This window comes from Oryctolagus cuniculus, chromosome X (assembly GCF_051225735.1).
Source record: "Oryctolagus cuniculus isolate XC-2025 breed Fujian yellow rabbit chromosome X, ASM5122573v1, whole genome shotgun sequence".
Taxonomy (NCBI): domain Eukaryota; kingdom Metazoa; phylum Chordata; class Mammalia; order Lagomorpha; family Leporidae; genus Oryctolagus; species Oryctolagus cuniculus.
In genome coordinates, this window is record NC_142888.1 from 80,300,895 (window position 1) to 80,372,983 (window position 72,089).

Sequence of the window (72,089 nt, forward strand, 5' to 3'; positions counted from 1 at the left end):
TATTAATGCCTGGTTGCTGCATCACTCAAAAGGATGGCAAGAGTGAGTTTTGGTTCCTTTTTGTAATTTTTTATATTTAGTTATTTACTTGAAAGTCAGAGTTACACAGAGAGAGAAGAGAGAGAGAGGAGAGAGGAGAGAGGAGAGAGGAGAGAGGAGAGAGAGAGAGAGTCTTCCATAACTCCCCAATTGGCCACAATGGCCACAGCAGCACTGATCTTAAGCCAAGAGCCAGGAACTTCCTCCAGGTCTTCCCACGTGAGTTCGGGGGCCCAAGGGCTTGGACCATCTTCTACTGCTTTCCCAGACCATAGAAAAGAGCTGCATTGGAAGTGGAGCAACCAGGACTCAAACAGGCACCCGTATGGGATGCTGGCACTGCAGGTGGCAGCTTTACCCACTATGCCACAGTACCAACCCCAAGTATTTGGTTCTTAAGTCCTGCATGGCTATGTGGCTAGACATTTCAGGAGAGACACAGTCAAAGCTATATCATACATGAAACATGTAAAAGTTGAGATAGAAAGATACAATTCATTGTGGTTTTTATTGGTATGAAAACAAAGTGACTTAGCCAGTTTCTGGATATAAACTTGGATTGCTTTAGAGGACTGTCATGAAGGTAATTACTCCATTTCAGGAGATGGAACCAAATGTATTTGCTAGAATGCGATTACCTGTCCAGCACATGGAACATTCACCACTGTGCCCATTCAGAGTCCATACCCTTGATGCCTCCCTACCCAACCATGGGAGAAACTGAGCTGGGACTCTTGTGCTCAGAAAATATTGATCAATTGAATCTGTGAGATCTCCTTGACTGCATAACATCAAGTCTATTATTCAGAAAGGATTACATTCAAAATGTATAGGCTTCATCTCTCCAATGTGTAATTTCATGATCATTTTTAAAAAGTTTTATTTATCTTTTTGAGAGGCAGAGTTACAGATAGAGAAGGGGAGAGAGAGAGAGAGAGAGAAAGAGAGAGAGAGAGAGAGAGAGAGAGAGAGAGAAAGTCTTCCATCCACTGTTTCACTCCCCAAATGGCCTCAATGGTTGGAACTGGGCTGATCCAAAGCCAGGAGCCAGGAGCTTCTTCTGGGTTTCCCACTTGGGTGTAGGGGCCCAAGCACTTGTATCATCTTCCACTGCTTTCCCAGGAGTATTAGCAGGGATCTGGATCAGAAGTGGAACAGAAGGGACTCAAACCAACATCTATATGGAAAGCCGGTGCCACAGGCAGAGGCTTAACATACTATGCCACAGCACTGGCCCCTCCATGATCACTTTTAGCTTTATATTACAAAGGGTCTTCAAAAGGTTAATGCAAAATATGCATGATGAAAAAATGAGGCATGAATTTCAAAATTCTTGGTGTCAAAATAAACTTGCTTTATTTTTTCCATGAACTTTTTGGCATCCTCTCATACTGAGTCCTGGAGAGAACATCACATAATTATCTGTGGCATCTATTCAACCATAGATGACTGACTGGCTCTCAATGTCTCTACTCCTTAATAGGTGTTTGGGATTGTTCTGGTTTCATCACTGAATGTTCCACAGCCCAGGAAACTCCTGAGCTTCAAGAAAACTGTTATAGCCAATTACCTTATTCCAAAATGAAAGAAGGGTAATGACTTTCCAATAAAGTACTTAATCTAAACTCAGAAGAGTGAATTTTCCTAAAACAAAACTCAATTTAAGCTTAACTTTGGGGCTAGCACTGTGGCACAGTAGGTTAATCCTCTGACTGTGGCACTGGCATCCCATATGGGGGCTGGTTTGAGACCCAGCTGCTCCTCTTGTGATCTAGCTCTCTGCTATGGCCTGGGAAAGCAGTAGAAAATGGCTCAAGTCCTTGGGCCCCTGAATCCGCATGGGAGACCAGAAGAAGCTCCAGGCTCCTGGCTTTGGATTGGCGAAGCTCCAGCTGTTGCGGCCATTTGGGGAGTGAACCAGTGAATGGAAGACCTTTCTCTCTGTCTCTCCCTCTCATTGTCTGCAACTCTATCTTTCAAATAAATAAATAAAATCTTTTAAAAAAATAAACTTAACTTTGAGATTCTGTCTTCCTAAATCTTGTCTTCAGAATGCCTCTTTAGAAATGAAATCATGGTTGGGGCCAGCGCCGTGGCTCACTTGGTTAATCCTCTGCCTGTGGCACTGGCATCCCATATGGGCCCCAGGTTCTAGTCCCGGTTGCTCCCCTCCCAGTCCAGCTCCCTGCTGTGGCCCAGGAGTGCAGTGGAGGATGGTCCAAGTGCTTGGGACCCTGGACCCACATGAGAGACCAGGAAGAAGCACCTGGCTCCTGGCTTCGGATTGGCGCAGCTCTGGCCGAGGCGAACATTTTGGGGGTGAACCAATGGAAGGAAGACCTTTCTCTCTGTCTCTCTTCTCTCACTGTCTATAACTGTACCCATGATAAAAAAGAAATGAGATCATGGTGATAGTGTTTTGTAGTATTGTAGTTTAGCAGCTTATTTGTCCCTGTTGAAGACTACCTTCATCAAAATCCCTCCCCTTATTTCTGCTATAGATTGGGTACCACTCACTGATACAGATTCTCTGTCCCTCCTTCTGGCTATCATACTGGGACTTTTGATCTCGAGTTAGGATATCCGTGGGGGGCATGTGGAGTTGGTTATAAGTGCTGAGCCTGGAAAAGTTAACACTCTTGTTTTGTTGGTTTATGTACTACATTTGGGGAAATTGACCTTCCTCTTACCTTTCCTACATTCCTTTTGAGTTCTTTCTCTACTCTCAAACATTTGTTTTGAAATTCTGAGTGGGAAACTATGGAAGCCTTTTATTGTAATAGTGTCAGGACAATTATATGAGGCCATGTGGATAATGCTATGGGGAAAGATGCAGGTAAAGGAGGAGAAGGAAATGATTTTCCATTGAGTTACCCTTAGGCAAGTCCTTTGGCTTTCAGACTCTCACTTTTCTCATTTGCAAATGAAGGGTAATACCTTTCTTACTACCCTAAGGACATTGTTGGGCAGAGTGCATGGAATAAAAGATTGTGAAGGGATTATGATGATGCAGCCAGCAGCTGTTTATCAGCTTGTTTCCTCTCCTCCCTTAGCCTGGGCTTCTTCATCAGGAAATGAGTCCAGAACAGAGAGGTCTTTTGGTAATCTTACCAACTCTCACATAACAAGCAGAGGCATTACCTCATTGCAGCCAAGCATACCTGCTTTCTAACAGCAATCACTCAAAACTCATTCCATTCTCCTCCTGTTGGCCTTCAATCCCTCATCACATTTTTTCTCTCATTCCCCTGACTCTCAGGCACAAAGCCTCAATCCCAAGGGCCCAGGTTAGGGCACTTTCTTCCCAAACCCTAACATTCCATAGTAAGCACCTGCAATTTACGATCTCTGCTCCCTTCCTGCCCAAAACACATAGCACAAAATACATATGGATCAAGAGGGGAATTGTGGTGGAGAGAAAAAAAGAGCATTATACTAAGAATCAAATAACTGTGCTCTGGTCTGGCCAGTGTACCTCACTAGCATTTTACCCTTGGGTAAATCACTTCCTCTTCATATTCCCATCTGTGAAGTTAAGGGGGGGGCAGGGAGGGCGGTTCTCATTGTTTGGTAGAAAAGCACTGGCCTAGGAAGCTGCAGATCAGGTTTCTGGTTCCCATGTTGCTGCTTGCTAACTTACAACTATGACTTGATGAAAATCACTTTCCCTTTTACTGCACCAAACTCCCCCAATTGTAAAACAAGAAGGCTGGATTCGATGATTCATTAAGGTCCCTCTCAATCTGGAAATTGGGGGATTCTATGAAAAAAAGTTTCATTTATAAAACATAGATTGCAATGCCTACTCTGTACCAGGCATGATTTGATGACAATTGTGAAGGGGCTCATGGCTGGGACTCTGAGATTTTGAGTATGACTGCTGCTGTCAGTGTCCCAAAGTGGCAATACTGTGACCCCATATAGCCCATTACTATACTTCTCCTGCTTTGGGTTCCTCCATCCCAATACCCACCCCCCCACACACACACCACCACCACCTATAACGTAAACGATGATGATGAATCATGCAGAAGTTTCTGAAACATACTCCACCATCTGTCTGCTGGAGATATTCACAGTGCTGTCATCAAGCTGCAGTGTGGTCTCTTGCTGCCCGAATAGAGAAGCAAGCCAGAAAGCAATGGCAGATTAATGGAGTTGGAGGGAAGTGGTTGATTTTCTGACGGAATGGTCTGTGAAAGCCATTTATGAGCTGGACCGAAGAGACTAGATCTGGAAAGACTCTCAGTGTCTTGACTTTGAGATTACTTTTTCAAAAGGGAACTTTGACAATTCCTTACAGCTATATGTTCCTGCTGCAAGGTGCCAAGTGCCTGACCCTGATCTATTTTGGAGAGATGAGAAGCTTTCTTGACTGTATCCAGCAAAGGACATGAAAGTTTTTCTTAGTAGCTAGTCTAGAGTTAACTGCCACTAGTTGGAAAGTTGCCTCCCAGTTTGACTGTGGGAAAAATAACTGAAGAGAGTTCTCCCAACAGCAGCTATAGGGTACAATGAGACTAGACTCCAGTGTTGTATTCTACCCTTTTCAGTCTACCTGCTGTGTTCCAGTGAAAAGCTTGCATGAACATACATCCTGCCTAAGTCAAATGGGAATGTCCTGTAACTTCATGGTATGTTCTTCTTTCCTTGTACTCTTTATACAAGAGGTATTCAAAACATTAACAGAAAGCATGTTTTATGAAGAAAATTATACATAGATTTCAGAATTTATTGCCTCAAACTGAATTTATTTTCATTCCATTTTTCTGTGAACATTTTGAAGTTTCCTCATAGTAGGGGCAGACCTGTGAGTTGTCTTCCTCATTATTGACTCTGGAAATAACTTTATTCCTGACCCTATTGAGATATCAACCCTTTCCAGGCCTGCAGGCCAGCAAGGTCATTCAGCTGAAAGTCTAGGGGCTCTTATAGCAGCCTTGTTTTCATTTACTTTGCTCCCTTTCTGCTACTTGTTCAGTGCCATATGTTAAAAGTTAAAGGCTGTCTGATTAGGCTGCATTTAAACTGGTAAAACAGTCACTAATTCAGTTCTATGGTTCTTCCCTTCAGCCTAGATACCATAAAACTCTGAATCAGGCAGAAAGAAGGAAATATGGGGAAAATACTGAAAAGTGGATTCCCACAGGGCCTCAAATGATCCTCTAGAGAATAATCTTATCCAGAAGCAAGAACCAACTGGCACGTCAATGAACCCCAGCTTTGGCCGATCAGGTGGAAAATAGGCTGGAGAGCTTATATGGTAACTTTCCGCATTTGGTGCTGTGACCCAACACATCTCCCCATCTCTGCAGAGAAACCTGAGACTATGAGGAGCAGCCTGACCCTGGTGGGGACCCTCTGGGCCTTCCTGTCTCTTGTGACTGCTGTGGCCAGTTCTACCAGTTACTTCCTGCCTTATTGGCTCTTTGGATCTCAGTTGGGGAAGCAAGTGTCTTTCAGCACATTCCGGAGATGCAACTATCCTGTGAGGGGAGAAGGGCACAGTCTGATCATGGTAGAAGAATGTGGGCGCTATGCCAGCTTCAGTGCCATCCCAAGCCTGGCCTGGCAAATGTGCACAGTGATAACAGGTGCCGGCTGTGCTCTGCTGCTCCTGGTGGCACTGGCTGCTGTCCTGGGCTGCTGTATGGAGGAGCTCATTTCCAGAATGATGGGTCGTTGCATGGGAGCAGCGCAGTTTGTGGGAGGTAAGACTATGTCCCTGGGACTGGGTAGGTTGGTGGGGCAGGCTTTGGGGTAGGGAGAGTGCAGAACATACCCTTATGGAGAAATCCATTCTCACCGTCTCTGCTTTGTCTAACTCTAAGGCTATGAATGGGTACTCCTTTGAAATATCTAATCTAGGACTTCCCAAATTACCATCTATATTAGGGTTTTATTCATGACAAATTGGATAGTAGACAGAGTTGATATCTGTCTAGATATGTTGTTTAGCCTCTATTTTCATAATTTTCTTCTGATTCCAGGGTGTTCATTTACTCATATTCTCCAGATCTGCATTCCAAGGGAGCTGACACATGCCCTGGTATTACCACTCTAATGAGAAGTTGATCCGTAAGAGCTCTGCTCTCTGGTAGTCATCTCAGAAAATGGTGATCTGGTAAATGCATCCACAGAGGTGCTGATTGTTCACAATCCTCACCAAATAAATACATCTCTACTAGATATCAGACAGAATGTAGGGCTACATCTAAGGCTAGCCCCACTTGGCAGTCATTAACAGTCTACCCAGATTTCTTACTGCCCTGACCCACTTTACCTGTCATTTCCTTCATTCAGGCTCCCCCTAACTTTACCACAGAGAAACTGGGATACTGGCAGTGTGTGGATGGGCTAGGAAACAGCAAAAAGCAAAAATGACAGACTCAGGAAGGCAATGGGAGTAGTTTGATTTGAAGTGGGAAAGGAAAAACAAATTGAGATAGACAAATATGTGTATGAATATTTAAGCTATTTTGTATACCTAGATTGCACAGTCAGAAAAAGTACAGATAGAACCTACTGCTGAAGGTTGTTGTTAGAGTTTTAGAATCATTATACAATCCATCATCATTATTATGGCACAGTGTGGGTGACAGAGCCAGGAAGCCTGGATTCCACTTCTCGTTCTTGCACTGAGTTACTTTGTGGCAATGTGATCTCTTTGTGCTTCATTTCCCCTGAATTTGTCCCCTGGAAATGTAGCCTAGATTTGAAGTTTCTTCTCTGCAACTACTACATTGAGGAGGCCTTGGGATGAAGTGGTAGTGATGAACTTAGGCAGTTTGGGCTGGTTTTCAACCGTTCCCACAGAGGACATTTGGTAATGTCTGAAGATATTTTTGGTTATCACAGGTTAGTGAGAGTGCTACTGACATCCAGTGAGTGTAGGGGAGTAATGGTGCTAAACATCTTACAATGCACCCCACTCCAACAAGGAATTGTATAGTCCAAAATATCAGTAGTGCCAAGATTGAGAAATCCTGGGCTAAAGTACCATGGTTTCCTGGACTCCTCATGAAAAGCACCAGATTTATTTGGTTGCACCAGTTAAAATGATGCTTTCTGCCCTTCTTTCCACAGGCTGCTGTAAAAGTTTGAAATCTGAGTTACCATTCTAGCCTCCCTCATCTCTGAACTTTCCTGCTCTTTAGCAACTGATAGTTTTCTGGTCACATTGGAAAGAATTATATAGTTTCTCTCTTCCACTTAAGAACCATGGTACCAAACCAGATGCTAAGGCTGATCTAACTCAATGATTTTATCTCCCTCAAGGAACTCCATGCATATCACAAATCAGTCTTGGGCTATCTTTTCACCTGTATCTTTGAGTGTGCTATAGTTAACTCAGCACTTCTGTGGGCACGTTATTTCAGGAAATGACATCTGGCTGGCAGGAGAGAGGAATGGTCATAGCAATTCATATTTATGGCCCCAGAGCCAAGCTAAGTGCTTGCACAGAGCAAGTGTCCAGTAAGTGTAGAAAGAATGAATGTATGAATAAGGCAATATCTAAAATATGCTGAGGTAAGTTGGACATGTGAGGCCTGAGTTAGTTTACATCCTTTCCTTTTTTTCCAGACTTCAGTGCCAGGCTATTAGCATCCTGAGCTCTCTTTTCTTCTGACAAGAGACTGACAACTTAGCCTCCATTGCATTTTTAAGAGTTCCCAGCACAAAGTTAGGAGAGGCTAACTGGCAGCGATCAGGCTACAGGCCTGTAGCAACAGTCTCGATCAGACTCCATATCTTAATAGTGAGCCCTATTCCCAGCTAATGTCCCAAAGGGGCTTCACTAAGATTTACAAAACTCTCATAGTTTCCATATAATGCATTTTCGGTGATCCCATCTCCTAGGTCAGAAAATTAAAGGAAATCATTGAGAAAGGATGTAGAAAGGTATTGGAGATTTGAACATTGATAGATTGACCAAATTTTTTTCAGTGCCAAGTGTCATAAAAACGATGTCAAAACATAATACAATTGTAGTGTCATAAAATTCTGCCATTCTATATTCCCCATGTTCTTTGGTCATAGGAACATGGTCACAGCATTTACGTTTACATAGGAGTCTTTAAAGCTCAAGAACATTTAGGTAGCTTAAGAAACTCAAGAACAACAAAACTAAATGAATAATCCAGTTAAGAAAAGGGAACAGTGTTATGGTACATTGAACTAAGCTGCCACCTGTGATGCCAGCATCCAAATCCGAGTACATGTTCGGGTACTGGTTTCTCCATTTCCAATCCAGTTCCCTGCCAATGCTCCTGGGAATGCAGCTGAAGATGGCCCAAGTACTTGGTCCCCTGCAGCCCACGAGAAAGGACAAGATGAAGTTCCCGGCTCCTGGCTTTGACCTGTACTAGCCCTGACTATTGCTGCCATCTGGGGAGTGAACCAGTGGATGGCAGGTTCTCTCTTTCTCTCTCTCTCTCTCTCTCTCTCTCTCTCTCTCTCCCTCCCTCTCCCTCTTTCCCACCCTCTCTCCCTCCCTTTCCCCTTTCAAATATATAAATAAATAATCTTTTTAGAAAGAAATGATCAAATCAAAAGATATAAATAGACATTTTTCAAGGGAAGAAATACAAATGCAAATGGCCAACAGATACATGAAAAAATGGTCTGGATCCCTAGCCATCAGGGAAATGCAAATAGAAATCACAATGAGGCATCAATTCACCCCAGTTAGAATGGCTATTATACAAAAATAAAAAAAAAATGTTGACAAGGATGTGGAAAAATGGGTATCTTTACATACTATTGATGAGAATGCAAATTAGTATAGTTATTACGGAAAACAGCATGGAGAGGCCTCAAAGAAAACACCCCAAAAGATTTATGTCCTATTTCTGGGCATATATCCAAAGGAAGTGAAGTCAGCATATAAAAGAGATACCCGTATTCCCATGTTTTTAGCACCTCAATTCACAGTAGCAGAGATATGTAATCAACCTAGATATCCATCAACTGATTACTAGATGAAGAAAATGTGATGGAATAGTACTCAGTTATAAAGTAAGAATGAAATCTCGACATTTTCAACAGAATAGATGGAACTGGAGATCCTTATGCTAAGTGAAATAAATCAGACACAGAAAGGTAAATATCACATGTTTTCCCTTAAATGTGGAAATTAATATAGAATATAAAAATTGTGTGGATGTCATATTATTTGTTATGTACATAGTTACAAATATTGTCTTCAATGATTTATACCATCTACATGACAATATACCCTTTTTCCCTCACTTAATGATCATTGTCATGAATCTCACATTGTGTAATGTTAATATCTTTGTTTTCAAGACAAAATAGCATATGTGTGTGAAAATAATATCTACATATGAAACGAATATGGCAAAAATGTTAAAAATTGTTAAAAAAATAAATTTTAAAAATGCTTTTAGGAGCACAAAGAAAAAATAAATGTCACACTGCACCTCATTTAATTATTGTTAACAAAATATTTTAATAAAAATAAAATTCAAGAATAAAGAGTCTTTAGACAGAAATCATAGTAAAGGTCAAGATCCAGGTCATGCTATCAGGTTTATCCTTGGGCAAAGGAATAATATCAGGAAAGACTACTGGACCTCTGCAGTTTTCCCACTGTAACACTAGCCAACTAAGAACCCTCCCTTTCTCATTCTTAGAGATTGCTGGCTGTCAAGGTTATATCAGATATGAAGGAATGGTGAAGACTTCTTGGAAATATTATATTTTCTAGGATCCCCTTGGCAATGACCATCACCTATGGCTCTTTGGAGAACTTGGATCTGACCCTCAGAGACAGGCTTTGCCAGTGGCAAAAAGCCAAGCCTGGAGAAAATTTCGAACTCCATGGATAAAAGACACAAGAGAAAGAGCTGTAGGGGTTAAGTTTAAGCCTGTTGTTCAGCTGAGGGGAATTGATTTCGCTGCTCGAAGCCTGGCTGCTCCTAGGCAGCTAGTGCATTAAGCAAAATACATCAGGGGAGGAGCCAATTTGTTTCAGGTCTGGATTATCTCTGCCAGACCCCAAACCACTGAAGAGATGGAGTATCCATTAAGAACTACCTCCTCCCCCTGCCTGACGTTTGTTCGCCGGTCTGGCGGCTGCCCACAGAGATGAGTGGTGGGAAGTGGGAGAGACAGGAAGAAATAAAGAGCTGCTGGCCTGAGTCATACTCAGCAAGGTGACCTGATGAGACCCTTGGGGCCCATTTGCTTCACCTGCAGCTGATCCAGCTGGACAAGCGTAGGGTCCAGGGAGACTTCCACTGGGACCTCCATGCCCTGCTCCAACCGGTGAAGGAAACATCTGGCCAGGAGATTATTTCAACCCTGGGGATGCTGAGTTTTCCAAACATCTGGCCCCTGGGCCCTGAGAACACAGCCATTATTCACATTCCCCTGGGTATACATGTGCAAGATGCTTGTGAATAATCCCCATCTTCTGTGAGAGCTAAACAAAGAAGAAATAGGTGAGAAGTAAATATAAGGAACTTCTTGGCAGGAAAAAAATGTAAGATCCTGGATCAGGTTACTCAAGGGAGGCCAAGAATCATTCTGGAGTAGAGAATGTATCAGAATACCTGGAGTGCTTAAAACAACATGAACTCCCCAACACCCCAGTCTCCTTTTGCATTCTCATATACACAGCACCAGGTAGAAAACTTCATGTTTTGAAAAATTTCCCAGTGACTCTGATACACATGTTGTGTTCTCTTTCCCTAACCCAAGGGAGAATCACCATTATGGACATTTTTTTTTTCAAGAGATAGAATTCGACAGACTCAGACACACACAATGCTTTTCTCCATATAAGGTCTTAGTGCTCCATGCTTCAAGCTGAATGAAAGTGGCCACTGGAGATAGATTGATATCGGGGATGACCCCTAAAATTTATATACCTGAATTTGGGGTGCCATACGATATCACCATATGCTTATTAATAAAGCCCAATATTAATAAGCCTGAGAGGGTTCTTGCCTAATATTTAGAGAAGAATTCTAAATACCGGCACAGATAAATGAGGCAGCATGGTACATTTTAAGCTTTTATTTAGTGAGAAAGATATGTAGGAGAGTGAGAGCTTTATCTAAGAAAGAGAGGTAAATCTGGGTTCATATCAAGCACCAGAAACCAGCCACATGGAGGAGCATCTAGGTGAGGAAGCCTAGGGCGGGCGGCCCGAAGGCCACGTGTCCTGGAGGTGCAGGGTATTGCAAGCCTCCTCCTGGCAAAAGGCCAGGGAAAAGAGAAGAGAGGGTGGGACACACTGTGTCCTAGGCTTTTAACCCACTTCCAAAGGGGAGTGGTTAATTAACCTGATTGGCTGGTAGGCACCCAGGTGTGGCCAGTTAGGGGCATGAGGTCACATAGGGGTGTGGTGATAGTATCAGGTAGGGTTTGAGGTCACACAGGGGCATGGCGAAGGCATGGTTTTCCAGCTCACAAACCTAATTGATTTTAACCTGTGTGCCTGCCTACTTCAAGATCACTGAGATCTTGATTCCAGAAACCATTATCTTTCTATAACTTATACCTGTTGATTATGTGTCAATTAAAGTGGCTTAAAATATTACCTATTCTGGAAGCCATACCTTTTCTTGGAAAGTCTTCCAAAAATTTTACCAGTTATCATGTCATTTTTCCTTACCATGATGAGTAACGATTATACAAATAGCATTCAGGAGCTGGCATGGTGGTGCAGTGAATTAAGTTACCACCTGTGATACTGGCATCCCATATCAGAATGCCAGTTCGAATCCTGGCTGCTCTGCTTCCAATCCAGCTCCTTGATAATGTGCCTGAGAAAGCAGTGGAAAGATGAGTGAGAAAGCTCACATACTTGGCCCCTGCCACCCACATGGGAGACCCAGATGCAGTTCTGGTCTCTTGTTGCAGCCATTTGGGGCGTGAAGCAGCAGATAGAAGATCTCTCTCTCTCTCTCTTACCCTCTTTGTCAATCTGCTCTTTAAATAAATAAATACATAAATAAACAATTTTTTAAAAAATAAAGCCCCCTTAAAAATTAAAATGGCATCCAAGGAAGTTAACCTGCTAGCCAAGACTCACAGAGCAAACTGATATGGAGCAAAAAATATGGTCTAAGGCTTCTGACTCCTAGCCCTGGAATTTATGAGCTTCCTCTTGATTTTTCTTTTTCCCTTTGGGAAGAAAACTGTATCATAATGTTTTCCAGAGTGATCCATGGGCCATTTACATACGAATCACCTGGGATTATGGATAGTGCAGATTCTCTAGTGCTAAGAAGTCAGACTTGAGGCCTACTAATCTGCATTTTACACAACCTTTTGGGCTGACTTAATTCTGAAAATGTATTATGAACTATTTCAGATGTATGCACCACTCAGCTTAACAATAGAATATTACCAATATAGTTGAATCCCTCTTCATATGCTGATAACACTCCTTATCCCCACTGCAAAGTTAACTACTGCCTTGGATTTGTTATTTATTGTTCCCCAGCATGAGGCCAGTATGCAGTAGAATTTGAAAATACTATGTTCACTTTGTTCAAAGTGCTGTTTCTTTCTGGAATTCCCTTTTCTTCCTTTCTGTCTGGAAATAGCTGTCCATCCTTCAAAGGCCAGGCCCAGTGCAGCCTGTCTGTGAATCCTCCATTGATCTAGTTTTGACATCTCCAGCAGATGTGAACTATCCTCTAACTCTGAGAAAATGTGGGGATAAATGAGCGGGGTTGGTGAGTGAGGGAGTCATGCATTGAATGGGGACTCGAAGATGGGATTGGGGAGTGTAATAAGATGGTTGCTCATTCAACAGTTGCACTTGTGAATGGGATTCAGAAAAGCTGGTTGATAACACCCATGAGGGGCTATTGCCTACAGACAAAGCTTAGGTGCTTCACTAATTAAAGATGTATGATTGGGAGAGGGTTATAGAGCTGTTGGCATATAGAAAAATAGTTAATTCAGTAGCACAAGAAGGCTGAGGGCAGCTGGAGCAAGGGCTTTAAATTCTCTCTCAGATTTTGCACTTGAGTGTTAGTATTAATGTTCAAGTTCCACAAGGGCTAAAGCTGAATAACATTTCCAACTCCAGACCTCTGCTTGGTTAGCACAGTGAATTCAAACCATAGCAAACAGGTTAGAGGAGGACATTTGGTACATTTTTTTTTGATAGGGGATTGCTATGGAGGAGGACAGTTGAGGAAGGGAAACAAAATGGCAGCCTATTGGACATCTGCCCTTTGCAGTAGCTTTCCATCCCTTCTTACAGGTAGGCGAGACTAGGAAAGTACTCAGCTAAGCATATGCAGTTGAGGAAGACTTCTCCAAGGGGCATATGTGTTTAGAGGATCAGTAAACTTGGGAGTTAGCAATGAAGAGAAACACCAACCAGGGCTACAGCTGATATGAGGGCACTTTAAAGAACTTGTGGGGAAATGGAATGAAAAGATGTTTGGGGTGGATATTGTGGTGTATTAGATTAAGTAGCTGTTTGGGATGCCAGAACCCCTTATCGGAGTGCCTGGTTCGAGTCTCAGATACTCTGCTTCTGGATCCAGCTTCCTGCTAATGCACACTCCAGGAGGTCTTCCATCTGCTGGTTCACTCCACGATTGACTGCAATGGCCAGGGCTGCACCGATCCGAAGCCAGGAGCCAAGAGCTTCTTTTGGGTCTCCCACATGGGTTAAGGGGCCCAAGGATTTGGGCCATCTTCTGCTTTCCCAGGCCATAGCAGAGAGCTGGATCGGAAGTAGAACAGCCAGGACTAGAACCAGCGCCCATATGGGATGCCAGAACTGCAGGCAGCGGCTTTAACCACTAAGGCGCCATAGCGCCGGCTGCACCCCTGCATAATTGTAAGATAACAGCTCCAACTAGGCAGTTTTTGAATGGAGCCCTATGCAGGTGTTGACTTTTTAACTTTTTGTGCTGAGAACAAGGAGATGAAGAAGAAATTAATATGGAGGATATAGTTCTAAACTGAGGGAGGCAGCATAGGGAGACGCAGCACAGTTTAATAATAAATATTTGTTGAGTACTTTTTGTGTACCAGGCACTTTATGTATATTGATTCTTGGGACAGCTCTGTAATATCCAGTGCTCTTACCACTCCCATTTTGAAGATGATGTTACTGAGGCACAGAGAGATTTAGTAGTCTGCATAAAGTCACACAGCTTCCAGGGGGTAGAGTTGGAATTTGAACTTAGTTCTAGAATGACAGCTGCACCGATTCTCTTTAGCTATTATGTTGTACTGTCTTTCCAAATCTAAGGCCTGCAAAATTCCTAATGCTTGTTAGAGATATTGTTGCCAAAAGGTAGTCATTTTTTTTTATTTGACAGGTAGAGTTATAGACAGTGAGAGAGAGAGACAGAGAGAGAAAGGTCTTCCTTCCATTGATTCACCCCACAAATGGCCGCCAAGGCCAGGGCTGTGCCAATCCGAAGCTAGGAGCCAGGTGCCTCCTCTTGATCTCCCATGTGGGTGCAGAGTCCCAAGCACTTGGGCCATCCTCCACTGCACTCCTGGGCCACAGCAGAGAGCTGGACTGGAAGAGGAGCAACCGGAACTAGAACCTGGCACCCATATGGGATGCTGGCACCGCAGGCAGAGGATTAGCCAAGTGAGCCACGGCGCCAGCCCCAGATAGTCATTTTTGAACACCCAAGTCTAGAATGGCAGAGCATCTAAGGGTTAATGAGTTGTCTGATCAGTGAGAAAAAGTGTAACCAGCAGCTGGCTATGTGACTTTGGGTAAATTGCTTTCACTCCCTGGGTCTCAACATCCATGTCTATAGCAGGAAAGGACTGGAGTAGGTAACTTCTGAAGACCTTTTCGTCTCTAAGATTCTATGATGGTATCAGGTGTCTAGGATGATCTTTTTTTTTAAAAAAAAAGATTTATTTATTTATTTGAAAGTCAGAATTACACAGAGAGAGGAGAGGCAGAGAGAGAGGGGTCTTCCATACGATGGTTCATGCCTCAATCGGCCGCAACGGCCGGAGCTGCCGATCTGAATCCAGGAGCCAGGAGCTTCTTCTAGGTCTCCCATGTGGGTGCAGGGGTCCAAGGGTTTGGGCCATCTTCTACTGCTTTCCCAGGCCATAGCAGAGGGCTGGATGGGAAGTGGAGCAGATGGGACTAGAACCGGCTCCCATATGGGATGCCGGCGCTTCAGGCCAGGGCGTTAACCTGCTGCGCCACAGCGCTGGCCCCTAGGATGATCGCCTAACCTTGCCAAGGAAGTCCCTTTCAGAAACCTTCCTGCTTTGGGAAGTGTGGGCAAAGGAAACTCTCTGGTTACATGGATAGAGTGTACTCTGAAACACGTGCATTAATTGAGCACTTTTTACGTACTGGGTACCAAACATATGTAGTTGAAGCCCCTGCCTTCAAAGAACACACCCTCTGGTGAGGGAAGCTGATGATGAACTGTTGCAAAGAGTACATCCATCACAGACCATTTTAGTCACAGGAGTGAAAGCAAGGTGCCATGGGAACAGACAGGAGGAACATGTTACTTAGCCTGTTGGTTGGCCAAGCTGTGGAAGGTTTCCTGACTTGAGTTCCTCAGCATGGCTGAAGAAGGGGGAAAGTTTTCTCTGCTGTACCTTGAAATGCACATGGCCAGCACCAGCTACTGCTTGAGACATCGAAGTTCATACCAGTCCAAGGGAAGTGTATGGTGGTTGGAAAGTAGAGCTGCTGTTCTTTTATAAACTTGTGTTCTTTTCTTTCTCATCTGTGAGAAAGGTCCATATTCATTAATTCTTCCCTCAAAGGGTAAATAGTGGTAGCAGAAGAAGGCTGTTTCATTTCATTTGTCCTGAATCTATTAAGCATCCTCTGGGCTACCTCATCATATCTTAAGATTCCAGTTTGTGGACCAAAACAGGAGTACATATTGTTCTATAACTACTGGATAAATTCCAGAGCCTAGAAAGGTCTTTGACCAGTTTCATTTCCCATAAGATTATGAGACAGATAAGAATGCCTTCAAATGTTAAGCATTCCACTGAAAGGAATTTCTAACCTTAATTGGTCATCCTTTTAGTTTCCAAACCTTTTTTTTAATCCCCCTATTTAAACCCTTCTTGTTACTAAGGCTCTTATCTTCTCCTGTGGCCTCATTAAGTATTGAGAAAAGCAGGAATGCTACATGCCAGACAAGCACAGAGACTCCTTTGAGATCTTCCTGAAGGATTCTTCTGATGGCAAAGTGGCCTTATTAGTTTCTTAGAGTGTGCATGGACTCTTCCTCAATGAGGAAGGAGAAGTGAAAGTGAAGCCAGCATTTCCTGGTGCATCCTGCCTTTCACTGTCCAGTTTAGCCCTTGAGCTCCAGAAATTATAAACATAGCATTCATTCATCACTGTTCAGGCACCTGTTCTGTGTTACTTTCTATATTCTCATCCCATGACCTTTGGTGTTGCACCCAGGTATATACAGTGTTTTTGTAACTAGACTCTTTCGGTTTCAGATAGCTGAGACTCAAAAGGGAGTTTATTATAACATAAAGAAAGTGGGATTGGGAAGCTATCTGGAAGGACTGGCTACTCTTTTCTCCAGCTCTTTCATGGAAAGTTTGGAGGGTTCTCCATAGCAAGTCTGAATGACACTACTTCTTTTCTTTGTTTTCTCCCTCTATCAGTTTGCATAGCTTACTGAGGACTGCTGTCCACTCATAATTTTATTTTGAAAGTGTTTATTTTTATTTATTTGAAAATTACAGAGATAGGGAAAGAGAGAGAGAGAGAGAGAGAGAGAGAGAGAGAGAGAGAGAGAGAAACTCATCTTCTTGTTCATTACCCCCTTCTCCAAATGTCTGCAACAGTCAGGAATTGGTGGGTCTGAACCCACAAGCCAGGAACACCATCTGGGTCTCCCTCATGAATGACAGAGACCAAACTATTTGAGTCATCACCTGCTGCCACCCAGGGTCTCTATTAGCAAGAAGCTGGAATCAAGAATGATCCTAGATCTTGAATCCAGGCACTCTGATATGAGATGATAGTGTCCCATGCAATGTCTCTTTTTTAAAGATTTATTTCTTTATTTGAAAGTCGGAGTTACACACAGAGAGGCGAGGCAGAGAGAGAGAGAGAGAGAGAGAGAGGTCTTCCATCTGCTGGTTCACTCCCCAATTAGCCGCAACAGCCAGAGCTGTGCCGATCCGAAGCCAAGAGCCAGAAGCTTCTTCAGGGTCTCCCACGTGGGTGCAGGGGCCCAAGGACTTGAGCCATCTTGTACTGCTTTCCCAGGCCACGGCAGAGGCTGGATTGGAACTGGAGCAGCTGGGACTTGAATCAGTGTCCATATAGGATGCTGGCACTGCAGGCAGTGGCTTTGCTCGCTACGCCACAGTGCTGGCCCCCCATGCAATGTCTTAACCACTATACTGAACACCTACCCCAACTACTAATTTTGGATTGAACTTAAATTCAGCTTGACACAGAATTGATTCTACCTACTAGTGTTTTGTTTCAACTGAACTGTTTACTAGCTCAAAATCTTTATGTTTTTTTTTAAGACTTATTTATTTGCAAGGCAGGGGAAGGAGAAAGAGGATAGATGATAGAAGATTATTATAGATGATAAATAGATGGATGGATGGATGGATAGATAGATAAATAGATAGATAGATAGATAGACAGATAGATAGATGATACAGAGAGATCTTCCATCCATTGGTTCATTCCCTAAATGGCTGCAATGGCAGAGGTTTGTCTAGGCTAAAGCTAGGAGCCCAGAGTTACATCCAGGTCTCTCACATGGCATTCAGGAGTCCATGTACTTGGCACATTAGCAGGGAGCCTGATTGGGAGCTGAGTAGTTGGGACTCAAACCAGTGCTCCAATATGGGATGCCGGCATAGTGGGTGGCAGCTTAACTGACTGTGCCACAACACTGCCCCTTATTTTTTTAGTTAAAATTCCCAGAAACAAATATCTGGCCCAACTCATCTCTTCATGTGAGGCTACAGTGTTACCTGTTTCTGGTTAGCCAATGAATTGATCGTTTTTGTGTCAGATGTCAAATTCTGGTCCAATTTGTTGTGTCCAGAGGCATGGCAGGGTAATCTAGACAGCTGGCATTAGATCGCAGCATTGGCAAGCAGACTCAGATTTCTATCTGTGTTTGGAATAGGGAGATTATAACTAAGGTCCCACAGTTTTCCTGAAATGACTAAATGGCCTAAACAAAAGGGGGATTAAGCCAAGGGATATAGTAGAATATACTGGGAGCTTAAGAAGTGGAGAATGCTTAGCACAGAGCTGGAATGATTTCTCAAGAGAGAGGGAATGTGATGCCCTGCTCACCAGGAGAAGTCAACTCAATCTGTGTACGTCATATAGTTCTCAGTCCAAGAGTTAGCCACAAGTTATGGCAATCATGACCTGCTTTCAGCTAGTAAAAATGTGCTTGATGTTTAGAAAAAGCTGGATTTTAGGAAAGAGATGTTGTCTCTACATTGTAGTTCATTGTAAATCAGACCAAGATAAAAGAGATTGGAGAGGCCAAATTAGCCTTGTGAGTTTTAAAAATAGTTTTGACTTAAAAATGTATTGGTCTGTCCCGATTTCCAAAGTTGTCCTTTCTTTTGAATTATCCCCTACGTTGTCTATGGTACCTCACAACCTATAGCATGGCAAAGAGATCCTGTTGAGTATGACAGAAATGGAGTGAAAACCAGGAAGCACAAGCCTTGAATGGAGGAGAAAAAAATTGAATTGAGTTAACCTAGGGCCAATGTTGGGGTGATAGAAGACGTGTTCTGCTGTTTCGTATTTTTTCTACCTGTGTGTATGCTTTTCTTTCCAGGACTGCTGATAAGCTCAGGCTGTGCATTATACCCCTTAGGATGGAATAGCCCGGAGATAATGCAAACATGTGGAAATGTCTCCAATCAATTTCAGTTAGGTAAGGTGGCCTGCACAGGATGGCAGTGATGGTTTACAGGAAACCTGTTTTCCAAGGTGCTATATCTCTTGGAGGACCTCTGATTGCTAGTGGTAGTTGACTAAATCTCTTTCACCCTGGTAGCTTGTGGGAAGTGGTGGCTTGGTCACATTCATCTGGTCATGTTAACTCACAAGGGTGGGGCACAAATTCCAATCATTTAGCTATTTATTCACATAGGTTGTATACTTTCCCCAGAGTTTTTTGACCACTTTGAGACAATCTTATCTACAGAAGAATTTAAAACACTTGGAGACTAATGATTTGCCATCGTCTGAATAAGTCCCAGTTCCTATTAGTGTTTCCTTCTAGGCACTGTTTTCCAAATATAAATAAACAGTATCTCTTATAAGTTTCCACTGAGGCTTTAACTAGTGATATTTTAGTTTATACAAATCATGAGGAACCTGGATTAAATATTGGAAATTGTTCCCAATGGCAACAGCTATTAAATACAAGAGAACTTCAAGAGAGTCATGACAAATGGAATTAAAAGATAAGTGTACTCTGGCACTAGAAAATTTTAAGATCCATGCATAGTAGTGGTCTTCAAAACATTCATGGAAAACATGTACCATGAAAAAATGCATAGATTTCAAAAGATACTCAACCAAAATAATGTTATCTTTTAATTTCCATTTTCCATGATTTTTTTAAGTTACCTCATATTAAAATGGTTGACTGGAATAGCTCTTGACCATCTTCTGGTTGCCAGTTTTCACTAAGAATGGCTTAGGTAGATTAGACTCTAATTGGAAGAGTCCAAATAGTCTCCAGACCTATCATAGCAGAAGAGAGTAAAAGGGAGTTTCCTTGAGTAGTCTCTATTATAGGAAAGGATTTGGGAACAGCCAGGGCTTGAACTTGATATGGGATGGCGGCATCCCACCAGCAGCTTAACCTGCTGCACCACAACGCTGGTCCCATAAATTTATATTTTCATTCCATTTTCCATGAACATTTTGAAGTCTCCTCATATTTAAGCTTGTTATTTTTAATCAAAAGTAATTCATGTATATGACAAAATAAAACAGTACATACATTAAACTTTGAAATGCAATGTCTTTTTTCCAGACCATAATACCGTTCCCTAAAGGAGTCATTTTTACTCTCCAGAATTTTTTGTATTCTCTAAAAGTTTTATTAAGTATAAAATATTTGTTTCCAACTGGGATCATAGTATCTATCTACCTAACTATCTTGCTAGCTATTGTGTTCTACAGTTTGAGCTGTTCATTTACGTGTGTCTCCTGGAGAGCTACTAATGTTTATAGATTTTATTCTACATTTGAGGTATGTCATATTTTTCCATCGTAGGGATATTTTATCTTCCATAAGGGAAGAGATTTTTGTTTATGTTGTTCATTTCTGTTTCCCCAGTACCTACTTGAGTAGTACCAAGTAGTACTCATTGAATATTCACTGGATGATTAAATTATAATTTAACAATTTCACTGTTTATGCATATTTATGTTGCTTCCAGTTTTTGGATTTTCCAAAATGTATTTCAATGAAATATACATATACAATACAAATACCTTATGTATATGTCCTAGCCTACTAGTATATATGTAGGACTAATTCTGGCGAGTAGAATTATTAGGTTAACAGTTATGTCTTTTTGTATACTTTATTTGAGAAGGATGCAGAAGGAGGAGGGAGACAGAGAGGGTGGGAGGGTGTGTGTGGGAGAGAGAGAGAGAGAGAGAGAGAGAGAGAGAGACTGAGACAGAGAGATTTCTTTCCAGTGAATTTTTAGAAATGTTACAGCTCTTTCTCTTTGCTGAACTTTTGTCTTGCAACCATGAAGTTTAGGCCTTTCTAACAAGACGCATATTAAGAGAAAGAGAAATTGAAAGTGAAAGAGAAAACTGGCAGCAGTGCCTGCCTGGAGGGGTCCCAGAAGGGGGTGGCAATGAAGAGGTCCTGCCTAGGGGTTTTTATATGTTTTTAATGGGGGCACTTTCCCTAATTGGTTACTATATATGCGAATAAGGTGAAAACCTCTAGTACTGGATAAAGACCACTCAGGGAGCAGCCACCAGCATCACCTTTTTTTGCACAGATATACTAATAAGGTGAAACTGAAGCTAGCCACTCTGAGGTCAGGGCCGCTCAGCAGTCAGAGCCTGAGTTATTCATTTTGCCTATGGAAGTTGATGGAGTGCTCAAACAGGTCCTGGGTGGTCAGGGCCTTTGGCTGATGTGACTTTCATCTGGTTGTTTGGTATTCTTCCTTGGGGGCTCTTTATCTCTCTCTACCTGCCTGTATTAGGAACCTGTCTGTCTCCTGTCTCTCTCTAACGTGTTAGAATTACTTCGCATTTGCTTGCTTATTTTCTCAATGCCTATAGTACCACACTGGCAAAGGGTGGGCCTGGACGAAAGCCAGTAGACAGAATTGCAATCCAGGTCTCCCACATGGGTGGTAGGAACCTAATTACTGTATGCACCACTGCTACCTCCCAGCTTATGCATTGAGAGGAAGCTTGAGTCAAGAGAACAAGCTAGGAATTGAATCCAGGTACTCCAATGTGAAATATGGGTAATTCAGCCACTAGCCTAGATACATATGTATTTTAAATCTTCAAAGGTTGCTAATGAACTAAATGTCCTCCAAAGATGTTGTACCAAGTTATTCTCCAACTAACACTATTTTTCCTGTTGTTCAACAGTGTCCTCAGTATGGGAAGACTGTTAACATTTAAATTTCTTCCACGATGTGATATTTTTTAATCTGCAGTTCAATCATTATTAAGAGGATTAAACATGATTTGATTATTGTTTGCCATTTCAAAAAGTATATCCAATTAAAACAACTTTAAAAGGTAACAGTGTCTAATTTACAATTCAAGCCCTTAAAAATTTCTTTTCATCCATTTATTCTAAGTCTACTTTAATTTTGGACCCTGAGGACCCCAAATAGAATGCTTCTGACATTTGCCTTGGTATTTCTTAGCTTGCAGTAAAAGTCCTTCCTAACAGCTCATCCCCAACTCCCAAACAGGTTTGCCATCAAAGGACCTTATACTACTTCTTTTTGAGAGGCCAGTTTATGCCTTCTTCATTCATCTACCTGAGGAAGAATAGAAAGCGCTGTGGTAGACAGTGAGAAGTATATTTTATCCTCTCCCTTCACTTGATGCTAAACTTTTTATCTTTCTGTGCATGGTATTGATGAGAATAGGGAATAGTTGAAGGAGCAAAGGTCATTATTAACCTGTCCAATACTGGTAGGACCAGTATTCAAACCCGTGGCTGGGAATCTTCATAGCCTTAACTCTATCTCTTAAGTGCTATGATCATTATGTAATAATAATTACTTTCTTGTATTGAGCATTTATAGGCATCATGTTAGTCACTTTTTTTTAAACTTTTATTTCGTAAATATAAATTTCCAAAGTACAACTTATGAATTACAATGGCTTTTCCCCCCCATAACTTCCCTCCCACCCTCAACCCTCCCATCTCCCGCTCCCTCTCCCAACCCATTCACATCAAGATTCATTTTCAATTATCTTTATATACAGAAGATCAATTTAGTATATATTAAGTAAAGATTTCAACAGTTTGTACCCACACAGAACATAAAGTGTAAAATCTGTTTGAGTACTGGTTATAGCATTAATTCACGTTGAACAACATATTAAGGACAGAGATCCTACATGAGGAGTAAATTCACAGTAACTCCTGTTGTTGCGTGTTAGTCACTTTTAAAAATTATTGTGAAATACTCCAAATATTTTAGAGGACAGAGAATCATACAATAAGCACTCATGTATCTATCATTGATTAAGTAGCTACTTAAGGTTGTGTCACTTGTCTAAGATCACTCAGCTGATAAAGTGACAGAGCTAGATTTGAATCTCAGTTTAAGAGATAAAATCTTACCCACATGATTTAATAACTTTGTATACTGTGCCTCAGTTATATTTCCCTGTCTCACCAACAGAGGTAAATCCTATCCTGAATTTGCAATCTTAAAATTTTGTAAATATTCAATACAGTGATTGTGCTATGAACTTTGCACTCATTATAATATTTGATTCTCAAAACAACACTATGAATTTGGTTTCATCTACTGGTATTATCCTGAGAGGAAGAATGACACTCTCATATTCCTGCACTGCAGCATAAAGATCATGGTGCCAATTTCTTGTTAAATTTGTTTATTTGAGAGGGAGGAAAGAAAGGAGGGAAAGAGAGGGAGAAAGAAGGAGAAGGAGGGAGGGAAAGAGAGGGAAAGGAAGAGGGAAGGGGGAGAGAGAGAGGGAGGGAGAGAGAGAGAGAGAGAGAATGAATATCTGCCATCCACTGTTTCATTCTTCAAATGCCTTCCAGGCTGGGCCAGGCGAATGCTGGGAGCTAGGAGTCCAATCTGGGCTCCCATAGGTGTGACAAGAAGCCAATTACTTGAGCCATTACTCACTGCCTCCCATGGTGTGCATTAGATGGAAGCTGGAATTGGAAGTAGAGTTGGGACTCAAACCCAGGGGCTCCAACATGGGATGCGAGCATCCCAAGTGGTGTCTTAACCACTGTGTCCAACCTGGTCAATGTATTTTATCCTATTCACAATGGGAAGCCATCACAGGGTTATAAGAAGGAGGTGGCAGGAATATGATTTATATTCAAGGATGGTTTCTCTGGCACTTTTATGGAACATGGCTGTGGGGGTGGTTGTGAGAGTGAAAGCAGGAGACCAGATGAGAGGCTAGAGCCATAGTCAAAGAAAAGAGATGATAGGAAGCAGAGGGGCCACTGGAACTGGGCAGACTGATTCAAAATATATTTTAATGGTAGAATCTCTTGTCCAGAGTGATAGACTTGATATGAGTAAGGAAAGAGTCAAAAAGAATGAAGAAGACTAGAGGAGAAGCAAGTATGGTTGGGATTGGGAAGAGAGAAAAGGAAACTCTCTTTACGTGTGTGTGTGTGTGTGTGTGTGTGTGTGTATGTTTAAAGATTTATCTTATTTATTTGAAAGGGATAGCTAGAGGGGGGGAGGGGGGGAGTGAGGCGGAGAGAGAGAGAAAGAGAATATCTTCCATCTGCTGGTTCACTTCCCAAATGGCCTTAATGGCCAGGGCTGGGCTAGGATGAAGTCAGGAGCCAGGAGCTTAATCCGGGCCTCCTACATGGGTGCAGGGGTCCAAGGACTTGGGCCATTTTCTGCTACCCTCCCAGGTGCACCAACATGGAGCTGGATCAGAAGTGTAGCATTTAAGACTTGAACGTGTACCCATGTGGGATTCTGGCATGGCAGGTAACAACTCAGTCACTCATAACACCACTTTGCATGTGTTTTTGAGCTACTTGTGTGAGAAATGCAAGTGTAGGTGTCAAGTAAGCAGTCTGGAACTCTTGAGGGGTCTAGCCTCAAGTCTACAGTGAGAGTTTTTGGGGCCAGTGTGTGCAGATTGGGCAATGTCAAACTCTTTTATGGCACTCAGTATGCATCTTAGCAACAGCCTAAAAGAAAGGTATCATTAGTCTTATTTTACAAAAAGAAAACTTGGTGTTAAGAGAGATTAAGTAATTTGCCTAAAGTTACTCAGCTGATGGAGTAGCAGAGTTGTGATTTTATCACTAGAAATGCAGTCTGAGGATCATGATCCAACAGAAGATTCTGCAACAATGGAAATGGGTTGTGTCTTGCTGTTCAGTGTGTTGCTAATCACAACATTGTTAGAAAACTGAGATGTGGTCAGTAGGGTTGAGGGACTGAATTATTAATTTTGATTTTTTAAATAAATATTTGATTTTTATTCATATGATTTAGTTGTTTTAAATTTAAACTCAGTGTACTTCTAAAAGGTATAGGGTTACGGTTGGGAAAACCAGTACAGGTGTAGGAAGACAGGAAGGAGACCCACACAGATGGCATTGGGAGGTGGTCTGTTGGCTGACCGTGCATAGAGCAAGGGCAGGTCTAAGCTGTAACTGGTGGCTGGTTGCTCTGTACCTGTGTATGTGTTCGTCGGGATGACTGTCCCATATTTTGTATATTGGAATAAGAATTTCTATGAATTACCATAACTGGAAGTAAATATTCTAAATGAAGTCCTGTTTCTAAGTCCTGTGGCTTCTGTCTGGGAAACCTGCCCTGGAGAGGATTGCTTACAATGGAGCCAGGAGGCTGTGGGGAGCGCCAGCAGGAGGTGTCCCCATGGGTCCTGGGGCCTCTGACCCTCGGTGCAGGGCTTTTTCTTTCCTTGATGGCAGTAGAAAGACCTCATTTTTCATAACATACTACTATGTCTGCTTTCTTTAAAGCTACCTTTCATTCAAGATTCTCTCATGAGGTATTTGGCTAGGAGCTGGGAGAGGCTAAGATGCTCGGGCCCTGGCTCTTCAGTGCAGTGAACTGTGTGACCTTGGGCAAGTCACTTGACCTCTCTGTGCTTCAGTCTCCCTGTCTTGTCAAATGGGAGTAAAACCTACCTCACAGGGTTGTTGTGGGGATTCATTAGAGATGATGTCTGTAAAGCATTTAAGGTTCTCGAAGAAGGCGCTATATGAATACAAAATAATATCTGTTAAAGTTGGTTTATTTGTGCTTGTGGGTTTTTTTAAAAAAAATTTAAATGTTATACCCACAACGTGACTACTAGCTACCATACTGGATAGAACAATTTGAGACCCTGTACTCCCAGCTGCTATGCAGCTATATTAAGGAAACTCAGAAGGAGTTGCCAGATGGATATTAAAAAATCAAGAATGTGAGGTCATAGAAGCCAAGAGAAAGAGATTATGTCAAAGAGAATGATGTAGTCAACTGTGTGTAATGATGATGTAAGCTTCTAGATGAAGGCTAGAGAAATGACCATTGGAGTTGGCCAGACAAAAGTGACCTAGAAGAGTAGTTTTGAATGCATAGATGTTAAAGATGTGAAATGAGGAAAATGGAGGCAATGTGTGCAGGCAATTCTTTAAAAAATTTGCTGTGAAGAAGAACAAAGAAACCAAGCAATAGCTGGGAGAATGTGAGATGAAGAGAGGATTTTTCTAAGATGAACAGATGCTTGAATGCTGATAGAAATTATCCTGTAGTAAAGAGAGATTGATACAGCAAAGCAAGGTCCTTGAGACAGTGAAAGTGCAATGAGGAAGAATTTTTCTTCTATGATAAAGAAATCTAAAAAAAAAGGGTGACTAGTACGGACACGGGTTTCTCTCTCTCCGCTCACCTCTCAAGGGCGAGCAAGACAAAGAGCAGGCGCCATCTTGGACATACGTCATAAGCAGAGCGACCTCAGGTTTGCACCGGCCCTGAGCCTAGCAGAAAAACCTGACTCTGGGCGGGGCGAATTAACAGGAGATTAGGACCTAGTAAATTTGTGGTGCTACTGAACTGAGACTGTGAAAAAAGAGACAGTGAGGGAGAGAACTCACGGAATTCACGTGAGCACTCTCCAGAGACGCTACAATTCCGTAACTTTGGCAACCCAGTGGGAGGCTGAAGGAGAATTTGAGCCCACTCTGAGGGCCGAACAGATTCCCTGTGTGGTCCTTGGGAAAGAGCTTCCAATCTCTGGCTCCTGTGGGTATATCATTTGCCTGCTAACTACCTCCAACTTCATTCAGCTGTGCGGAATTACTTCCCTTTTGAATCAAAAAAAAAAAAAAAGAAAGAAAGAGAGAGAGAGATTTACCACGCCTAACCTGGGAGTGTCACCTTTGGCACACCAAACAGAGCTCTCAGGCCACACCCATCTCAAGCCCTAAGGCTCCATCAAAAACAGATAGTCCACTTAATCTAGAGTCATAGTATAACAAGAAAAAGCACCACAGCGAAGAAACCAAATATCTCCAATATGCCAAATAAAAAACGCAAAAACCGAGGTAATAAAAACAAGGAAGTCACCATGATGCCCTCAAATGAAAAAGACACCCCAATTCAAGATTATGAAGATGATGACATAGAAGAAATGCAAGAAGCAGATCTCAAAAAATTGATAAGAACATTAAGAAGTTCTCAAAAACAAATTCTGGAACTACACAAATCCTTAATGGACAAGATAGAAAATCTCTCTCATGAAAATGAAATATTAAGGAGGAATCAAAATGAAACGAAACAACTAGTACAACAGGAAACTGTGATAGTGACTGAAGTGAAGAATTCAATAGATCAAATGAAAAACACAATAGAGAGCCTTACAAACAGAATGGGTGAAGCAGAAGAGAGAATATCAGACTTAGAAGACAGAGAACAGGAAAGTATACAGTCAGACCAAAGAAAAGAAGAGGAAATTAGAAATCTAAAACATATTGTCGGGAATCTGCAGGATACTATTAAAAAACCCAACATTCGGGTTCTAGGAGTTCCTGAAGGCATGGAGAGGGAGAAAGGATTAGAAGGCCTTTTTAGTGAGATATTAGCAGAAAATTTCCCAGGTTTGGAGGACAGAGAAATCCTAGTACAGGAAGCTCACAGAACCCCTAATAAACACGACCAAAAGAGATCCTCACCACGACACGTTGTAATTAAACTCTCCACAGTGAAACATAAAGAAAAGATCCTAAAATGTGCAAGAGAGAAACGTCAGATTACTCTCAGAGGATCTCCAATCAGACTCACAGCTGACTTCTCATCAGAAACTCTAAAAGCTAGGAGGGAATGGCGAGATATAGCCCAGGTACTAAGAGAGAACAACTGCCAGCCCAGAATATTATATCCTGCAAAGCTATCATTTGTGAATGAAGGTGAAATAAAGACTTTTCATTGCAAACAGAAATTGAAAGAATTTGTTGCCACTCGTCCAGCCCTGCAAAAGATGCTTAAAGATGTGTTACACACAGAAACACAGAAACACGGTCATCAATATGAAAGAAGGTAAAGGAAGGAAACCAAGGAAGGAAAACTCACAGCAAAAGATCACAGGGAATTCAAAGCATATATTAGAACTTATCTTTGGCAAATGGCAGGGCAAAGTTACCACTTATCATGAGTCACTTTGAACGTGAATGGCCTGAACTGTCCAGTTAAAAGACACCGATTGACTGATTGGGTTAAGGAACAAAACCCATCTATTTGCTGCTTACAAGAAACACATCTTTCCAACAAAGATCCATACAGACTGAAAGTGAAAGGCTGGAAAAAGATATACCATGCCAACAGAAATGAAAAAAGAGCGGGCATAGCCATCTTAATATCGGACAACATAAACTTTACCACAAAAACTGTTAAGAGAGACAAAGAGGGACACTATATCATGATTAAGGGATCAATTCAACAGGAAGATATAACAATTATCAATGTATATGCACCTAACTACAGGGCACCAGTTTATCTAAAATATTTATTAACGGACTTAAAGGGAGACTTAGACCACAATACAGTAGTACTGGGGGACTTCAATACTCCACTCTCAGAAATAGACAGATCATCCGGTCAGAAGATCAACAAGGATACAGTAGATTTAAACGACACTATAGCCCAAATGGATCTAACAGATATATACAGAACTTTCAATCCTACAGCTAAAGGTTTTACATTCTTCTCAGCAGTACATGGAACCTTCTCTAGGATTGACCACATACTAGGACATAAAGCAAGTCTCAGCAAATTCAAAAGAATTAGAATCATACCATGCAGCTTCTCAGACCATAAAGGAATGAAGTTGGAAATTAGCAACTCAGGAATCCCTAGAGCATACGCAAACACATGGAGATTGAACAACATGCTCCTGAATGAACAATGGGTCATAGAAGAAATCAAAAGAGAAATCAAAAACTTTCTGGAAGTAAATGAGGATAACAACACAACATACCAAAACTTATGGGACACAGCAAAAGCAGTGTTAAGAGGAAAGTTTATATCAATAGGTGCCTACATCAAGAAATTGGAAAGACACCAAATAGATGAGCTTTCAATTCAACTCAAGGATCTAGAAAACCTACAGCAAACCAGACCCAAATCTAGTAGGAGAAGAGAAATAATTAAAATCAGAGAAGAAATCAACAGGATTGAATCAAGAAAAACATTACAAAAAATCAGCCAAATGAAGAGCTGGTTTTTTGAAAAAATAAACAAAATTGACACCCCATTGGCCCAACTAACTAAAAAAAGAAGAGAAAAGACCCAAATCAATAAAATCAGAGATGAAAAAGGAAATGTAACAACAGACACCACAGAAATAAAAAGAATCATCAGAAATTACTACAAGGACTTGTATGCCAGCAAATAGGGAAACCTATCAGAAATGGATAGATTCCTGGACACATGCAACCTGCCTAAATTGAACCAGGAAGACATCAAAAACCTAAACAGACCCATAACTGAGACAGAAATGGAAACAGTAATAAAGGCCCTCCCAACAAAGAAAAGCCCAGGACCAGATGGATTCACTGCTGAATTCTACCAGACGTTTAAAGAAGAACTAACTCCAATTCTTCTCAAACTATTCAGAACAATCGAAGAAGAGGGAGTCCTCCCAAATTCTTTCTATGAAGCCAGCATCACCTTAATTCCTAAGCCAGAGAAAGATGCAGCACTGAAAGAGAATTACAGACCAATATCCCTGATGAACATATATGCAAAAATCCTCAATAAAATTCTCGCCAATAGAATGCAACAACACATCAGAAAGATCATCCACCCAGACCAAGTGGGATTTATCCCTGGTATGCAGGGATGGTTTAATGTGCGCAAGACAATCAATGTGATACACCACATTAACAGACTGCAGAAGAAAAACCATATGATTATCTCAATAGATGCCGAGAAAGCATTTGATAAAATACAACACCCGTTCATGATGAAAACTCTAACCAAACTGGGTTTGGAAGGAACATTCCTCAATACAATCAAAGAAATCTATGAAAAACCCACAGCCAACATCCTATTGAATGGGGAAAAGTTGGAAGCATTTCCACTGAGATCTGGTACCAGACAGGGATGCCCACTCTCACCACTGCTATTCAATATAGTTCTGGAGGTTCTAGCCAGAGCTATTAGGCAAGAAAAAGAAATTAAAGGATACAAATTGGGAAGGAAGAACTCAAACTATCCCTCTTTGCAGATGACATGATTCTGTATTTAGGGGACCCAAAGAACTCTACTAAGAGACTATTGGAACTCATAGAAGAGTTTGGCAAAGTAGCAGGGTATAAAATCAATGCACAAAAATCAACAGCCTTTGTATACACAGACAATGCCATGGCTGAGGAAGAACTTCTAAGATCAATCCCATTCACAATAGCTACAAAAACAATCAAATACCTTGGAATAAACTTAACCAAGGACGTTAAAGATCTCTACAATGAAAATTACAAAACCTTAAAGAAAGAAATAGAAGAGGATACCAAGAAATGGAGAAATCTTCCATGCTCATGGATTGGAAGAATCAACATCATCAAAATGTCCATTCTCCCAAAAGCAATTTACAGATTCAATGCAATACCAATCAAGATACCAAAGACATTCTTCTCAGATCTGGAAAAAATGGTGCTGAAATTTATATGGAGGCACAAGAGACCTCGAATAGCTAAAGCAATCTTGTACAACAAAAACAAAGCCAGAGGCATCACAATACCAGATTTCAGGACATACTACAGGGCAGTTGTAATCAAAACAGCATGGTATTGGTACAGAAACAGATGGATAGACCAATGGAACAGAATTGAAACACCAGAAATCAACCCAAACATCTACAGCCAACTTATATTTGATCAAGGATCTAAAACTAATTCCTGGAGCAAGGACAGTCTATTCAATAAATGGTGCTGGGAAAACTGGATTTCCACGTGCAGAATCATGAAGCAAGACCCCTACCTTACACCTTACACAAAAATCCACTCAACATGGATTAAAGACCTAAATCTACGACCTGACATCATCAAGTTACTAGAGAACATTGGAGAAACCCTTCAAGATATTGGCACAGGCAAAGAATTTCTGGAAAAGACCCGGGAGGCACAGGCAGTCAAAGCCAAAATCAACTATTGGGATTGCATCAAATTGAGAAGTTTCTGTACTGCAAAAGAAACAGTCAGGAGAGTGAAGAGACAACCGACAGAATGGGAAAAAATATTTGCAAACTATGCAACAGATAAAGGGTTAATAACCAGAATCTACAAAGAGATCAAGAAACTCCACAAAAACAAAACCAACAACCCACTTAAAAGATGGGCCAAGGACCTCAATAGACATTTTTCAAAAGAGGAAATCCAAATGGCCAACAGGCACATGAAAAAATGTTCAAGGTCATTAGCAATCAGGGAAATGCAAATCAAACCCACAATGAGGTTTCACCTCACCCCGGTTAGAATGGCTCACATGCAGAAATCTACCAACAACAGATGCTGGCGAGGATGTGGGGAAAAAGGGACACTAACCCACTGTTGGTGGGAATGCAAACTGGTCAAGCCACTATGGAAGTCAGTCTGGAGATTCCTCAGAAACCTGAAGGTAACCCTACCGTTCGACCCAGCCATCCCACTCCTTGGAATTTACCCAAAGGAATTTAAATTGGCAAACAAAAAAGAGGTCTGCACCCTAATGTTTATTGCAGCTCAATTCACAATAGCTAAGACCTGAAACCAACCTAAATGCCCATCAACGGTAGACTGGATAAAGAAATTATGGGATATGTACTCTTTAGAATACTATACCGCAGTAAGAAACAACGAAATCCAGTCATTTGCAACAAAATGGAGGAATCTGGAACACATCATGCTGAGTGAAATAAGCCAGTCCCAAAGGGACAAATACCATATGTTCTCCCTGATCGGTGACGACTGACTGAACACCAAGAGGGAAACCTGTTGGAGTGAGGTGGACACTATGGGAAACGGTGACTTGATCAGCATAGCCCTGACTGTTAATGAACAACTTAATACATTATCCCTCTTAGTAGTTTTTTTATCTGTTCTACTTAATATGACTGGTTTAGTTCTGTAATTGATGCACAGTTATTCTTAAGTGTTGAAAATTAACTGAAATGTGATCCCTGTTGAACATGGGAGTGGGAATGGGAGAGGGAAGAGATGTATAATATGGGACATGCTCAGGCTGACTTGCCCCAAGTGGTGGAGTTGGAAGCATACCAGGGGATTCCAATTCAATCCCATCGAGGTGGCATGTACTAATGCCATCTCACTGTTCCAGGTGATCAGTTTCAGTTCACAGTTGGTCATGGTGGAGGGACTGGGAGTCAAAGGGAGCACATAGACAAGTCTAGTACCTGCTAACACTAACCGATAGAATAAATAAAGGGGAGAGTGATCCAACATGTTGAAGTGAGATACTCAGCAGACTCATAGAATGGCAGATGTCCTAAATAGCACTCTGGCCTCAGAATCAGCCCTAAAGGCATTCGGAGCTGGCTGAAAAGCTCATGAGAGTATTTCAGGCATGGAAAGCCAAGACACTCTGGCAAAAAGATCTCTGGGAGTGAGATCCCAGTGGAAAGAACAGGTCATCAAAGAAGGAGGCACCTTTCTCTTAAGGGAGGAGAGAACCTCCACTTTGACTATGACCTTGTCTAAACAAGATAAGAGTCGGAGAACTCAGAGGGCTTCCATAGCCTTGGAAACTCATGACTGGAGCATAGGGAGATTACTGATGCCATAGACAGGAGTGTCAATTGGTAAAGTCAACAACAGGAGTCACTGTGCACTTACTCCTCGTGTAGGATCTCTATCCTTAATGTGCTGTACATTGAGATTTAATGCTATAACGAGTACTCAAACAATATATTTCACTTTGTGTTTCTATGGGGGTGCAAACTGTTGAAATCCTTACTTAATGCATACTAAACTGATCCTCTGTAAAAAAAAAAAAAAAAAAGAAATTATCAATTCCCAACTTGACTCTCACTGGGATTAAACATGACAATAGGTCTGCTCTGATTTCATCATCATTTAAAAAAAAATCATCTATTATTTTTCACTTTATGTTTCTGTGTGGGAGCAAACTGTTGAAATCCATACTTGATGTATACTAAGCTGATCTTCTGTATATTAAGATAATCGAAAATGAATCTTGATGTGAATGGAAGGGGAGAGGGAGTGGGAAAGGGGAGGGTTGTGGGTGGGAAGGACGGTATGGGGGGGAAGCCATTGTAATCCATAAGTCGTACTTTGGAAATTTATATTCATTAAATAAAAGTTTAAAAAAAAAAGAAGTCTAAGAGCCTTGGACAGAGACCTCAAATGGTTTTCTAATAGACATACTTCAGCTTTGCCGAGTTTCAAAACCTTCTTAAATCCACAAACTACTAAGGAATTCATTCATACCCAGTGGCCTCTAGACAGATAACACCCAAATAGGTGTTATCTTGTTCTAGTGGGACGTAGCAGTTTCAAGCAAGGTTACCAAACCATTGTGTTCTGAATAGGATTTCATAATAAAGGAAGCTCTCTACTACGTATCAATGAATCACATTTGTAACATATTCTTAAGGCTATAATTTTATCTGATCCTCAAAAATTCTTGTGTAGCTGATGGTAAAATGCAATATTTTATTTTTTTAACTTTTATTTAAGGAACATAAGTTTCCAAAGTACAGCTTATGGATTACAATGGCTTTATCCCCCCCAAAACTCCCCTCCCACCCGCAATACTCCCTTCTCCCGCTCCCTCTCCTCTTCCATTCACATCAAGATTCATTTTCAATTATTTTTATATAGAGAAGATCATTTAGCATATATTAAGTAAAGCTTTCAACAGTTTGCACCCACACAGAAAAACAAAGTGTAAAATAGTGTTTGAGTACTAGTTATAGCATTAACTCACAATGTACAGCACAATTAGGACAGAGATCCTCCATGAGGAGTAAGTGCACAGTGACTCCTGTTGTTGACTTATCAAAATGACACTCTTGTTTATGGTACAGTAATCACCCTAGGCTCTTGTCATGAGTTGCCAAGGCTATGGAGGCCTTTTGAGTTCACCAACTCTGATCATATTTAGACAATTTCATAGTCAGCCAATCGGTGTCTTTTAACTGGAGAGTAGAGGCCATTAACGTTCAATGTGACTATTGATAAGTAGTAACTTTGCCTTGCTATTTTCCCAAAGACACTTTCTAGTATATGCTTTGAGCTTCTTGTGATCTTTTACTGGGGGTTTTTCTTCCTTTACCTTCTTTCATACTGATATAATATTCTGGGTTGGCAGTTGTTCTCTCTTAGTACCTGGCCTATATCTCGCCATTCCCTCCTAGCCTTTAGGGTTTCTGATGAGAAGTCAGCTGTGATTTTAATTTGAGATCCTCTGAGAGTAATCTGACGTTTCTCTCTTGAACATTTTAGGATCTTTTCTTTATGTTTCACTGTGGTGAGTTTAATTACAACGTGTCGTGGTGAGGATCTCTTTTGATCATGTTTATTAGGGCTTCTATGAGCTTCCTGTACTAGGATGTCTCTGTCCTTATCCAAACCCGGGAAATTTTCTGCTAGTATCTCACTAAAAAGGCCTTCTAATCCTTTCTCCCTATCCATGTCTTCAGGAACTCCTAGAACCTGGATGTTGGTTTTTTTTTTAATAGTATCCTGTAGATTCCTGACAATACTTTTTATATTTCTAATTTCCTCTTCTTTTCTTTGGTTTGACTGTATACTTTCCTGTTCTCTGTCTTCTAAGTCCGATATTCTCTCTTCTGCTTCACCCATTCTGTTTTTAAGGCTCTCTAATGTATTTGTCATTTGATCTATTGAATTCTTCATTTCATTGTGATTTCTCTTCACTATCACAGTTTCATGTTCTACTAGTTGCTTCATTTCATTTTGATTCCTCCTTAATATTTCATTTTCGTGAGAGGGATTTTCTATCCTGTCCAGTAAGGATTTCTGTAGTTCAAGAATTTAAGAACTTCTTAATGTTCTTACCAATTTTTTGAGATCCATTTCTTGCATTTCTGCTATCTCATCATCTTCATAATCTTGAATTGGGGTGTCTTGTTAATTTGGGGGCATCATAGTGTCTTCCTTGTTCTTGTTTCCTTGGTTTATGCGTTTGTTGCTTGGCATTGTGGAGATAATCTTTGGTTTCTTCGCTGTGGTGATTTTTCTCGTTATACAATGACTCTAGATTAAGTGGACTGTCTGCTTTTTATGGATCCTTAGAGGTTTGTGATGGGTGTGGCCAGAGAGCTCTGTTTGGTTCTTCAGGGTTAAGGGTGTGCCAAAGGTGAGTCTCACAGTTTGGGAGTGGTAAATTTTCTCTCTCTCTCTCTCTCATTTTTTTTTTATTCAGAAGGGAAGTAATTCTGCACAGCTGAGTGGAATTGAGGGTAGTCAATGTATGAGTTCTGGCCCCTGTTGGTTTAATATTCACCTGCTCTGCCCCAAGGACCACACAAAGGGTCTATGCAGACCTCAGTGTGATCTCAAATTTCTCTGCAATCTTCCACCGGGTTGCCAAGGTTACCCAGTTTGTGTACTCCGTGAGTTCTCTCCCACACCCTCAGATTTTCACAGTCTCAGTTCATTAGCTCCACACCTTCACTAGGTCCTAATCTCCTGTTATTTCTCCCCACCAGAGTCAGGTTTTTCTGCTTGGCTGATGGCGGGCGCCGCTTTACGTATGTTCAAAATGGTGCCTACTCTTTTTCTTCCTTGCCTTTGTAAGTTGAGTGGAGAGAGAGGCCCGTGCCGGTCCCTTTTATTTATTTATTTATGTATTTATTTTTTCATTTATTTATTTTTCTCTCTGCTAGTTAGCCTGGTGAACTTTCTCCAGCAGGGCTTCAAGCCTCATTCCCTCTAGGATCTTTCTGCTGTTTTCCCACCAATGGCTCGGGCTACTGAGGTTTCATCTCACCTCCCTTTCCAGCGCTGGTGCTTAGACTCCTCAGCTGGGCTCCCGAGCTGTGGCTGCCCTTGCTCTCCCCATAGGTCCTCCATGTCACATCCACTAGATCCAGAAGAGTTTCCTCTGCAGTTTTTTTCCCGAACCTTTCCTTGAAACTTCTGGCCAATGGGTTTGTGCGCCTCTTTCCTGTGCGCTTGCGTTTTCCTGCTTCCCCCTCGGCATTGATCTGAGCTGCTGGGAACAAAACGCCATTTTTTTGACAGGCACAGTTATAGAGAGAGACCGAGAGAAAGGTCTTCCTTCTGTTGGTTCACCCCCGAAATGGCCGCTACGGCCAGTGCACTGCAGCTGGCGCACCACGCCGATCCGAAGCCAGGAGCTAGGTGCCTCCTCTTGGTCTCCCATGTGGGTGCAGGGCCCAAGCACTTGGGCCATCCTCCACTGCCTTCCTGGGCCACAGCAGAGAGCTGGACTGGAAGAGGAGCAACTAGGACAGAATCCGGCGCCCCAACTGGGACTAGAACACCGGGGTGCCGGTGCTGTGGGTGGAGGATTAGCCTAGTGAGCCGCGGCGCTGGAAACTTTAAGATATAGAAAGATAAAGTGATTTGTGTAATATCATACCACAAATTAAAGGCAGAACAGTGAATGGAACCTAAATTCACTACTAATTCACTGTCCTGAATCTGCTGTAATAACACTTTTCTTTCCCTCTTAATTAGTGAGGGTGTATCTTGAGTCACTTGAGAATTTCAACTTTAAGACGCATTTAGTTCTATTGTTTTCAAAAACAAATGTTTGAAATATCATGGACAGAACCTAGTATTTCACCCTTTCTTCCCACCCATACCATCAGTCCCATCTTTTAGCATAATAAGTGTAAAAATAAAGGAAGCAGTAGCTGGACGTAACAAGGTTCTGGAAAAGGTCTCCAGTGGAATTGATACATGTGGGAAATTGTAAAGTGACTCTAGATTGGGGGTGTCCCAATAAAGTTTCCTAAATTATTCTGCTAAACTTGATTTAAAAAGATATACACACTTTGCGCGTGTGTGTGTGTGTGTGTGTGTGTTTTCCACATGTTCTAAGATCATATGAAGTCTTCCTTGGATGTCTCTTTGGTCTGGAGTGCCGACTCATTATGTCCTCTCATCCAAGTCTTCCTTCTTGAAAGAAAGACATTATATGTTTTTTGGGGAATGGGGAAGATAAGTGATAAGGGTTTGGGGAAGACACAGCCCTGAAGACAAAACCAGAAAATGGCCAAAGGAAACTCAAACTCCTTGTCCCCCCAGAGTTTGTCCTTTTTCTGTCCATTGCCTCTGCAGTTTCTAGGATCTCCCGTCATGTCTTCTATTCCAGGTCCCCTACTGTCCTAATAATCTCCTGGTGCATGCTGAATCCCCCTGGGAAATTACTTACCTGACCGTCACCTGAGTCTTCAGTTGAGCAGTTAAGGAAATTGACACTTTTTCTTCTTTTTCATTTAAAGAAGATACTAAGAATCAAATATTTGCAACATAAAACCATCAAACTCTAAGCACAGATTGGACTGAAGCCTGCAATGGGAGGTACCTGACAGATCAATCAATAGCTCATTAGTAACTATTGAGCCCCAATAAGGGCAGGTGACTTTCTCAAGGCCACACAATGAGTGACCTGGGACTAGCTTTCTGACTTCCATGTACACTGTAGATGTTGTTCAATAGCAATCCAGTATCTGTTTGTTGAATGCATTACCCATTCAATGAGAAAGGGAAATTCAGGCAAAGTCTCCCAACAACAGTGCTGTCAAGTACAATGCCTTTCCCACACCTTAATTTTATTAAGTAAATGAAATATTTAAGCTGAGAAAGGTTCTATGTTGGTTGTTAATTGGACTCTGGCCATTAAATGATGATTTCATTGACCTTTTTAGAGATTTATTTTGTTTATTTGAAAGTCAGAGTTACAGAGAGAGAGGTCTTCCATCTGCTGGTTCACTCTCCAGATGGCCACAACAGCCGGAGCTGCACTGATCTGAAGCCAGGAGACAGGAGCTTCTTCCAGGTCTCCCATGTGGATGCAGGGCCCCAAGGACTTGGGCCATCTTCTACTGCTATCCCAGGCCATAGCAGAGAGCTGGATTGGAAGAGGAGCATCTGGGACTAGAACTGGTACCCATATGGGATGCCGGCGCCTCAGGCCAGGGCTTTAACCCGCTGCACCACAGCGCCGGCCCCGATTTCATGGGCTTTATCCCATACAAATGAATCCATGAGAAGTCCAATGGTAAATTGATGCATTTAACTCCACCTCCTAGCTATCCTTCACCAAGCCTCTAATTGGTATCAAAAGCAGTGGGAGTCAGGGAAAAGAGAACTCATGAGAAAAGGGCCAGATACAGACTGCCTAGTGGTATGAAAGGGCCCTTGCATAACTACATGCTCAGTTATGCCATATTGGGCAAATTAGCACTTTGTGAGCTTGTTGTCACCTCATGGGGTTATTGTGAGGGTTCAATGAGGTCATTCAGGTAATACATTTACTTAGTACAGTGTTTTATGTATAGTAACCAGTCAATAATCGTTGCTGCCCAAAAATATGATCATTATACTGATACCAGTTGTGAAATGAAAATGTTCCCAGTACTATAGTTTTCAAACAGGAATCTACTTCAGCACAGAGCCAGTGAATCTATTTTGAATTACAAAAGCAGAGGTTAATGGTAGGATAGCCTGCATTCTAATTTGAGCCTTATGGCTTACTACTTGTTGAAACAGACATGGTGCTTAACTTCTCTGTATTTCCCTTAATGGATATTTGTAATAGTATTTCTCTCCATATAGTTGTTTAGATGATTAAGTGAAGTAATGGATACATATGGAACACAATAGACTACTTTATATGTGGAATCTGAAAAAAAATGACCCCAGAGAAGTTGAGAATATAATAGCAATTACAAAAGGCTGGGGAGAATAGAGAAGAGAAATGGATGGGGGAGCGTTGATTACCAAATACGAAGTAATAGATAGGAGAATAAAGATCTTGTGTGCTATTGTACAGTAGGCTTGATTATAGCTAATGGCACTGTACTGTGTATTTTCAGAAAGCTTGAAGAGAAGATTCTCGATGTTTTCATAGAAATTATAAGCGTTTGAGATGTTAGATACGTTTGTGCTAATTTGAACATTATACTATGTGGAAGTATATATGTATCAAAACATCACATAGTGTCCCGTAAACATGTGCAGTTCTCAAGGGCCTCTTTGGGGGTGGGGAATAGCTCAGGCAAGGCTTCTGGGAGGGGAAGAGGGATGCACTGAACGTGGCAAAGGCATACAATAATGGAGGTTCCCCAAAGCCCTGTGAGTGCCCCCTGTGTTTTCTCTCCCTGAGGCTCATTTCCTTTGCTCTCCCATCATTTCCTCACATTCTTGCCAGTTCAAAACCTTTTACAGTGACTTGGGCTTTGGCCTTCCTGGGTTCAATTTCCAGGCATTTCCTACCATCTTTCCTTTCTGTCAGTTTCCTTCTTTACAGAAAGTCTATTTTCTTGTGCTCACCAGAGCTTAACACATTCTCATAAACACAGAGGGACAGCAGAGTATGGTTGTAACAACCCTGGTCTGGCATCAGGACACCTAGGTTTTAATCTTTCTAAGTCTTTTTGGGCATGTCCATTTGCCTCTCTGAGCCTTGATTTCCATGTTTTCAAATATGGTATCGGACAAAATAGATGAGTAACCAGAAACTCCAGAGACCTACTAACACCCTGTTGTGACCCAACTCCACTTTATGGTGAGGTCTTTGATCTGATTTCATATTTTTCTATTTTATTATCAAAAAGTAAAATAGTAGATTTCAGGTGCTCTTAGAACAGGCACACACACACACAGCTGTGTGTGTGTTAGGAGAGGGATATGTTAATTCACCTTACTGTAGTAGTCGTTTTGCTATATGTATATTGAAACATCATGTAGTGAACCTTAAATATAAGTAATAAAAGAACAAACCAAACTATTTCAGGCATCCCTCCTAGAGGAGAGTAACATTTTGCTTTTAATTGAGATCTAAAAAGTAGAGCCTGTCAGAATCACATGCCCATGGAGGCAGGAATCCAGGGATTGGCCAAAGAGATTGCCTGAAGCAACTCATCCCTTGAAGCAGAATCAGCTGCAGCCAGTCTTGGAAAATTCATGGCCCAGGTGTTGCTTAAGGGGAAAGGAATCTCCATCCAGGGAGAATCTGGGCTGACCTGGAGGAAGAATTAAGAAATGAAAGAGTCAGGCAGCAACTTAATTCAACACACATCCTGGTGCCTATTATACCTTTGGTGCTTTCTGAATGTTGCATTGAATGGGATGAATAGATTGTAGGTCAGCTCCGTTACTATTTTACTCTGTGAACAAAGACAAGTAATTTATTTCTTTAAACCTATTCCTCTATGACTTAAGTGAGGATGATATTATCTACCTTCAGGAATTGTTTTGGTCATGAGATGAAAAAGCACACATAAATGTGCTTTCTGAAAACAAAGTCCTGCCAATATAAGGGATAAAAGATCAGAAAGCCAATCATTGATCATCTTTTATTCAAAATAGTGAGGTGTTTAAATTAATTAATGAGACTATACATCCTATGAGGTGCTAAGCTGTTTTCATTTTGAATAGAAAAAAATAATTATAGTGCTTCTAAACATCTCTACTTTTCCTGAAATAGCATAAAAAAGGATGCTCAGCCTGACCAGCTTGGAAACTCCAGAGGGAGACAAAGCTCTTACAAAGGCCTCAAGGGTAGGCCCTTCGCTTTATATGGTCTTTCGCCAGTGTCTTGTAAAGAGCCTGATAAACTCAGTGACTGAAATAATAAATGTGGTTTTGTGAACGAGTTGTCTATACATCAGATCACCACATGATGGCAGTAAAGCCAGGCAAATTCATTACCTTTGCTTCTTAGTCTTCTGGTTCTCAAAAAGAACGTGCGCTTAATTTCTTTGCTTCCATTTCTTCCACTGGAATTCCTTCTATAGGCCTCATCTTTGGCTTCCTTTCCCAATTTATCTTTATTGCTTGTCTTTCCTTGTGTACTGTAGAATGTTACTATATCCTTAGCCTTTGTTTAAAAGCAAAATCTGTTTTTAAATAGGGATGATAATACTGTAGTATCCATCTCTCAAGGCTCTTGGGGAATGAAATGAGATGGAAGACCTAACACATTTAGGACAGAGCCTGCACTAAATAAATGTTAACCATAATTGATATTATTATGATTGTAACTATTATGACTTATACTCACCCACAAGTTCTTTAATGAATTGAAATGGGTTTCAAAGGTGGAGGAGAATCAAGGACAATCCATCCTGGTCTCCTATATGAACAGTAGGGACTCATCTGCTGCATTCCCAGGTACATTAGTAGGGAGCTGGATTAGAAGCTGAGGAGCCAGGACTCAAACCAGTGCTATGATATGAGATGTCACTGTACCACAACACCAGCTCCATCATATGAATTTTTCAAACTATTGTCATCAAACCACATGCATGTCCATGTGAATTACAAGAACTTGTGAAAAACATAAATATATTTTTCAAGTGAAATCCCCTGGGACTACAATTAGAGTTTAGATTCTCATTAAATGTTGATCATCTCCTATTTTCCCTCCCAGAGCTAGAGCCAATAAATGGTATAGGCTACTAATATGATTTAGTTCAGGTGGTTCCCCACCCATCTATGTGCCAAAACATCTGCACCCTCTCCCCAGAGATATTAATCATGTAGATCTGGAGCAGAGCCTCAGAGTCTGTGTCTTTTTTTAAAAATATTTATTTTATGTATTTGAGAGTCAGAGAGAGAAAGAGAGGGAGAAAGAGAGAGATATCTTCCATCTGCTGTTCACTTCCCAAATGGCCACAATGGCCAAGGCCAGGCCAGGCCGGAGCCAGGAAACAGGATCTTCATCCGGTCTTCACATGGGTGCAGGGGCCCAAAGACTTGGGGCATCCTTAGCTGCTCCTTTTCCCAGGAGCATTAGCAGGGAGCTGGATTGGAAGTGGAGCAGCCGGGATTTGAACTGGCATCCATAAGGGATACTGGCATTGCAGGTGGCTTAACCCATTACACTACAATGCAGGCCCTGGAGTTTGTATCTTAAAGCTCTTCCAGATATATTTGGGAACTAGTAGACCAGTTGATAGAGTGTTTAGTTGAAACAAAAATGAGCTGATAAACATTAATTAGTCCAGGCCCTGTGATAAGTGCTCTATACAAGTATATGTCCTCTTATTTGACCTTCATAGTGGCTCTGTGAAGTAGGCAGTGCCACTTTTGTTTACTAACAGAAGGACCAGGACTCAGCAAGTGTAAATGATTCGATCCTGGACTGAACATTTGGCACAGTGTCCCATACCCAAAATGTCTAGATTGGAATCCTGGGTCTCCTCCTAGTTCCAGCTTCTTGCTGATTCACACGCTGGGAGGCAGCAGACAATGGCTCAAGTTGTTGGGTTTCTGTCACTCACTTGAGAGACCTGGATTGAGCTCCTGGCTCTTGCCTTTAGCCTGGCTCAATCCCTGCTGTTGAGGGCATTTGGAGAGTAAACCAATGGATGAAGGATTTCTGTGTTTATCTCTCTGTCTCTCTACCTTTTTTTTTTTTTTTTTTGACAGGCAGAGTTAGACAGTGAGAGAGAGAGAGACAGAGAGAAAGGATTTCCTTTTTCCACTGGTTCACCCCCCAAGTGGCCGCTATGGCTGGTGCGTTGTGGCCTGCGCGCTGTGCTGATCCGAAGCCAGGAGCCAGGTGCTTCCTCCTGGTCTCCCATGCGGGTGCAGGGCTCAAGGTCCTGGGCCATCCTTCACTGTCTTCCTGGGCCACAGCAGAGAGCTGGACTGGAAGAGGAGCAACCGGGACAGAATCCGGCACCCTAACCGGGACTAGAACCCGGGGTGCCGGCGCCGCAGGCGGAGGATTAGCCTAGTGAGCTGCGGCACTGGCCTCTCTACCTTTCAAATAAAAAATTTTCAATGACTTGCTCCACAAGTTCAGTTTGTAAATGACAACTTATGGTTCAAACAGTTCCCTGTAACTCTCATTCCAGATTCTTTTCCTTCACTGCACTGACTTAACAAAACCTTATGGGCAAAGGGCAGACCCTTCACTTGGCTGCTCGTTTCCTTCCTCTAAAATAATATTCTTGCTTCTGGCTGGGGCATGATGAATGAATAAAACAAATGGAAGAAGATTAAATAAAATCATGGATGAAACAAATAATTTGTAAATTGTAGGGTGCTGTATTCTTATCGGGTGGTATTATTTGTGGCATTTGTTATTACTCAGGAACCTTGGACCCAGGAAAAGTCGCTACAGTGTATATCCATTTGCTGATAGAAAATGGATGTGAATAGCTAATGCTGGCATTGCTGGTAGTGGCTAAGTCAGTGGCTGAAATGAGAGAACTTGCTCCTGACTCCTGAGGTAGATTTGTTTCCTAGGTGTGGTCTAGCATTTTTGAGTATTATATCAAAAATGTGTAAGTATAACTCAATAAGAATATTCTGGACATTCATTGCATACAAAATGCTAAATAAGGCACTGCAAAAATGAGAAGAATTCAAGGAGATAGCCTTCAAGAAGCTTAGTTTATTTGAGGAGACACGATAACAAATGGGCACAATTCATAATCCCAGATATATGTTATTGTCAGGAATGAATGATGTGATGCTAAGGAACACAATGAGAACTCCAGAATCTATCTTCTTTCCCTTAATATCAGCTCTCTTTTGGATTACTGAAAAGACTCCTGACTTTTTCTCTTGCCCATTCTCAAAGATACTACACACTACCCACTCAATCTCTCTCCCATTCTGTGGTCAAAGTGATATTTCTAAAATGCAAATCTGATGTCATTCTCCTTCTTTAGCAATAGCTCCCCATTTGCCTTAAGGATAAAGACTCCTTAGCAGGTCCTTCAGGGACCCTGGCTATCACTTACATTACCATTTTATCTTCTTATCTTGCCCAGCCACCTAAAAATACCACATTCCTTCAAACCTTTGAAACTTTGCATGTGTTACTCTCTTTGCTAAGAGTACATTTTTACATTTCCTTACCTAGCTAACTTCTTATTATTCCTTGGAAACCCCTGCCCTCTTTAACCTGCATTTGATGGCCCATCATCTGTATACTTGTAACACTTGCCACACCTGTTTGCTTGTCTTCCTTCTGCGTCTGACTCATTTTCACTCATCTGGTTTGTTATCTTACCTATACGAACAATGTGTTTAAAGTGCTGAATACACGCCAGACACATGGAAGCATTTGACAAATATCAACTCTTACTCTTCCAGTTACTGACTTAATTAGCTGAGAAAGTTTAAGTGGACACAAGCAGAGAGGCTATGAACAGATGTTAAAGGAAAGTGACCAGTTTCTTAAAGGCCCAGTGTCCTAAAAAATTCATGTTGAATCAAAGAGGTCCAGTATTTGATTAGCCGGTTTTTAACCTGTCTCAGGGTGAATGCCCAAAGTTTTTTTCTGAGAAGCTGATCCAAGTATAGTCAATATATATAGCTATATAGAGGGTAACAATGGGGTGATATGGGAGTTTCTTCAGGGGAAGGTTGGAATTAACCTGGAGAGAGACCCAGAAGCATAATTTAAATTGGCCTAAGGCTTGGTTCCCCCTATTGAAGAAAAAGATGAGCAGAGTAGCTAAAACTCCAGAGAGCTATATGAGAAATGATATACATAAGAAATATAGGTGGGACTGGTGCTGTGGTGCCATAGGTTAATCCTCTGCCTGTGGCACTGACATCCCATATGGGTGCCGGTTCTAGTCCTGGCTGCTCCTCTTCCAATCCAGCTCTCTGCTATGGCCTGGGAAAGCAGTAGAAGATGGCCCTTGCACCTGCATGGGAGACCAGGAAGAAACTCCTGTCTCCTGACTTCAGATTGGTGCAGCTCCGGCCAATTCGACCATTTGGGGGAGTGAACCAGCAGATGGAAGACTTCTCTCTATCTCTCCCTCTCAGTGTCTGTAACTCTACCTGTAAAATAAATAAATAAAATCTTTGAAAAAAAAAAGAAATACAGGTTGGAATGGGTTTTGTGGCACAAAAGATTAAATTTCCGCTTGGGATGTCTGTGTCTCATATTGCAGTGCTAGGGTCAAAGTCCCACCTCTACTTCTGATCCAACTTCTTGCTACTGCATACCTGAGGAGGCAGCAAATGGCAACTCAAATACTTGGACTCCTGCCATCCAAAAGAGAGACCAGAATAGAGTTCCTAGCTACTGACTTGGCTGTTGTGGACATTTGGGGAGTGAACCAGCAGATGAAAGATCTCTCTCTCTCTCTCCCTCTCTCTCTTTCTCTCTCTGCCTCTCCCTCTCCCTCCCTCTCTCTCCTTCCCTCTCCCTCTCTCTCCCCCCCTTGTTTCTCCAAGAAGGATTCTTCAGATGAGGTTTCTAGCCTTCTTGGCTTTTAAGCTGGCATTGTGAACATGGCCCTTGAAGGAGGAGCCTCTTTTTCAGACTCCATCCTACTTTGTTTCCTAACTTTTTTAAAAAAGATTTATTTATTTATTTGAAAGGCAGAGTTACAGAGAGGTAGAGAGAGACAGACACAGAGAGAGACAAAGACTGAGAGAGAGAGAGACAGAGAGGTCTTCCATCCATTGGTTCACTCCCCAAATGGCCACGATGGCCAGAGTTGGGCTGATCCAGAGCCAGGAACCAGGAGCCAGGATCCAGGAGCTTCTTCTGGGTCTCCCACACAGGCACAGGGGCCCAAGCGTTTGAGCCATCCTCTACTGCTTTCCCTAGCCATAGCAGAGTGCTGAATCGGAAGAACAGTAGCCGGTACTTGAGCTGGTGCCCACATGGGATGCTGGCCATTCAGGTGGCAGCTTTACTGGTTATGCCACAGTGCCAGCCCCTGTTTCCTAACTTTGATGTCCACACCAATGCTAGGCCTCACCACAAACACTGGTTTGGGGCTATCTCTTCCCAGTAGCTCACTAGGACCCCTTGACAGCTGGCAAACACCATGCCCCTGGCAGATATGGGACTTGGGCTCGAGGAAGACTGGTAAGTTCAAGTAGCAGTTAGTAACACTTTTTTCTCTAAAGAGTAGAGCTATAATAACTTAAAGCTGAATAAAAGGAAATGGAGTCAAACTATAAACCAATTTGATTTGCAACTTGGAATAAAAGCAACGTGTCTTGATTTAAATGTCAGGCCCACTGCTGAGTGATGATTTAATAAGTTTTATGAGAGATCCTGTCACAGCAAATTCAACACTAGAATAGAGTGACTCAGAGATAGAGTGTTAGAAATGAAACAGAAAAGCACAAAAAGGAATAGGCTTATCTTAGGGTTCATACAGAAGCTTTGCATGAAGCAAATTTGCAGTTCGAATTTCTTCTCTCCCCCGTCCTGCCATCCAATCTTTTTCTCCACAGACAGCCATGTGCAGATGCAGAGAAAGACTCTACATGTGAGCTCAGCCAGTTCATTGCAGTATTTTCTGATTGCATAGGGCCCTAAACAATTCTAGTGTGCAGACTCAGAATCAGTGCATTCAATCTGAATGCAAGGCTGCAGTGAGCCTGGCTATTTGTCAAGACACTTCAAAGTCTCGTCTGGTCCCAGTGCCTCATCTTTAGGGAGAGAGACAGAGAGAAAGGTCTTCCTTTGCCGTTGGTTCACCCTCCAATGGCCACCGCAGCTGGCGCGCTGCAGCTGGCGCACCACACTGATCCGATGGCAGGAGCCAGGTACGTATCCTGGTCTCCCATTGGGTGCAGGGCCCAAGTACTTGGGCCATCCTCCACTGCACTCCCTGGCCACAGCAGAGAGCTGGCCTGGAAGAGGGGCAACCGGGATAGAATCCGGCGCCCCGACAGGGACTAGAACCCGGTGTGCTGGCGCCGCTAGGTGGAGGATTAGCCTAGTGAGCCGCAGCGCCGGCCCGGCAATTACTTAGTTTTTTGTCTCCATTTTAAGAAGGACAAAACCAAGATCTGATGGGGTTAAAAGAATTGTTCAAAGACTCCTAAGGAATCAGTAATTCCTCCTTATACCTTGGGAGCTATCTTTCCTTGACCTTCAACCAGTTTTCCAGCATGCTCAGGGTTGATTATGCGTCAATTCCAGTCTACTTCCCCAGTCCAGAAGGAATCATGCATGGCCATTCTTAAAGGAGGAAATTCCATTTTCTTGTTCTAATCTTTCAGTAATCAAGATTCATTTGTAATGGAATTTAAAATGTAAAAATCTGGTGTTTGCCTAGATGAGGGTTGCTCAACCTCAAGCATATGGAAATCTGGATTCAAATAGTTCTTTCTTGTTGGGGACTGTCACATGTGTAACACCTCCTTGGCCTCTGGTTAACTGGCTCTACCTCTAGCCTCCACCTACTTGCAATCTTTTACAGGTTAATTTTCCCAAATTTCCTCTAACACAGTGGTTCTCAGTAGGAAGCAACATACCTTCTACCCTTCCAGGAATATTTGGCAACGTCTGGCAATACTTTTTGTTTTCATGACTTGGAGTTGGGTGGGATAATTTACTGTGGAGCAATGATGCCATACTGCATGGGAAACCCTCTCCCTACACATACACACACACAAACACACACACACAATAAAGAATTTTCTAGCATGAAGTGGCAACAGCACCAAGATTGAGAAATCATATTCTATAGTATTATCCCCTGATCAGAAACTTTACATTATTCCTCACTACCTGTAAGAAGGATAAAATAATTCATGGCCCCTACTGATACTGATATAGATTCAGCTTAGCATTTGCCAATTAGAGCTCATTATCGAAGTAATTTTGATATGATGGCTTGTTTCTGAAGCATAACCTATATTTCTTCATGCATAGAACTTTGCTTTCACCAACAACTCCTTCTGTCTGGAATGCCCACTTTCCATTACTGAAACCAGGTCAAAATGGTATCCCTTCTATACATCTCTACTTGAATTTGAATTCTTCCAACTACAAATACTCTATATTTTCCTATAATATTTTGCCATGTTTCTGAAAGCACGTTTCACACTCAGAATGAACATTTTCAATTGGAAGGGGTCTTTCAAAATCTCTTCATTAAAACTCCTCTCACTTAAAGAAAATGAAACTGAGTCCTAGAGAGGTGAAGTGATTTGATGAAGGCATTGTACTTTTCCATGAAACTTAGATAATAATAATTGGTCATTGGTTTCATTTTCTGGGCATCATTGAAATGGATGACCATGAGCATTGAGTAAGGCCTGACATACAAAACTGTACTCTGACACTTAAATGTTTGTCAAATAATTTGCCCTTCTGAAACTATAAATTGAAATGATCATGACTGTTATGATAATCAGATGAGATTGTATATTCAAAATGCCTGAAATATAGTAAGTACTCAATAAATATTTGTGAAATAAATATAAGGGTAAAAATTATGTCAAAGAATATAATTTAGGGATTTGCAGTGGTCCCTGGGACTTCACTAAACGGTTATTAGAGGAAAATGGTGCAAGCTCATTGCCACTGCTCCTTGTTTTTGCATCCTTCCAAAGAGTTCCTCTGTTAGCCACCAGACTAGTGTACAAGGTTTATATGGCATAGCTCAGTAGTGATGGTGGATCTCAAAGTGGAAAGATAGCTCTTGAAGGTCTGCTTTTGCTTTTCCTCCTTCATTTCAATGCCAGTGATATAACCTTTCTGTTCCATGAATCAAATAGCAGGTAGAGTTGTAGGAAAAGATTTGTATAGAAGATGCATTTTCTTGTTTCTCTTCAGCTTCTTATATGGCAGAAGCCTGAGGCTAGATGCTGGTCAGTGGCCTAACAGTAGTCTCTGTGTGTGAAGAAATTCAGAATGCACTTAGGGTGAAAATAGGTGCAGGTCATCGCTATAGATTCATGGCCAGCTTAGTGATACCTGGTTCAGAATTCAGTAAGGTTTACTTAAGCCTTGCTAGCCAGCCCTTTACTCCAGAGAAGCCCACTCTGTTAGCTTTCTTGCTGCCTAGGGCTTTGGGGTAAGAGTATGCTATGCATTTGTTCATTTCATCTAGAGAAACAAGTATTTCACCAACCCCAGCATGCATATATCTAATACGAATACCCCTGTCCTAATGAGGGGATGAGTTGACAGGCAACTGGAGAAATATAATGAGACTTCTGATGCCTTGTGTAGACTATGTTGGAAATATTCTGGAGTGGGCCATCTTTGAGGTGGTTCCTGTCTACTCAGCAAAGACACAGGAGATTTTGGTTGGAGGCATGAGAGAAGTGACTTCTATTGATCGATTTAGAAGCCTCCTCTTTAGAGATTACAGGTCAAGGGACCCTGTAAGAAGAAAATGCTATTTAGGAGGAAGAGAAAAACAATGGAGGGCAGAGCACTGGGTTGGGAGCAAAAAAGAGTCAGTTTGGATCCTTGCCTCTACCTTTCTGCTCCTGAGAGTTCTCTGGGCTGTTACCTGAGTCACATAGTCCAGTCTGTGGAGTGAGTGCAAACTTTGCAGTCTTCCAACAATCACAGGAGTTGAAGATTTGCCCATTTCCAAAATTTTCACTCCGTGAATCACAAAGCTTTTCACAAAGCCTTTTATTTCGAGTGAGTCAATGAGTGAGTGTGTGAATATGTGCATGTGTCTAGGAGCAGGTGCAACATGAAAGAGATACTTGCCTCGATATGGCTTTCTTTATGTTACTTTGCCCAGAGCCCACCATTGTTTTTCATGTTGAAACTACTCTCTCCCTCCCTCCCTCTCTCATTTATGTTGTTTTTATAGCTTGTTGTGGTCTGGCTTTCACCATGATTTTGGAGGGGGCCACAGGACTTCAGGAAGTTAAATGACTGCCTAGGTCTCTTATTAAAGTACAAATTCTCTGAACAAGTTACCCTTGACACGTCATGGGAGGGAATAAGAGATCCAGTCATCCATTCAAGTAGAGAAAGAAGGATACACTGATATAGTGAGAGCCTCTAATGATGCAATTTGATCTAGAGAAGTAAGACTTCACTTAGCAATTCATAATTGAGCTGAGAGCTAAAGAATAATTGAGCATTGACTAAGTGAAGAGAGTGGCAGGAGGTACATGTGTCCAGTAAACATTTTAGGCAGAGGGAACAGAATATGCATAGGCTTCATGGTGGAAAGGATCATGACATATTCTAGAAGCACATAGAATATTAAGTTAGCTGGTTTTGCAATTTAATTCAATTTTAGTGGATGAAAATTTAATGCGCAATAGGATATTTACACAGTCTCAAAGCATTTTTACAGAGAGCAATTATTAATTTTACAGTGGTAATAATTTGGCAGTAAAAAACCTATTTGATACCATATTTACCAAGTGATCAAAGTTAACATCACAAATAATAAAACAAACTGATGTCATGTGCCTTCTAATGAGATGTTCTGTGAGGACGTAGCCTCACTTATGCAACAATTCTGCCAAGAATGCACCAACCTTCATCTAATCCAAAGGAAACATCAGAGGAACACATGCTAGTGTCACCCTATAACTGTTGGTCTGGGGGCCAATGTTGTGACAGAGTGGATAAAGCCACCTCCTGCAACACCAGCATCCCATATGGGCTCTAGGTCATATCCTGGCTGTTCCACTTACTATCCAGCTCCCTGATAATGGGCTTGGGAAAAGCAGAAAAGGATGGCCCAAGTGCTCTGGTTCCTGCCATCCATGTGGGAGATCCAGATGAAGCTCCTGGCTTCTGACTTTGGCCTGCCCCAGTCCCGGCCATTGTGGCCATCTGGGGGGTGAACCAGTGAATGGAAGATCTCTCTCTCTCTCTCTATAACTTTCAAATAGTGAATAAATCTTTTTAAAAATGAAAATATTTGGCCTGTATTCCAATTTCAATTCAAAATTTAAGCCATAGTTTTGGATATTGATTGTTGAAAATGCAAGTGCATCCACCTTCAAGTTCTGAAACTATACCCATTGTGGACACAGCATGTGAAGAATTAACAAGAAAAGAAACATACACCTATACTGTTGAGCCAGCAACATGGAATGAGAGAAAGTATAGATAAAGCATATATAAAGTGCAGTTCTCCTGCCCAGTGTTTTGTCAGATACCTTCTGCTGTGGATGGGGTGTACAGATAAATGCTTGGTGGGCTGCTTAGCTAAGGTGACTTTGGCCCACTGCACTGTATCCAGGAAGGCTCCTGGCCAGTACCGAGCTGTGAATACTGTTGTTTGGAAGATATGAATTGGTGAATAAGAGAGAAGATGTTTTGGCAAGGGAGACAGCATAATTGATGATTAGGTGGTAGAACAAAACTGTCTGAGATGGAAAATAGGGGAAAAATTAGACTGGCCTGAATGAAAAAGCAAAGCGACCTCACTTAGGATCATCTTAGACTCTTTCTGTGACACAGCAGCTGGTGAGTTGGAAGAAGAAAAAGATTAAGATTGACTGGGTACCATGTGCACATTGCCATGATGCTCAACCTTGACATCCTCAACTGATTGTAAGCAGGACTAGCTTTCTGCACGACTCAGATGCCTACCTCTCTTCTTAGGACATCTCTGAAATTTTGTGGAAAAGGGCACCTACTGCAATTTCTAGAGTTGTGGCAAGCACTTTATTTTCACGGTTATATACTCTAACAGCTTGTAAAATAATAGCCCTTCTTTCTCTGGAATTGGCATGTTCTTAAGGATCACAATAACCACATTACTTCAAAGTAATTTACTTCTGTTAGATTCTATTCAGAATTCTGCTAGAATATCAGGTGATCTTTCCCATTACCCTTCAAAATGAAACTAGCCCCCACCCCCTTCCTTTTCCCACATGGCGGGGTGGGGTGACACAACCCTCTCTCTGGGGGCCCATGGCCTAGAATCCCCAACCAGTAACCTCTTCCTGTGCAGTTGGGCCTCCGAAGTGCCCCGAGGAGCACCTTCCTCCTGTAGACCTGGCCTTTGCCTGCTGCCCCAAAGGGCCGGACAAGATGGTCGCCACCCTGTGGGATACAGAGGAGTGTGCCGCGGGGGTGTCTGGGAGTTGTAGTTCAGGTTTGCTTTCTGACTCACTTCGCTGCTGTGGGCCAACAGGCACCTTTCTGCAGCCCGCGGGACTCTGCTCATTCTTATAAGAGGCACACTGAAGAGGGGGAAACTATGGTTTCCAGGCTTCCAATGACCTAGTGCTGTGAACCAGAGACCTTTGAAGATGTAAAAATAGGGGCCAGTGCCTTGGCTCACTTGATTAATCCTCTGCCTGTGGCGCCGGCATCCCATATGGGCACCGGGTTCTAGTCCCGGTTGCTCCTCTTCCAGTCCAGCTCTCTGCTGTTGCCCGGGAAGGCAGTGGAGGATGGCCCAAGTGCTTGGGCCCTGCACCCGCATGGGAGACCAGGAGGAAGCACCTGGCTCCTGGATTCGGATCGGTGCAGCGTGCCGGCCATAGCGGCCATTTGGGGGGTGAACCAAAGGAAGGAAGACCTTTCTCTCTGTCTCTCTCTCTCACTGTCTAACTCTGCCTACCAAAATAAAAATAAATAAAAATAAAAAGATTTAAGAATGGGTTTCACCCTGGGGGAGTGGAGACTATTGGACCTCAAACAGAAGTACTGTACAGGGATGTGACGCTCGAGAACTACAGGAACCTGGTCTCAGTAGAGCATCAGGCAGATATGATATTTCAGAGGAGGTAGAAGAATTCTGGCCTGTGGAAAGAAGAATTCTTCAAGACTCCATTCCAGAATATTCTGAGAAAGCTAGACTCTCAAATTGATCTTCCTACTGAGAATCCCCTGACAAAGATCAAGGTTGTTGAGGTCCTCACACTCAAATAGGAAGTGGCTGGTCCCCGGAATGCCCAGATCCAGGCTCTCTATGCTGAAGGCAGAGGCCTGATCTCAGATGTCCTCAAGAAGCCAGCCTAACAGCCAGGCAACCAGCCAGCTGACCCAGAGACCGCTCACCAGAGGTTCTGGCAGGTCCGTTATGAGGAAGCATCCGGGCCCCAAGAGGCACTGGCCTTGCTTCATGAAATGTGTCACCAGTAGCTGCAGCCTTGAAGCATACTCCAAAGAGCAGATCCTTGAGCTGCTGGTGCTGGAACAATTTCTGGGTGCACTGCCAGGGAAGCTCCAGCCATGGGTGGAGTTACAACACCCAAAGGACTGCCAGGAGGTGGTGGTCCTGCTGGATGATGTGACCTGGATATCCAATGAGGAAGCACTGCCCGCCCAGGGATCTGCCTGTTCTCTTGATGTCACTGCTAAACAGAAGGAGGAGAATATAACCATAGTGGTGCTACTGCCTGAGGAGCCGGTGACCTTCCAGGATGTGGCTGTGGACTTCAGCCAGGAGGGGTGGGGGATGCTGGGCCCAAAACAGAGAACTGAATGCCATGATGTGATGCTGGAGACCTTTGAGCACCTGGTCTTTGTGGGGTGGGAGACTGGGAAACAAGCAGTTAATTAAGAAATATGATATTCTTGTGGAAGAACCAGATCATGACCTGAAAGTGGAAGAATTCTCAAGGGATGACACTGGGTCCTCTACCATAGAAGATGTCATGCAGGGTGGGGCTCAGAAGTTCTAGACAGAGCATTATGACAAGTGGGATTCACCCAAGACAAAGTCCTCCCTCAGAAGCAGCACTGTGAAAGCCTTGAATCTCAGGTAAGCACAGATCTTGACATAAGCCAAGTTTCACTTCAGAAAATTCCTTCTAGAAAATGTTTGTGCAAAATGTCTCATGAGTTACAAACATGACATGTAATTCACAGAAGAGCTGTGAAAGGGAAAAGACCAAGAAAAGCAGTGGTTCTAAGAAAACCAACCACAATGCTCAGCAGAATACATTTGTAAGACTTTACAAGGGGAGCCAAAGTTGCAGGTGCAGTGAATGTGGCAAAATGTTCCAGAATCCAATATACTTTTCTGTACATAAAAAAATTCATAAATGAGAAAGGCCCTATGTGTGTCAAATCTGTGGGAAAGCATTTCTTCAGAGCTCCTCCCTCACACAGCATCAGAGAATTCATAGCGGTGAAGGACTATCTGAATGTTAAGAGTGTGGAAGGACTTTCAGTGATCACTCATTCATCGTCCAGCACCTAAGAACTCACACTGGAGCTAAGCCCTACTAATATAAGGACTGAAGAAAAGCTTTCCTTCAGAGTCTCACACCTCATCAGGCATCAGAGGACTCACACTGGGGAATGCCCATTTGTGTGCAGCAGATGTGGAAAGGCCCTCACCCAAAGCTCACATCTTATTGGGCATCACAATATGCACAGTAGGATGAAGTGGAAGAAGAAAAAGCATACCTCATAGTCTCAAGCCAGCTTGATCATACAGTGTAGCATGCACAGGCCTGGTTATGATTCAGGACTCAGTGGGAAAAGGAAGCATTGAATGAGAAAATTCCCAAGACCAAAGGACAAAGCAAAGAGACCACCCAGCCCATGAGGAGTAAATAAGAAAACTGGGGTATTATTAATACATCTATCAATAGGAGTAAAAGTTTTAATTTCTTAAGTTGTTATTTGTTTGCTCATACATTTGATCATTAAAAATGATATTACTGAAATTTCAAAATGCTAATAATTTTAAGAAGCCAGATACCAGGTAATCTGTGCCCTAATGATTATATCTGTGGTAAAATATTTATTGTGGATGGATAAGGACTAAAAAAGAATGAAGAGCTGGCTCTGTGGTGTGGCAGGTGGGGCCGCTGCCTGTGGTGCCAGCATCCCATTTGGGCACTGGTTCAAGTCCCAGCTGCTCCACTTTTGATCCAGCTGTCTGCTATAGCCTGGGAAAGCCGTGGGGGATGGCCCTGGCGCTTGGGCCCCTGCACTCTTGGCTTCAGATCTGCGTAGCTCTGCTCACTGTGCCCCTCTAGGGAGTGAACCAGAGGATGGAAGACCTCTCTCTCTGCCTCTCTGTGACTTTGCCTTTCAAATAAATAAATAAATATTTTTAAAAAGAAGGTAGATAAATAAAAAAATATATTTTGGTGTTAAAAAAACAATGAAAAGCAAAACAAAACAAAATTCCAAAGTGAAACTACCCACATAGAGGCTTTGGCTTTCATTTCAATGTATATTTCTTCCATTGGTGTTAAAGGCTAAGTTAGTATGGACACATATAGAAAGGAAGAAAGGAGTTGATTTTGACACTCAGATCTCATGATAATGCAAGATATGGTTCTTTAAAAGAAAGCCGTCCATTTATGCTAGTTCATCAATATGATTAAAACTGTGAAGCTTTGCAGTCACTGTGAGCCAGGGCTCATACCCTGATTCTACCACATTCTAGTTGCAAGATTTTTCATAATTGACCCAGGCCATTGTTGTCTCATCCTTTGTAAAACAGAGGTTTAATATTAATAGTACTTATTTCAGAGTTACCATGATAATTAATGAGATACATGTGTAAATAACTTAGCATAACGCTTGACACCTGACCAAGTTGTTCTTGTATTGTCATTGGTATTGCCACTCTGTCACCGCTCACACCAGCTCCAGGTTCCTATTCTATCAGGAAAATAAAATCTTACAACTTCTTGCTAAAGCAAGACTAGCAGCAAGTAAAGGAGGAATTGAGAAGCCTCCTGGAATTCACTGTTTCCTGTTCTCACTCTAAACATAACACCCCAAAGAGGATATATGGAGACTAAACTTTTAGGGATCATTTTTATAGTTCATTATCCAAGAGATTGTATGAGAAGGCAATCTAACCCTCAGATCTGTCCCTGTTTCCACAGGTACCTGTCAGCTTGGCTGGGCATATTACTGTGCTGGAGGTGGAGCAGCTGCAGCCATGTTGATCTGCACCTGGCTCTCTTGCTTTGCGGGAAGAAATCCCAAGCCTGCTGTGTTGGTGGAGGGCATCATGCGGAACACTAATTCTTATGCCATGGAGCTTGACCACTGCCTCAAATCTTGAGCTTTGAAAGAAGTTTGGAAAGGTTGGGGAAGTGGGAGGGAAAGAGGCCCTGAAAAGAGGTACTTAGACCAGTTGTCACTCACTTGCCAAGTAAGGCAGCCTAGTGTTTGCATGCTTTTTAATCTACTTGTTATTCATTGTCACTTTCCTTTAAGCCAGTGGGATAGTGGCTATTTACAAAATTTATCTAGGACAATGAATCTTTTTAATGTTTACCCAACCAGTGAGAACCCACTAACTCCAGAGTCCTGAAGTCCTCCTTCATACAAAATAAAGAGTAGATCCTGGAAGGTAACTGTACAACCAAGCAGCTCTCAGAGTTCTATAGTTCCTATCACTTAACCCAAAGCTTAAAGTCTGGGTAAGAACCGTTGTGCAAGGAGGGAGAAGGAGACAGATAAGACTGGTTCCTACCATTCCATTCATATGAGCCTCTCCTTGATACATACTGTCATGCAGAAACATTCCTGGAGTACCACTGCTCAAAAGTTTGCAACTCTCATGTCTGTATCTTACCTCTTTCCCTTTTCACCCGTTTTTCTTCCTTTCCCAGTTGTGGAAAAATTTTGTCAGGGAGAGTGACTCCCAATGGGGAAATATTAATCAATGATGCTTGCATACAGTCTGAGGTCCCTTTCTCATTATACTTTAGAATATTCATAGGAGTTCACTGTGTTTTCTGGTTAGGAGACTGACATCAAAATATAGTAGTGATTATTCCCTAGTCCTTTATAGATACAGAAAGGTGTTCAATGAAAGTTCTGAGAAAACAATTTGTGGGAACTCAATAAATATAGATTCACAGTGTTGATGACAAGAATATTCCTGCCAGATTTTTATTAAATGTTCTATCAACAATTTATTTGTAAATTTTAATTTTTTTATTTTCATAGCTCATTCTTTTTTAAAATTATTTATTTATTTGAAAGTCAGAGTTACACAGAGAGAGGAGAGGCAGAGAGAGAGAGAGAGAGCGAGCAAGTGAGCCCACAATAGCTGGAATTGGGCCAGGCTGATGGCAGGAGCAAGTAACTTGATCCAGGTCTCCCATATGAGTAGCAGGAACTCAAACACTTGCCCCATCTTCTGCTGCCTTCCCAGGTGCACTAGCAGGAAGCTGGGTTGAAGTCCACTATGGCTACCTAGAACTATTTCTTGAACATCTTACTATATGCCACATTCTGTGCTAAGTACTAGGAATAAAAGGATGAAGTTTCTCACCTTAAGAGAGATAGTGGTGAGGTATTTGTTAATACATTTTTTAGATATGTCAATAAATAATCGCCAGTATATTAAATGTTAGGAAAGGGAAAAGAGGGAAGCAAAGGATCACAGAGGGGCCATTAAGCCATTTGGGGGTGAAATGGTTCATGATAAAGCTTCATAGAAAATATGATATCTAACACGGGTCTGAGAAATTAATAGAAGGAGTTAAATCAGCAAAGATAAAGTGTGCCATAGAGAAGGAGGAGTGCAATAAAGGCATGCAGACAGCGTAAGGAAGTTAAACAGATAGCAGAAAGGAAGTGGTAGGCAGATTATGCAGGACCTTCCATCCCAGGACAAGGAGTTTGGATTTTATCCTAAGGGGAGTGGACATTGTAAGGGAAGTCATATGATTATAATTTTTTTCAAAGCCCAGTTTGGTAAAGTGAGGAACATGAAAAAGAATAGCGAGAGACTACAAACATTTTGATAATCTAGATGGAAAAGGATCAAGTTCTGAACTCAGATACTGACTCTGTGGCTGAGGTACACGGAAAAATTTGAGAGAAGATATTTAGGAAGTGAATTCCACAGGATTTAATGTTTAATGGATATGTGTAGGTAAAGGCAAGTGAAAATTGTGGGATGATCACACTGATCTGTGAGTGGTTCCCATCACCGAGATATGGAATACAAGAGCAAGAACAGATAGTAGGGTGGGCCAGCATTGTGGCACAGCAGATTAAGCCATTTCCTCAGACACCTGAATCCCAAATGAGTGCCAGTTCGAGTTCTGGCTGTTCCATTTCTGATCCAGCTCCCTGCCAATGAACCTGATGAAGTGGTAGGAGATGGCCCAACTACTTGGTACCCTGACACCCATGTGGAAGATCTAGATGGAGTTGTAGCTCCCAGCTTGGGTCTGACCTAGCTTTGACTGTTGTGACTGTGTTCACTCCATTTGGGGAATGAACTAGCAGCTGGAAGATCTCTCTCTCTCTCTCTCTCTCTCTCTCTCTCTCTGTTTGTGTGTGTGTGTGTGTTTGTGTGTGTGTAACTTTGTCTTTCATAAGCAAAGTAAATCTTAAAAAATAAGAACAGATGGTAGGGAACTGGTGATGGGACTGATGTAAAGTATCATCTCACTCATGGAACTGGATAAAATGTTTAGAATTATGGCAAGTTGGCAAGTTGAACACACCTCATGGGAAGGAAATATTATAATTGGGTTCGAAGCATTGCCTTTCTCTAAAAAAAAGATGGAGCCAGTTAGAACTTAATTTTCATAGCATTACATAGACACAATAATACACCTTTAATCAGGGAGAGACTAATGCATGGAGAATATGTCAAATATGTGGGAAAAGCAGATTCCTGTTTTCAGAGAAGGAAATTGGACTATATTATCTCTCTTCTCAGGCTAAGCAACCTTCTGGAAATCTGCAGGATAGAATTTGTAGAAGTCAGAAGTTTAAAGTCAAGGTCCTGGCAAGAAACATATGGTTAATTAGTGTGTTCTCTGTTTTTTCAAGGGGTCTTCAGAAAGTTCATGAAAAATGTGTAGTATGAGAAAACTGCATGGGTTTCAAAATTTTAGCACCGAAACAAACATAAATTTTAAATCAATTTCCATGAACTTTTTGAAGTCCTTCCATATAATGAAATATCTGAGGCTGGTACTTACAAGGAAAAGAGTTTTATTTAGCTCACAATTCTGGAGGTTTGAGGACATGGCACAAGCATCAGCTTGACTCTGGTGAGGACCTCATAGCAGATGGTATCACAATGGGCATGTGCGAGAGAGGGAGAGATCACATGGTGACAGAGTCAGCCAGAGCAACGGGAGGGGTCAATTTTCTAACCTCTAACTAGGCTCTGTCTATTTTTAAAGTTTTATTTATTTTTATTTCATTTGGAAGGCAGAGAGAGAGAGAGGGCAAGATTCCCCCATCTACTGGTTTACTTCCCAAAATGCTCACAACAGCCAGGGCTGGGCCAGGCTGAAGTCAAGAGTTTGGAACTCAATCTGGATCTCTTATGAGGATGACAGTGACTCAAGTACTTGAACCATCATATGCTCAACCTCTTACAGATTCCATTGCTCTCTCATTGTCACACTGGGGACCAAGCTTCAAATACAAGAACTCTTGGGGAATCCATTAAAATCATATCCAAACCATAGTAAATGATATATTCAAGTTTGATGAAGAGAAGCTTGATGAAAGAATCATTAGTAATAGCGTGTGTGGGATTAAGGGAACCTACAAACATATGTAAGGCATAGAAAGATTATGAACAGTGGGAGATATTATATGCCATAAGACTGGAGGGGCAAAGGCAAAGAAAGGTGCTACTAGAACCCAGCAAGAACTGCAACTGTGCAAGAGGGGCTGCCTGACACAAGCTTGGTCTTTAGGTAGCACAGTGTACTCTCTCCCCAAGTGCAACACAGTAAGGAAGGAGAAAGAGGAATAAATACATCCTACTTTTCCTGTTCTCTCATTTACTACCAGTACCCACCATCAATGTGAACCAGCCAAACACTAGCTGGCAAGGAAGCCTGATGCTAAAGTCCATTGAGGTCAGCCTCCTTTGGAACAGAACACATGGCAGAGAAAGGCAGAGAATGAGGGTTAGGGGTATGAAGGGTAGATGAAAGGTAACAGTTTGTGAGTGATCTTAGCTCCTGATGTTACCTTTGTTTTCTTCACTGCTATATAGGAAGTACATGCTTTACTGCCCTCCATGGCCCAGATTTGGAAACATGCTATGAAGTAGTTGGACTCTACAGAGGAGATGGAGAAGGAGGGGTTAATCTGAAAGAACCATTTAAAATGGCTCTCCACTTCCAGGAATTAGTTGTAGGTAAGTTAGTCAGAATGTTTCTTCCTCTTCTCTGGGAAAAGGGGTAAAGGGAATCAGATTTGAAAGAGTTGTTATTTTTTTCCAAACAGGCCTTCAGGGGCCTATATTCAAAGATCTGAATTTAAATTTGAATTTAAATTCTTACCTGTCTGTGTCTGATTTCTTTTCTTGCCAAGCCTGTGTTTGCATAGATATCAGACTAGCCTAGTTTTTCCCCGTGGTCTGGAGTAGACTCTTGGAAGTAAAGTTGGCCTCTCCTGGCTGCTGCTGTACAGAGAATTAGAGCCCAGTCATCTGGGGGGCCAGATGAGTGAGGTTGATGACCTTGGAGTCTCAGAAGTTTGTACTATGCAGGCCTGGCTCCCTGGCATACTCTGTACCTGTGCATGCAGACCAAGTGTATAACCTTGAGTCCCATCTGACCCTGGAACCACTCCAATTGTGAGGAGGGAGGTGAAGTGGGAAGCTATTCATCTAGGCTAACTCACAGTTAATTGACTATTTCTTATATGCTCATTGGGCGAGACACTCCTTTCTGAGAAAGAATGTCAGTGGGCAACAACTTCCCAACTAGTAGGTCTTTGTGTCTGGAAGATTTTAAATTTGTACACCTGGGATGACAAGCATTAAGTACTTGAGTCTGTATCTCTGACGTCACTCATCAGCATCCCTACTCCCTGGAAAAAAACTGCCTCCACTCACAATTGCTGGTGACTCCCAGGCAGAGTGTTCTGGAAAGGTTCTGGTCTCTGGGAAAGGGAATTCTGGCTTTTTCAAGGGTAGGAGGCAATTTTAGGTATTGGCTGGACGAGGGTAAACTCTAGGAGGATGAAGGAACAGGGAAGCTTCTTGGCAGAGGCGCTTTAGGAACTGTCACAGGAGCCACACAAAAAGGAGGGACAGCCCTTTGACAATGATGGGGATGTTTTCATTAGCATCTGTTAGTCTCTGTCTGCAGAAATACAAGTAAGGCGAGGTTTCAGGATTGCGTTTGGTCCCAAGGAAGCCTAGTGATGGGGAAAAATGGAGGTTTCAAGAAATATAATAGTGAAAGTATTTTATAAAAGATGGAAGGCATTCTACTTGGTGGCTTGAGGGGCAAGGTGTGCTATTTCTAGAACTCACAATCAATCTCCAGCCAGGGCTGGTGAAGCTTTCTCAATAGACAGGAAGCAGGGCATCTTCCAAAATGTCACTGCTGCTGCTCCATGTTCTTGGTTTCTGAGCGTTTTCAGAGCTGGAGGGGGATCTGGGGTTGAAGGATATTTATCACTCATCTATCCCCTAGATGGCGAGAGATGCATTTTTGGCTTCAATTTTCTTTTCATCTACTTATGAGATTAGGTTCTCCCAGGGCTGATCTCTTCTCTAAATGCATTGAACCCCCACTGAATCCTTAAAGCTAATAGCTAATAAATAGTTGCTATGTATGCACAACAAATGATTTAGATTTTCACTATACAGAGCTGCTGATAAGTGAGGAGTCAGGAGTAGGGGGAGACTGAAAGCTTTGTTTTGACTGCAATCTTGAATCCTGCTCCTTCCTCTCCAGACAGGAGGACCCTGGAAAATAGTACTTGGGAGAGAGAGGGCATTGAGGCCAGCCAGCATCCAGGAGGACAGCACCCTGATGTTGGCTCCCTTTCATGTAGTGTCTGCTTTCTCAAAGAGATAGTAGCAACCACAGATGGGAAACCAAATTGGAAGAAAGTTCAGGGGGAAGATCAAAGGGCAAACAAAGAAGTAAACATCAAAATTACCTTAAACAAACAGTGCTTCCTCCCACTGCAGCCTATAAGGATCTCATTTGGTACACTTTGATGTTCTTTCCAAGGTATCTGTTTATATCTTCTGTGCTGAAATATTGCCCTTCCAGGAAACATGGCAAAGTGAAGATATTCCCAGCTTTGGAGTCAGACAGATCACAATTGAATCCCAGGTCAAACATTTCTTAGCTGTGTATCCTCAGGCAAGTTGCTTAATTCCTCTTGTTTACTGAACTTTCCAAGACAACATCTATTGTTGGCCTCTATAGCCCCCAGCAGCTATAGAAGGTATTAGTCATCCCATGGCCCCATTAGTTTCAATTTATATTCATTACCAACCTTACTCTAACACAGTGATTTTTAATCTAAGTCATATTAGAATCTACTCATTTTTATTTTGAATGTCAATGCCTTTGTCCCAAGTTCAACAGAGTCAGCATCTCTGACAGCCACTGGACTATACCACCCCATCTTCATTTTTGCTCTCATCTGCTGAACTCCTAATCATCCCTCATTCATTGAGGGCTTTAGCACCTGGCCCATTTGCTTCTTTTCCATTCTGATTTCTATCATCCTTCAAACTTCAACATCCATGTAAACCACTCAAGCAATTTCTTGGCCCTAAGTGTTTTTTTTTTTACTTCCTTGCCTCCAATCATGTTTTCCCTCCACCCAACTTCTGCCACTCCCACTCTTGACATCACAAATAAACACCATCATCAAAATCTTGATATCAAGTCTCATTCCTAACCAACACACCTTATCCCTTCAGTTCATGTTCGCTGTTAACCCCTTTTACCAACATTTTGATCCCATCCTACCTACCCAATCTAGAGTTCATAGCTTATTTTAATCACCCATTGAATAAATGTTCCATTCTTTTGTGTCTTACTGAACTGCTTCTTTATTTGTTCAACAAACTCCTAATCCTTGTTACATTTGATAATGTGTCTGCTCTGTGTTTTAAACAAGTTCCTGACCACCTTTTCTCTGACTATATGCACTCTCAGTGAGTTCTATACCCTTGCTATTCAAAGTGTAGACTATAGTTTAAAAGTGTCAGCATCACATGAGTGCATTAAACATTTTGAATCTTGGACTCCACTCTAAGATTCTGCTGATTCAGAACTTACAGTGTAATAAGATCATCAGGAAATTCATTTGCATTAAAGTTTGAAAGGCCCTGATATATACCAATGGTTTTCAGCTCTGATCACAAACCAGGATCAGCTGGAGAGCTGAAACTCTGATAATGTCAATGCTCATTTTCAGAGGTTCTAATTCAATTGGTCTAAGTTAGGGCCTGGACATACATAAATTTAATGTACTATGTAGTTTTAATGGGCAGCCAGCCCCTGATGAGTCCTAAATTAGTATCTCCAGGCCAAACTTCTTTGAACTCCAGGATCAGATGCCCAACAATCTATTCCACATCTCTTTTTAGTTGTCTAGTAGCCTTGAAAAATTATACATATCCACAACTAAGATCCAAATCTTCCCTAAACCTGTTCCTTGTAACCTGTTCCTTAGTAATCTTATAGAGTAAATGGCACTGTGCTTACTGGTTTGTCCTCCTATCTCCTTATATGGTCCTTCTCATCCTATTCTGGCTCCTCTGACTCTGTTCAACCTCCTAACATTGAAATATCACTGGGCACGTTGCTCCATTTGATATACAGACTCTCCCCAAGTGATCTCATCTACATGTTGATGATACTCTGATTCGAGCATAATGAGGTTGCTCAAACTTAACCTGTACCAAAGGAAATTACTAGTTTTCTCTTTTCCTTCCTCCAACTAGCTGTTCCTGCAAAAAAACTGAGAGTAATTTCGGATGTCTTTAATTCTCTAGGCTTCTACTTTCAATCCATGTGCAAGCTCTATCAGCTCTACTTTCAAAATATTTTCTTATCTGGCTGCTTCCCTTATCTCTATTACTACCACCTTAAGATGTTAATGATAAAAAGTAAGTCTTTGGAATGAAAGAGAAGCACTCAACCCTGATAATGGGTATCTATCAAACCTTTAGCACACATAATACTAAATAACACAACTTTAGACATCTTCTAACTTAAATTAGAAAAAAAAAAAGAAAAGGTTCCAATCCAAAATGACAGACCAAATCACAAGGTACCTAAGACTAAATCTTACAAAAGATGAAGAGAAAGTTACAAAACATTATTGAAAGACATGGAAAAATACAAAACAGAGATAAATGGGTTTCATAAAATCTGTCAGCTTTGTGCAAATTAACTTGTAAATTCAATGTAGTACCACAAATCTGTTATCTTTTTTTAGTGTAACTTTACATGCTGGTCTTCATGTCTGTATTCAGATTCAAGACTTAATGTAAAGCTATTATGATGAACAACTGTGATATTGATATGGGGATAAACAAATAAATGACTAGAACAGAATTGACAATTGAGAATCAGACCCATAATTTTAAAGAAACTAGATATATGACAGCAATATCATTATAAATTATAAATTGCAGGATTTATAAATTGTACTTGGAATAGATTCTTTATTTGAAAAATAAAATTATATTGCACTTGTAAAACTCTCAGTTTTGAATGGCTTAATGACCTAAATGTGAAAAAAATGAACTTTTAATTTTTAAAATTTTTATTAATATAAAGGGAACAGATTTCATGTATTTCATATATACAGTCCTTCTCTCCCTTTCTCCTCAATCCTCCACCTTCCTTCTTTACTTTTTATTCCTTTAGGTTTTTTAATAACATAATTTCAGTTTACTTCATAATCACAGACTTAATATTCCACTAATCATAATGTTCAACAAGTAAAAATTAGAAAGGCCATTGTTCCACAGGAATATAGACAAGGACTATAAACAATAATTAGACCATAACATGTGAGTCTCATTTGTATGCATTGTCTTTGAAAGATAATATAAGAAAGTATTTTAGATGATTTTTGACATGATTCTTTTTTTAACTTTTATTTAATAAATATAAATTTCCAAAGTACAACGTTTGGATTATAGCGGCTTCCCCCCCCCCATAACCACCCTCCTACCCACAACCATCCCATCTCCCATTCCCTCTCCTATCCCATTCTTCATCAAGATTCATTTTCAATTATCTTAATATACAGAAGATAAATTTAGTATATACTAAGTAAAGATTTCAACAATTTGCACACACCCAGACACACAAAGTATAAAGTACTGTTTGAGTACTAGTTATACCATTAATTCACATAGTACAACACATTAAGGCCAGAGATTATTTTCACTTTTATTTGAGAGGTAGAGAATGAGAGAGTGAGAGAGAGAATCTTGCATCCACTGGTTCATTTCCTAAATACCACAATATTCAGGGATGGGCCAGGTTGAAGCCAGGAGACAGCAAGTCAATCTGGAACTTCCATGTAGGTGGCAAGAACTCAAGTACTTGAGCCGTCACCTGATGCCTCCCAAGGTGTGCTTAAACAGGAAGTTGGATTTGCAGTGTAGCAGCAGGTACTGGAACTGGCACTCTGATATGGGACATGGGTGTTCCAAGCAGCAGCTTAACAACTATGGCAAACACTTGTCCCAAATATAGGAAAATGGTTCTATGACTTCAGGGTAGAAAACGATTTCTAAAAAAAGCACTAAGGAAAATTTGTAAATCAAAAGAATGATATACTTGACTACATTAAAATTTAAAATCTTCTGAAAACATTTGATTGACTTTTCTGGTCCCATTGTGTTGGATCTGGCCATGTGATTAATTCTGGCCAGTGGGTTGTGAGGAGCAGTAATAGGTGCCACTTCCAAGCTGGAGTTTTAGTATTTGCTAGTAAGAGACTTTCCAGAAATTGCATGTCTCTCCTCAGTGGCTACAGGCAATATTCTAATTGAAGACAACCTGGATCCTGCAGTAAGGCTGCTAAAAAACAGCACTACCAGCAAACCAGTGATGGGCTTGTGGTCAAAAACTGTATATTTGTTAATTTTTTAGTCTCATCAATGAACACTATCATAAGCACAAAAAGGGAAAGCCCCATCCAGGGAGCAGATGTTTGTAAATTATGACTAACACAAGATTAATGTATAGAATATTTAAATAATTACATATCAGCAAGGAATACAGAAATAACTCAATACAAATTAACACAGGTAAAATATATAATCGAATAAGTCACTGAAGAGAAAACTTAATAGGATGTTAACTTCCAAGAACTAAGAGAAATACAAATTAAAGCAATAATAAGATATAATTTCATGTCTTTTAATTTAGTAAAAATATACAAGTTCTATTATAGCAACTGTTGATGAGAAATGGGAACAATTATTACTGCTGGTTGAAATATAAATTGGTCCAAACTCTGTAGAATAATTTCTAAATAGTTAGTAAAGTGAAGGTCTAGATATACACTTAGACTCAGCAATTTTACCTTCATGAATATGCTGTGCAGAAGCTAGTATAACAAGTATGTAAGACATGCAATGATGACTGTCAATGTCATTGATGTCTGGAATAGAAAATGTAGATAGCTATCAGTAGGGGAATAGAAAAAGAAATTTGATATATTTATTCAATGGAAGTTAAACTTAATGACTTGGAGTCTCATGTGTAAATACATCTAAAATCATAATGTTGAGTGAATGATAAAGTTGAGGAATGACTTCAAGGTATGCCTCTCACATAAATGTCTGAAATCATCTGTAAACAATACTACCTAATTTTATAGATTAGATTTTTGTTCAGCAAGTGTTCATGCTTTCTCCCAACACCTCTGTTGGAGGAGTATAATTGCCCAGCTCACTGATGGCTTGGTTATGTAATTTACATTGTACAGTAGAAAATGCAGATAGAACTGATGGTGTGAAAGTTCTAAGCCATTGCCTCAAGAGATTTAATATTTTCAGTTTTTTCCTCTGGGAACTTCTGACCTCCACAATCAGAAGCACATGTCCCCTGAAACTATCCCTTTAGTCTCAGCCTCAGAATGAAAGTATATGGAGAAACGCTGCCCCGAGCTGTAAGCATGAGAATAATTGCTTGTTTATGAGCTTATGTTTGATCAAAAACTGAATGATGCAATATGTGTGTGTGTGTGTGTGTGTATGACATTTGTATGAATGCAATAAAAATAAATAGCAAATAGTGAATTCAGGAGAATGGCTAGTTTTGAGGGAAGAAACGAAGAATCCTCATCTCTTTTTATTCTATTTATCTGCATAGCATATGTTTATTATTTTCTCCTCCCACTACAATGTGAAAAAGCAGGCAACATGCCTTATTTGCCAACTCCTGTGGCTCCAGTATCAAATAAACTGCATAAGAACAGAGTGTACATTCAATAAGCACTTGTTGAAAGGATGAGACTTTTTGCTCATCTGTAAATAAGGATAATACTAATGGTCTTGCAGGGATATACTGAGGGTTAAACAAGAATATGCCTGCAAGCATGCATGGTGTTGAACGTTGTACCTAGGCACTCAATTATGTCAGTCTTTGCTATAATATGAGCATGATTTGGCTCCCTAACTCATGTTTTTTTTAAGATTTTATTTATTTATTTATTTGAGATGTATAGTTACAGACACTGAGGGAGAGACAGAGAGAAAGGTCTTCCATCCACCGGTTCACTCTCCAAATGGCTGCAATGGCCAGAGCTGGGCCAATCTGAAGCTAGGAGCCAGGACTTTTTCTGGGTCTCCCACATGGGTGCAGGGGCCCAAGAGCTTGGGCCATCCCCTATTGCTTTCCCAGGCCAAAGTAGAGAGCTGGATCAGAAGAGGAGTAGCTGAGACTAGAACCAGTGCCCGTAAGGGATGTCAGCACTACAGGCAGAGGATTAACCAACTGTGCCACAGCGCTACCCCCCACCAACTCATGTTTTAAAACCCCAAAGTCTCATGGTAATGGTGATGAGCAGTGGGACTTTAATTATGTTGTCTGAAGGAAGGAACTTTGTTACGTAATTGGATTGAATTAGATTTCTGGGGTGGAATCCCATGATTAAATCACGATGGGTTTCTAAGTAGAGACAACATGGATGATCATGCTCCCTGTCTCTTCTTTCTGGACTCCATGTGATCCTTCTTCTACACTCATTCTACCATGTACCATCCTTATAAGATGCCATATCAATGGGTCCACCATATCTTGGACTATGAACCTCCAAAACTGCAAGCCTAAATATACGTTTATAAGTAGCTTCGTTCAGGTAGTTGGTATAGTGTTGAAAATTGGACCAATAGTCTCCTTTCTTTTCTTTTTATATTCTGGATATGTGGTTTTTCTGTTGAACTATCTCAATTATGTATAGAGCAGTTAAGGTATAAGTTTCACTGCTTCTTAGCTGTACAAATTTGAACAAATTGTTTAACTTCTGTAAGTCTCAGTTTTTGTTTCTGCATGCTGAGGACAATAGTACCCATTTCAAAGGTTGGTTGACTGTATTAAATCATATAAGGATGTGAAGCACTTAGCATGGGGCCTGACACATACTAAACACTCAGTAAATGCTAGTCATTTTTTACTACTGGTACCACTACCACAAAATAGACCATTGCCTGTATGGTATAAATTCAAGGGTATTTGGAAGGCAGCTGACTAACTAAAACAATATCTTCCACACTAGCTTCTCATTTCCATCTCCAGTTTCCTCATTGTGGAGTTATGCTACTGGCTTATATCTTGTCCATTCTGGCTGCCTCTTAAAAACTTCATTGGGAATATGTTCCCAATGGTTTAGTGTGATTAATTTTACATGACAATTTATTTTTATTTATTCCTGGACAGATGGGCCATAAGAGGGTCCTGAACACAGGTTTTGGAACAGAAGTGAAGAATTCATTTCCAAAGACAACTGTGGGCTATTTGTCCCTTTTCCTTAAGGATCGCCCTGGTCAGAATTGCTCCTTAGTCGTCATACTCTATCTTAGCAGGAGCCAACTCTCTAGCTTCTTCTATGTATGATTTACATTAAGAGGTTGGAAATCCATAAGCAATTTCTATTGGGGTTTCCAAATGTTCTATATTCTGAGGAATTTCTCTAGCTATTTGATTCACTATCATCTCTCCCACTTGTTGGGGACTTATGAAGAGAAACCAAGCCCAAACTCATGATATAGGTGCTATTGGCAAGATTTCTTACTAGGACAAGGAATATTATCATTAGCTTTCCTAATAACAAGGGTGCATTACTTAGTTAATACCTTACTTTATGGATATGTGCTTAAGGTTCCTTGAAATGAATTTGGGATAATTGTAATTGAGGTAGGATAATGAACCAAAGTTTGTGAGAATGGTTGACTTTTTTTTTAAGATTTTACCATTTGAAATGAATAATGACAGGAGGAGAGACAGAAGAGAACAGAGAGAGAGAGACAGAGAGAGAGAGAGAGAAAAGAGAGAGCTAAAGGAGAGAGAGGGCTAAGCCATGCTGAAGCCAAGAGCCAGGAACTTCTGGTTGTCCCACATGGGTGGCAGGGGTCCAAGCACTTGGGCATAGTTAGCTGCTTTCCCAAGCATATTACAATGGAGCTGCATTGGAAATGAAGCAGACAGAATTAAAACTGTTGTTCATATAGCATGCTGGTATCTTAGGTGGTAGCCTAACCATTTGTATCACAACGTAGGCTCCTGCCTGGTTGACTTTTTTTTTTAACTTTTATTTTATTTTATTTTTTTTTTTTTGACAGGCAGAGTGGACAGTGAGAGAGAGAGACAGAGAGAGAAAGGTCTTCCTTTGCCGCTGGTTCACCCTCCAATGGCCGCCGCTGCAGCCGGCGCACCGCGCTGATCCTGGCAGGAGCCAGGAGCCAGGTGCTTTTCCTGGTCTCCCATGGGGTGCAGGGCCCAAGCACCTGGGCCATCCTCCACTGCACTCCCTGGCCATAGCAGAGAGCTGGCCTGGAAGAGGGGCAACCGGGACAGAATCCGGCGCCCCAACCGGGACTAGAACCCGGTGTGCCGGCGCCGCAAGGTGGAGGATTAGCCTATTGAGCCACGGCGCCGGCTTTAACTTTTATTTAATGAATGTAAATTTCCAAAGTACGACTTATGGATTACAATGGCTTCCCCCACATAATGTCCCTCCCACCCACAACCCTCCCCTTTCCCACTCCCTCTCCTCTTCCATTCACATCAAGATTCATTTTCGATTATCTTAATATACAGAAGATCAGCTTAGTATACATTAAGTAAGGATTTCAACAGTTTGCTCCCACACAGAAACATAAAGTGAAAAATAATAGATGATTTTTTTTAAATGATGATGAAATCAGATCAGACCTATTGTCATGTTTAATCCCAGTGAGAGTCAAGTTGGGAATTGATAATTTCTTTTTTTTTTTTTTTACAGAAGTTCAGTTTAGTATACATTAAGTAAAGATTTCAACAGTTTGCACCCCCATAGAAACACAAAGTGAAATATATTGTTTGAGTACTCGTTATAGCATTAAATCTCAATGTACAGCACATTAAGGACAGAGATCCTACATGAGGAGTAAGTGCACAGTGACTCCTGTTGTTCACTTTTTTTAAGTATCATAAAATTCACCTGTTCTAAGTGTATGCTTAATTTATTCTTTGTAAATTTCTACAGTTGTTCAACCATCATCACAATCCATTTTTAGAACATTTATGCTTGCCTTTTAAATGTATGTCTTCTACCATTATTCAATATTCTTGTTGGGAATCAAAAATATCTAAATTTTAAGTATATAGTTTTATGAAGTAAGTGTCTTCTAGCAAAATGATATAAAATGATTTCTGTACAATTAAAACAATTACACTTTACATACAATTAGAAATTCATTTAGAGGCGGGCGCTGTGGCATAGCTGGTAAAGCTGACACCTCCAGTGCTGGCATCCCATATGGGTGCCAGTTCAAGTCCTGGCTGCTCCATTACAATACAGCTCTCTGCTATGTCTTGGGAAAGCAGTGGAAGATGGCCCACTGGGGGCATCTTATGGGCCCCTGCACCTGCATGGGAGACCTGGAAGAAGTTCCTGGCTTCAGATCGGCACAGCTCCAGCAGTTGCAGCCCATTAGGGGAATGAACCAGTGGATGGAAGACCTCTCTCTCTGACTCTCCTTCTCTCTCTGTATAACTCTGACTTTCAAATAAATATGTAAATCTTAAAAAAAGAAATGCATTTAATAATATATTTGGAAAGAATATGCGAATCATGCAAAAGACTTACTGAATTGGACATTTTCATGAGCAGGTGATTGCATTAGGGCTAATTGTAGCCAAATTCCATGAAGAAATCGAAATTTCAGTATCCCGACACAATTAAAATTTATTTCACCAAGCCTAATGTATGCTAGTGGGATTCTTCTTCAAGTCTTGATTTGGGAATTCAGGCTCTCTGTATTTTGTGACACCACCATGTCTACTTACTTGCATAGCTTCTAAGATCATAAGACAAGAAGAAAGGATGGAGGAAGGGCACCAACTCTTTTTTTTTTTTTTGACAGGCAGAGTTAGTGAGAGAGAGAGAGACAGAGAGAAAGGTCTTCCTTTTTCTGTTGGTTCACCTCCCCAAGTGGCCGCTATGGCTGGCGTGTTGCAGCCTGCGCGCTGCGCAAATCCGAAGCCAGGAGCCAGGTGCCTCCTCCTGGTCTCCCATGCGGGTGCAGGGCCCAAGCACTTGGGCCATCCTCCACTGCACTCCCGGGCCACAGCAGAGAGCTGGCCTGAAGAGGAGCAACTGGGACAGAATCCACCGCCCCAACCGGGACTAGAACACCGGGGTGCTGGTGCTGCAGGCGGAGGATTAGCCTAGTGAGCTGCGGTGCCAGCCTGACACCAACTTTTAACATACTGGACCTAGAAGTGCCACCCCTCCCTTCCACTGGTCAGAAGTAGATACATAGTGCTGATGGAACTGCACTGAAGTTTTGGAAAATTTAGGTTAATAATAATTCATTTAGTATGGACTGTCTCAGCTATGGTGATCAGGCATGTGGTGCTTCATTTGTCCTCTTCTGCCCCTTTCTCAAGTCCTAAGATTGTTTTCAATATCTCACAAGTTTATATATCCACATTCTTTACTTCCAGAAATGAGATTTGCTCTTGGTCCTTTAAAATGCATGGTTCCAACAAGACTGCAATGCCATTATTCACCAAGAGGTGACACAAGTGAATATGCTTGGCCTTCAGCCTGCAAAATTCTCATCTATAATGATCTGTTCTGTACAATAAACCGTTTTATTTTGTCAGTTCAGTGAGGATAATTCTTTTTAAAATTAATAGATTTATAACAATAAATATCCATTGTCATCTACTATATAGTTCAATAAAGCATGTGATTTGGTCACTCTTATTTAATGTTTGTGATAAGTGCAGTAAAGGGATCTCTTTTCCTGTCTTCTGATCTTTTCTCAAACCTTGATGTATTCAATAATATCTTACAAAAATGTAAGGTCAAGAGCCTAGAGAGAGAGAGAGAGAGAGAGAGAAAATGAATCTCGGGGCAGGCGCTGTGGCACAGTGGGTTAAAGCCCTGGCCTGAAGTGCTGGCATCCCATATGAGCACTGGTTCAAGACCTGGCTGCTCCACTTGTGATCCAGCTCTTTGCTACGGCCAGGGAACACAGAAGATGGCCCAAG

The 72,089-nt window shown here is 41.5% G+C and overlaps 1 protein-coding gene and 2 pseudogenes across 1 annotated transcript; all 3 read left to right on the top strand.

Moving 5' to 3' along the window:
• Nucleotides 1–5,125: 5,125 nt before the first annotated feature.
• On the top strand, nucleotides 5,126–55,961 carry LHFPL1 (LHFPL tetraspan subfamily member 1). The gene is made up of 3 exons (XM_070066626.2): nucleotides 5,126–5,750; nucleotides 18,846–18,944; nucleotides 55,485–55,961. Exons 1-3 carry the CDS (start codon nucleotides 5,300–5,302, stop codon nucleotides 55,664–55,666), a joined length of 732 nt encoding a protein of 243 aa, XP_069922727.1. The 5' UTR covers nucleotides 5,126–5,299; the 3' UTR covers nucleotides 55,667–55,961.
• LOC138847685 (neurotrophin receptor-interacting factor homolog pseudogene) lies at nucleotides 51,881–54,049 on the top strand (annotated as a pseudogene).
• LOC149119683 (small nucleolar RNA U3) lies at nucleotides 55,390–55,485 on the top strand (annotated as a pseudogene).
• Nucleotides 55,962–72,089: the final 16,128 nt, after the last annotated feature.

What these genes read in the sequence shown, in the direction of transcription:
- LHFPL1 (XM_070066626.2), top strand. Translation starts at nt 5,300, where the DNA reads ATGGTAACTTTCCGCATTTGGTGCTGTGACCCAACACATCTCCCCATC. An exon ending in AGCAGCGCAGTTTGTGGGAG is followed by an intron (nt 5,751 to 18,845) that starts GTAAGACTATGT and finishes TTTTCTTTCCAG; the next exon opens with GACTGCTGATAAGCTCAGGC. An exon ending in CTCCAATCAATTTCAGTTAG is followed by an intron (nt 18,945 to 55,484) that starts GTAAGGTGGCCT and finishes CTGTTTCCACAG; the next exon opens with GTACCTGTCAGCTTGGCTGG.